The following is a 70482-nucleotide window of genomic DNA, read 5'->3' on the forward strand; positions in this document are numbered from 1 at the left end:
GGCTTGCCCGCCCGCTCCTTCGGGAGTTGTACAGTTTTTGAACTATTGTTTAATAAATGTGTTATTAGCCTCCTAGGATTGATATTTCTATCACATTTAGTCTCTACTTATGTGGGGATGCTTCAGCAAGCCCCGAAGCATAACCTTATTTTCTAAAGTTGTGCAATACTTCTGTTACTTATGTTTGTGCATTAAGTTTATAGGCATTGTTTGAAACCCTAGTTGTATGATCCTAAGTACCTATGTTTGAATACTAGTGTGATAGGTCGAGTAGTTGCAATGGTAAATAGGGACTCGGTAAAATTCGAGTGATTTCCTATCACTCGCGAGTTATAAGAGTTGCCTGTTTACTTATGTTGAAACCATAAGGTTGACGGGCAGGGCCGGGCAATATGATCTGAATTGGTGGATTGCCCCGTCTGTCTAGAAGAAAGCTACTAAGGTCGAAATGTGTTAGAGTTGTGGTCAAGTGTTTGAAAATACTAAGCCCATACCTAGTATGGGATAGGGAAGCCTACTATCTGATTGAATTGGGTCGTGGCTTTATCCCCGCTCTCTCTGGAACGGAGTTCCCCTGATGCATCATGTGGGTACAAGTGCAGTCACGGTACGACGACGTTCCGTGACCGTGGGGCCTTGTATCCAAGGGAAGTGGGCCCTATCCACGTGCCTGGGGATTGATGGGAACGGCTGACATGTGTGGACCCGGTGTGGTACGCATGTGTCGTGGCTTTAGGTTCACCTTGCAAGGTTAAGAAACTCGATTCGAATCGTCTGTCTCTCATAGTTTGAGTCTGTTTGACTGCCTTTCTGCACTGAGTAAGAAAGAGAAACAAGTATGATGACTCAAATTGATGCCTGAATTAAAATTGTTTGATTACCATGCTTGCTTAGAGTAAGTGCTTACTTAGAATGGTTAAACAATTAGAACCTGATGCTAAAATTTAAAAGTAAGGACCTACTCTAGATGCTTTTGGCAAACAAACCCCTCAGCCAAAAAGCTTGGCATGTCTAGGAGTCGGTGGAGTAGATACCACCTGTCGGGTAAGTCTTGCTAAGTATTAGTATACTCAACCTTGCTTGTGGCTTTATTTTCAGGTATGGATGTTAATGAGTTGGCTGCTAGTACGACATGGCCGACCGAGCTCCCTCCGGGTTGGACGGTCGAGTGGGACCCGTCCTCGGTCGGCGAGGAACGTGGTGACTGATACCATGGCAGGCTTCACTATGGTATCCTGTATTGACATTAGACTACCATTTTATTATGCTGCTTGAACTCTGAAAAACTCTACTTTTATGCTTTTGAACCTCTTAGTTGTAATAACTAAATTTGGGACCTGTAATAATTATCTGGATTGTTGTAATCTCTGGACTCGCCTTCGTGTGAGTATGCTTTGTTTCTATTGACGCCAGATTTTGACACGTTTGGAATCGGCGTCAAGGGAGGAAAGAATTGGTGGATGCGGCAGATTAAAAGGTCACGACCGGGAATCGGCCGATTTAGTGCTACAGTTGGGGATCGGCCGATTGACGCTTCAATATTTTGGCAAACGGAGTTGGTGGAGATCGGCCGATTGGAAGGCTAAAACGATTGGGCCAATATGGGCTTAAAGTGGGTCAGAAGAAGAAGATAAAGAAGGATTAGCCCGTGGGAGTACAATAACCAACTCCGATACGAGTTGTGTTTGTAAATATTCGTTTTCATTTAAAATTAGAGATAGATCCTAATCGGTTAGGAAATTGGTTGTAACAGGCTATAAATAGCCATCTGATTTGTAGAAAACACACCAATCAATACAAACAAATCTACTTTTTCATCGTACTTTACGTTCAAGTCGGCGACTTTGCCAATACTTTACTTCTCTCACGAGTTCGTACGGGTTGGTAGGGCTGCATCGACACGATCTCCGACCGTTTCTGTAAGTTCCGCTTATCGAGTAATATCTAAGCTTTAACCTCGGGCGCATTGCTGTCGTTTCGTTTAGATTTATTCACCAGTTATCGATATTACTAGAATTGTAGGTTTTATCTATCGTTCTAGTTTTATCACTAGTTATCACGTTTGAGATTTGAGCTATCGGCTTTGTTATTATTATTTCTTATTCATCATCATCACATAGCCGATTAGATCTATTTCAAGTGTTTCCTTTGTAGCTTTGTCTAGTTTACTTCAGTAATTTTCTTCACAATTGCTACACGATCATCGGCTGTACCATAGTCGATTGTCTTTTTATTGCAAATCGGCCGATTCGCTCATACGCTTTCTCGAGATCGGAACCTTAGCCGATACGAACCCCTGGAATTTGACACGTTTTCTTCCTTGCCAATCAACAGGTCAGATTGGCTAGCACACCGCGCGAACCGCACCAGGGCGATCACCCAAACAGGAGCTAAGCAGATTCTCCCAGGTCGTGTGTCCGACGCTGAGGGTCAATCAGCTGACTTTTAGCACCAACACACTTTTGGCACGCCCGGTAGGACCACTTCAACCTCCAACATGTCAAAAGCTATCGAAATCTCCGAAGACAACATCATCGAAGTGACGGAAGCAGATCTCAAGGACGACCAGAGAGAAGAGTTGGAAAAACAGATAGAACAATACCAGAAAACATGCCTGCAATCTTTCAGTCGTACCAGCAGCGGGGAGACCGTCACGAAAGCTCCTTTCCCAACTCCCTGCTAGATCACCATCGCTGAGGACTCGGACAAGATGTCTGATATGGTTCAGCTGTCCGTCTACCAGGCTTTCATCGATCAATCCTCGGTGATGGCCAACACGGTATACAATGTCGTCATCAGCTCCCTAGCCAATGGCGTATCTCAAGGATATCAGGGGCCAGCATACGCCCCACCCATTACGGCCCCAGTCAGGAGCTTTCCAAGCACATCTCACTCGGCTTCTCAGCCGATGCCAACACTGCAAGGAGGACATAATGCTTCCTTGACTTCAATGCATCCAGGATACAACGGTGCGCCATACTTTCAATCACAAGCACCGCCGCAGCCTGCCCAAGTTTCCTCCGCGCAATCATTGCCGTCAAACTCAGTGCCTTGGGGGACACCATCGACAGCGGCCAGCTATGGAGGCTCTCCGATCCAGGCACCATTCCAGTCGGCCACCCGGCCGACAGTTCCACAGTATGAACCGACCACGTCAGAAATCGGCAGGGGGCAGACGCTGCTGAGGCACTCCGAACTGCGGTGCCGATGATACTATATGATGAGGCGGCCAGTTCGCTGCGCCATCAATTGTTAAACACTCAGCCGGCCACGTTATCGCAGAATCCGCCACACGCTTTGATTCATCACCCGGTCATCCTTCCACCGATCCACCAACATGTGCTGGTTCCCCATCCAGTAATTCATCAGCAGCAAATAGACTAGACGGCAAAGATAGCGGAGGTGATTCAAGATCAATTCGGTTTGAGGTCGAAGGTACAAACTTACACGTACAAAACACCGTACTTGCCTGCCTACGATCTACTGTCATTTCCCCATCGGTACAGAGTTCCCGACTTCATTAAATTTTCAGGGCTGGATTACACCTCCACCGTGGAACACGTAAATAGATTCATCATCCAATGCGGAGAGGCGGCTACACAGGATGCTCTGCGGGTGCGTCTGTTCTCATCGTCCCTGTTCGGGTCAGCTTTCTAGTGGTTCACTACGCTTCCGCCCAATTCCATCGTCACCTGGGCCAACTTGGAGAAACAGTTCCACAAATAGTTCTATGCGGGAGCCCACGAGATGAAACTTTCGGATCTGACCAGCCTCAGGCAAAGGAGCGACGAGCCAGTGTCCAATTATGTGCAGAGGTTTAGAGAGGTCAGAAACAAGTGCCTAGCAGAATGGGTCAAGGGAAAGAAGCCGATATCGTGTCCGTTCGGGAAAAGGGAGCCGGAGGCGTTCAGTTTTGATACGTCTAAGGCCGACAAGATTTTCGACCTACTTCTCCAAGAGGGCAAATCAAACTCTCGCCTTATCATACGATCCCATCGGCTGAGCAGCTAAAAAACATGAAGTATTGCAAATGGCACAATGCCACGTCCCACGACACAAATGAGTGCAAGATCTTCCGTCAGCAGATACAGTCGGCCATTGAGCAGGGCAGGCTCAAGTGTGAGGTCCCGACAAAGCCAGCAAAGCCAATGAAGATTGATCATCATCCTTTCCCCACTAACATGGTTGACACAGGCAGGAACGCACTTCAAACCAAAGTGCTGATGTCAGAATCGGCCAAGAAAAGCGGAGCTGTGGATCCTAGGAATCAGGCCACAGCTGAAGATATCAAGGGTAAGAAATGGGTTGACGCCGAGGGCGAAGGATCGGAAAGACTGCGTAGACCTATCACCTCCCAATTCTTACTGAACAAATATCAACGGCCGCAGGAAAGCTCGAGATATCGCGAAGAAATAGTGCGACGACACGGAGATCATTGGCGATGCCCATTCTTCATCCACTGCTGGGAAAATAACCTAAGGTTGCCATCGACCGATAATTGCCCAGAGTGTAGCGGTCCATATCGCGACAGTCGCTCGTTCAAGAGTTCTCGCTCCAGGGACAGAGGATCAGAGCCAATCAGCAGAAACTGGCGCGAGCAAGAGGATTGGTGCCTTTCAGTGCGTGATCGGTTGGGGGGCAGAGTTGACTGATACGATCGGCCAAGAGTCAGACTTGAATAGTATGATCGACCGGGGAGCAGATTTGACCATCACAGGCGACCAGCTGGCAGAGTCAGCGCGCATAATTGACTGGAGGAGATGGCCGACGCCAGAGTGTCGGATGAAAATCCCCTAAGACTGGAACCAAACTGGAACGTGCCAGACCGTCGGCCAAACCGGTGAACCCCAGGTGGTGCCCTGATGGATTGACCAAATCAAAAAACCGAAGGATCCAACGTCTGCGCCAATGGGAACAACAGGAAGAAGAGCAGAGACAGATGGTGGATAAGAAGGATGACAGGTTCCGAGTCTGGCGCCCCAAAAGAATCAACGATGAGGAAGATGACAACAAGGAATCGGCAGCTGACATCAGCATGGTGTTCATCTTGCCGATGGAGTTCATGGCTCCCGCCGATCGGTACGACACGATGAAGATTGAGGAGCAGATGGCGCAATTGGCTTTGCAGCCAAAGACAGCCACTTTTGAGAAACCAGAAGATGACAGGCGACAACATCTCAAGGCTCTATTCCTCAAGGGACATGTCGATGGGTGACCTATCACCAGGCTACTAGTAGATGGAGGTGTTGTAGTCAACATCATGCCGTATGCCATGTTCTGGAAAGACGGACATGATGCTTAAGGACTTCGAAGGCAACGTGTCTCCCACCCACGGATCGCTTCGCGACCTCACCATCGGTAGTAAGACTCTTCCCACTACTTTCTTTATTATTAATGGCAAAGGGTCCTATAATATGTAGCTCGATCGCGATTGGATACACGCAAATTGTTGCGTCCCGTCTATAATGCATCAATGCCTCATAGAATGGGTCGGCGAAAACATTGAGGTGGTCACCGCCGATTCCGCCTACAGTGTTGCTACGACCGATACGCAGCAGTGGAGCTGCGAACACGTCAAGTGCATATCCGGAAGAACTTGGGACACCGATTTCCTGAAAGTGTCCGATTTTGGCCTACAGCCGATCCGAGCAGTCAGCTCTGAAGATTCAAATTAGATGGATCAGTTCGTCCGAGAAGATGGGAAGCTGGGGTACAGGTTTACGACGGCCGATTCATTGGAGATGATAGATTTAGGTGATGGCACCAAACCAAGGCCGACGTACATTAGTGCTAACTTGGATCCCGAATACAAGTGTAAATTGACAGACTTATTAAAGAAATTTAAAGATTGTTTTGCTTGGGAATACCATGAGATGCCTGGCCTAGACCAGTCCATTATTGAACACCGGTTGCCTATAAAACCAGGATATTGGCCGTATCAGCAGCCCGCACGACGATGCAATCCTAAGATTCTACCTGATATAAAGGCCGAAATTACAAGACTGATTGAAGCAAAATTTATTCAGCAGTGCCGCTACGCCGAGTGGATCTCTAATATTGTACCCGTATACAAGAAAAACGGAAAACTGCGTGTATGCATTGACTTCAGGAACCTTAATCAGGCTACACCGATGTATGGGTATCCAATGCCAACAGACGATGTGTTGATAGATGCTGCCGCAGGACATAAAGTCATTAGTTTTATGGACGATAATGCTGTGTATTGATGGCCGAAGAAGATATTTCGAAAACGGCTTTCAGGTGTCCGGGCCACCTTGGTTTATTCGAGTGGGTAGTAATGACCTTTGGATTGAAGAACGTCGGCGCTACATATCAGCGGGCTATGAATTACATCTTCTACAAGCTCATTGGTGTCCTGGTGGAAATCTACATCGACAACGTCGTAGTCAAATCAAAAGGGCATCAAGAGCATCTAGCCGATCTACAAGAAGTGTTGGAGTGCACGAGGAAGCATGGTTTGAAAATTAACCCGAACAAGTGCGCATTCGGTGTATCGGCCGGGCAATTCTGGGATTCATGGTTCATGACGCAGGATAGAAGTCAACCGGAAAATCATAGCGGCCATCAATAAAGTCGTGGCCTCACAGAACAAAACTGAGTTGCAGTCCCTAATCGACAAGGTCAATTTTATCAGAAGATTCATATCCAACCTGTCCGGGCGTATACAAGCCTTCACACCGTTATTAAGGTTGAAGCCCGACCAGGTATTCGTGTGGGGAGAAGAATAGCGAAAAGTCCTAGAAGACATCAAGCAATACCTGATCTCTCCACCTGTATTGGTCCCACCACAGGCTGATAAGTCGTTCAGACTATACTTATCGGTCGACGAGCAGGCTATTGGATCGGCGCTGGTACAGGAGTTCGAAGGAAAGGAATGGGTAAGATACTATGTTAGCAGAAGACTTCTGGACGCCGAGACAAGATACTCCCGGTAGAACGGCTATGCCTATATCTTTATTTCTCATGCACCAAGCTCAGTCACTACTTACTATCAGCAAAATGCATAGTCATATGCAAGGATGACGTGGTAAAGTACATGTTGTCATTGCCGATTCTGAAAGGATGAATTGGAAAGTGGATCCTAGCTCTGTCAGAGTTCGACCTAAGGTACGAATCAGCCAAAGCTGTCAAGGGTCAAGTCATGGCCGATTTCGTGGCTCAACATTGCGGACCAGAAATTGCTGTCATTGAACCAGTTTCATGGACCCTATACTTCGATGGTTCTTCGTGTGGGGCTGGGTCAGGAATCGGCATCGTCCTCATATTGCCTCGGGGGGCAAGTTATGATTTCTCTGTGCCGAAAGAAGCATCTGCAACCAATAATCAAGCAGAATACCGAGCCGTCCTAAAGGGCATTCAATTATTGAGAGAGATCAAAGCCGACGTTGTGGAGATTTTTGGGGATTCCATGCTCATCGTAGACCAATTGACGGGAATATCTGAATGCAAAGATTATGTCTTGAGAATTTACTACGACGATTGCCTCCAACTTTTAAAGGAATTCAAGTCCGCGGTTATTGAGCATATTCCTAGAAACTATAATGAAGAGGCCAATAGGCTCGCCCAACACGCATCCGGATATCGGCCGATTCAAGGTGCCATGACTCTGGAACTCGCGGCCGACAATTGGTGAAAGGAGAGATCGCTGATTACTTAAAGGATCCGTCCAAGAAAGTGGATCGGCGAGTGTGTTTTCAGGCCACAAAGTATGTACTACTCGAAGATGATTTGTTTTACCGAACGATTGATGGAGTTCTGCTCAAATGCTTAGGGACGGAGGAGGCAAAAGATCCTGATGGGAGAAATCCATGAAGGCATGTGCGAAGCCCACCAATCGGCTCATAAAATGAAGTAGATGATTAGAAATAACGGATATTATTGGCTGACGATACTCGAAGACTGCTTTAAATATTATAAAGGGTGTCAGGACTGTCAGAAGTTTGGCAACATGCAACGTGCGCTAGCAACGACTATGAATCCGATAATCAAGCCATGGCCATTCAGGGGTTGGGGAATAGACCTCATCGGACAAATTTATCCTCCATCAAGCAAGGGACACAAGTTCATATTAGTAGCTACTGATTATTTCACCAAGTGGGTGGAGGCAATCCCACTGAAGGCCGTGACATCGGCCGCTATGGTCGATGTCGTAAGGGACCACATTGTTTATCGATTTGGTATCCCTCAAACCATCACAACTGATCAAGGGACGATGTTCACTTCAGGAGAGTTTGAGGAGTTCACTGCAGATATGGGAATCAAGTTGCTGAATTCTTCTCCGTATTATGCTCAAGCTAACGAGCAGGCCGAATCGTCCAATAAGGGGATAATCAAATTGATCAAGAGGAAGATCGAGGAACAACCTAAAAAGTGGCACTTGTGTTTGACCGAGGCTTTATGGGCCTACAGGATGGCCTGCCACGGGGCCACTAAAATATCTCCTTATCAATTGGTATATGGTCACGAGGCTGTGTTGCCTTGGTAATTAAGAGCGGGGACAAGGCGCACATCGCTTCAAGATCAGTTGACGGCCGATGACTATTCCAACCTTATGAAAGGAGAGATCAATGATTTGGCAGGTCAACAATTGAGGGCCCTGATCAGCATTGAGGAGAACAAGAAGAGGGTGGCCAGGTGGTACGACAAGAAGGTCAAGGTCAAACAATTCTCCCAAGGAGATTTGGTATGGAAGTTGGTGCTGCCGATAGGGTCCAAAGATCCTAAGTTCGGTAAGTGGTCGCCCACTTGGGAAGGGTTGTATAAATCGGCCGATGCGCTCCAGGAAACGCATATATACTGGAAACAATCGAAGGAGAGGAGTTCACAAGGGCCTTGAACGGAAGATATCTGAAAAGGTACTATCCTAGTATATGGGTTGATGCATAAATAATAATGGCTGGCGCGGCCAACCTCTATTAGATCTCATAGCCGATGCAAAGATAACATCGCCTTAAGAACAAAACATTCGTCTAATCTGGCCGATTTATTATTCGGTACAAACGATGGGGTACATGACCGACACGGTACAAGTCGCCCTTAGAACAAAAGTACCAACACATCTGCTAACCACGCTTTTTCTTAAGCTCCCTCTCGACCCGACCTAATTCTATCAAGAGGTGGATGCTTCTTTCCTACAGATCCTTCATTGCGGCTTCAGCCTCAACTTGGCGTGGAAGAGGGTGGCTCCGATCTAGCGGTGGTTGAGACATTCCCGCTGCGGCGTCTTCAAGGGCGACTGGGCGAGGGAGTGGATGACTCCTTTCGATTGGCGGCCGCCTGGAGCAGTTGGCATCGATGTGGTCCCAAATCCTCTGGACTTCAGCAGGGACGTGGTCCCCGAGTTCTTCGCGATGGGCTCTGATCAAATCTTTGTCCTCCTGCGACAACGGTTCATCGGAGTGCATGATCTCGATCGCTCGTTTCAGTTCAGGACTAAGGCAACTTGGCTGAAAATTGACAAAAAACCTCTCGACGTTAGACTGATCAAAATGTCAAACCGGGGAATGGAGGGCGAAGGAAAGATCTCGTACCTAGTTGACGGAGAAGGAGGAAAAGGAAGAAGACGAAGAAGACATCTTGGTGAATAGTCCAATGGTATGAACTACTGGATGAGAAGAGGACAAGCGAGGCGAATGACTTGGAAACAATACGGGGTCTCGTAACTTATAGAAAGAAAAGGGGGCGAGAGTTTGGTAAGACGCCTCCCATCGGAGTAAAAGGGGGAATAAATGAAAGGCCGCCACGAAGGACGGGTCAAGATTGGATTCGCACATCAAATGGTCAAAAGACATTAATGTTTTTATAGAGCGGCCAGCACTTTTAGAGTTCATCCAAGGAGGGCATTAATGGTCGCAATCGCTCGTTGCCTAACCTGATCGGCTGAGTCTAAAATTCGCTGGTCATCATCGGACGATCCTGGGACTTCTGGCATATGGCGATGGAGTCTGATTGCCTCGTGGGCTAGACTTTGTCTCTCTTGCTTCAGTTCAGCGATGACAGAGGGGAGGTCTTGAAGTCTCTTCTCTTCAATGGCTATGTCCTTGGTCACCTGCTCCATCTCCTTGGCGAGCTCCGCCCTTCGGCGCTTGAGGCGATCTATAGCACCAACAATACTCGGGCGGGAATTTTCAAGTAAGTTGATCCGGTGATGTACCTCTTGGGCTCGGTGCTTGTAATAGTCTTCCTCCTCACGAGCTTTAGCTAGCTTGGCGCGATTGGCCATGTGGCACAAAGCCCTGAACACTGGGATCCACATTGATTCAATGTATGCGGCGGGTGCCAGGGCTTCTTCCGCCTCTTTTGGGACTCGACCGCTGATATCACTAAAGAACTGCTAAATTGGCAAGGCGTCCTCCACCAATCGGCCGATGTCTTCTTGAAGAAGGGTCTGTATACTCTCAAATTTGGCGCGGACGTCATCGGGGATTGAGCTCAGAGTGACCTGACGTGAAGAAACCTCCTCGTCATCAGAAAGCGCGACCGCGAAAGAGAAGAGAATATTATTGGGACTATCTTGTTCCTGTGAATAATAAGCATCGGTTAGCCGACAGTAATAGGGAAATCGGCCGATTTGGGTGATGAGTCTCTTACCTCTTTGAAGCGGATTTCATCTGCTTGCGCCAGCGGGAGTGCTGCCCTTGGTTCGGGAACTGGTGCGCCCAGCTCATCAAAGGAGGAGGATTCGATGATTATTGGTGCCCTGCTCGGACCGACCTCCTAGAAAGGTACAAGGGGCAAATTCTTATGAGTGTAATACAAATGGTTAGACCTGATGACATGTGGTGATTGTTGTACCTCTGTGGTTTCTCTGGCCGATGGTTGTTGAGAAGGTACAATTGACGTGCCAAGGGTAGCCTGCATCAGAATCGGTCAAGCTTTTGTTTAAGTATCAACAAATTGAGTTAAACGATTCTTTACCTCAATGGGAGGAATTACTGGTGCTCCGATTTTCGCTTGGGGTGTGGCCGATTGCTGAAGAGGCACCGGGGCGATTTGTGCAGCCTAATGTAAAGGAGAAGTTAGTATCAGGAGAATACTCAGGAGGATGTGAACATAAGGTTACCTGAATAGCTTCTAGTAGCTGTGCTCCAGCTTCTGTAGCAGTTTGGGGATCAACTTCCTCGATGACTGGGAGAATCGGCACAGCCAAAGATTCCGTCGATGCCGCCGCAGACTGGTCCGCCGATTCCGTGCGGGCGCGCACTCGGCGGCTTGTCCTCTTTAAGATTTTCTTTGGCGTCTGCTTCAATCGGCCGGGGGTGATGTCATCAATGGATGGGGCGTGATGGCTGATGAGTGAGAATTCCGTATACGGGTAACGATTCTCTATCGGCCTGCCATTCCGGCTGCGCCTTGGCGGGAGTTGACTCTCGGACTGTAAAAGAAATAAGAGTTAGTAGCATAAGAAGGAAAACAACATCAAAATCGGCTGAGAGAAGAATGGTACCGCTACATTCAGGTCGGTGTTGTCAAGATCTAGAATGTTGCAGTATATCGCGGCAGATGCACAAAAGAGAAGTTATTTCCATTCTACCCACCATAGTTTGAACTGTTGGACAGCAAAAGGTGCCACAATCCAATTAGTCAGATCGATGGTGCTGGAGTCGGGCACTCGGTCGCATAGCCGACTGTAATCAAGACCTTTGGTGATCTCACCTCGGAATTTTGCATGACCGACGAAGAAGACGTAAATCGGCAGCTGACCTAGGCCGAACTGCCGTGCCGCAACGGATGGATTGTAAAACTCGTAAGTAGGGGATCCTTCCCCGAGAAAAAGTTCGCCGGTAAGATCCCTGACTTGATTAAGACGTCCGTGAGATCATTGTCAAAGGTATTGGTCGCCGAATCATAACAGAAGGGAAGCTCGAAAAGTGGTTCTGATCTCTGTTATGGGTACCAACTGGTGGTTTCTTCACTAAAGCTGTTTTAAAAATATCTGAAATATTCGGCTACTTTGGTGGCAGTGAGCTGGCAACCAGGGAAGATTGATGCTGCCTCACCGAAAGAAGTACATCGACGCCGTACGGTAGGGTTTTCTTCTGACTCAATGTTGGGGAATGTCATGTGCTCCACCCGATGCTGTGAGATCTTGCTCATATATAAATTGAGCCAAAGATTAATGAACCACCAGGGCCCACCTGGGTTTTCAATCGGCTCTCCCTTGGATAGTTTGACGCCGATTTGGTGCTTCCCGAGAGGGACGGCGGCTCCTCTTGATAGTGCTTCGGCCAGAGCCTGTGTATTGGAAGAAGGACCGACTGCTCTGCCGCAGAAAAGGTGTTTCTCTAGCCACATCATCAAAAAGGTCGTGTATTCTCTCTTTGAAACTGTCCCGGTCTTCATGTTGTTTTTAATATACCCCTTCCACCCGCCGATTCCTTTTGTCTCCAGCCAATGGGTCGGCTTGACCAGATAATGGAAGGGAGTATCAGGGGAAGAAATGTCAAGGCCGGTCAACATCACGACATCAGCCAAAGTGGGGGTCATGGGCCCATGGCCAAAAAGGAACGCGTTGAGGACGTCGGACTAGAAGTAGGAGGCTTCCATCACCAAGGGCTCATTTCTTTCCATCTGAGACAGAGAAAGATTGATGCATTGGCCGATTTTTTGCTCGTTCCATTGAACTCTCTTGGAGTTGGCTATCCTTTGGTACCACCCTTTCCAACCCGGGGTTTCATTCGGCCAAGATCTAAAGGTCCCCGACCACTGGTCCAACTCCATTGGGGATTGTTTAAACGGAATTCTGTGAGTTTCTAAATTTATTAGCTCGGTTGGGTCTAGATTTCCCATAGGACCGAGACAGATGAGGCCAGGGGCTTAGGAAAGGCGAATGATGATTTGGTGTCTGACCGCCTAAAAAAGGTAAAAAGGGAAGAACTAAGAGTGGATCTAAAAATGCATGGACGAAGAGAAAAAGTTACGGATGACTACCTCCGGGATGAAAGTCATCGTCGCTGACGGGGCTGCTGATGGGGCTGCCACCACTGATGAAGTCGCTCGAGGAGCCTTTGTCGCCGATGAAGCTGTTGCCGCCGTTGATGGAGCTGTCGGCGGGACCTCCGTTGCTGGTGGAATTCCTGATGGTGTCGCCATTGGCGGATGAAGCGGAATGCAGATGGGAGAGGGATCGCCGCAGATGCAGTTGGAAGCCAAAGGGGTGCGCCAAGAAAAGGAAGTTACTGGCTTGTGAAAAAGAAGTACGGGACGTGCCAGTATTTAAATACGGTCCGAGAAGGGGTAAAGGCGGGATTTTTACCGCGCCATCTACACGAATTTCGGGGGAGTGGTTGTCTTAGGCACCCGTTTTGAAAAGATTGCAATCATCAGGTAGGAGACCGCGAAACGGAAGGATATTTTTAATGCGTTTGTTTCGGAGGAGAAGTTAAAGAATTTCAAAGTAAAAGTTATGTTTTACTCTGAAACTGGGGGGCTTGTGTTGACACGAGATTTTGACACGTTTGAAATTGGCGTCAAGGGAAGAAAGAATTGGCCGATGCGGCAGATTAAAAGGTCACGACCGGGAATCGGCCGATTTAGTGCTACAGTTGGGGATCGGCCGATTGACACTTTAATGTTTTAGCGGACGGAGTTGGTGGAGATCGGCCGATTGGAAGGCTGGAGTGATTGGGCCAATATGGGCTTAAAGTGGGTCAGAAGAAGAAGAAGATAAAGAAGGATTGGCCCGTGGGAGTACAATAACCAACTCCGATACGAGTTGTGTTTGTAAATATTTATTTTCGTTTAAAATTAGAGATAGATCCTAATCGGTTAGGAAATTGGTTGTAACGGGCTATAAATAGCCATCTTTAGAGATTTGTAGAAAAACACACCAATCAATACAAATAAATCTACTTTTTCATCGTACTTTATGTTCAAGTCGGCGACTTCGCCAATACTTTTCTTCTTTCACGAGTTCGTACGGGTTGGTAGGGCTGCATCAACACGATCTCCGGCCGATTCTGTAAGTTCTGCTTATCGAGTAATATCTAAGCTTTAACCTCGGGCGCATCGCTGTCGTTTCGTTTAGATTTATTCACCAGTTATCGGTATTTACTAGAATTGTAGGTTTTATCTATCGTTCTAGTTTTGTCACTAGTTATCACGTTTGAGATTTGAGCTATCAGCTTTGTTATTATTATTTCTTATTCATCATCATCACATAGCCGATTAGATCTATTTCAAGTGTTTCCTTCGTAGCTTTGTCTAGTTTACTTCAGTAATTTTCTTCACAATTGCTACATGATCGTCGGTTGTACCATAGCCGATTGTCTTTTTATAGCAAATCGGCCGATTCGCTCATACGCTTTCTCGAGATCGGAACCTTAGCCGATCGGAACCCCTGGAATTTGTCACGTTTTCTTCCTTACCAATCAACAGATCAGATTGGCTGGCACGCCGCGCGAACCGCACCAGGGCGATCACCCGAACAGGAGTTAAGCAGATTCTCCCGGGTCGCGTGTCCGATGCTGAGGGTCAATCGGTTGACTTTTAGCGCCAACAATTTTGATCCGAGACAAGTGGTTTTATCGGGTAAAATCCGACAAACTACCATTTTAATTCGGTTAAAGTAACCATTCGCATTTGAGACGAGGTTGAGTACACTTTAGTCGAATTAACTTGGGTGGTTTTGCCACAGCTTCATGTTGAGCCAGTAGACGAATCTGCCTTGAGGAGTTGATGTGATTATCAAGCCCTGCTGTGGACCTGATAAAGGAGTCTCCTTGTCCGGATCCAAGTAGTAGTCGAGGTCCTTGATTGTATCCTTATCGGATTGTAATCTGGACAGGGTCGCCTGATAAACAGTGGTCGTGTTGCAGAGTTCAAACGGGAATCTACTCTGGTGGTAATCCGACTCGCATGATGGCTTATGTGCCAGCTCGTGAAAGCCAATCTGACTGGCGGAAGAAGTCGAGTTGAACTTGGACTTGTCCCCCCAGGCTCTGACTAGGTCAGAAATTGAAAATTCGCCGAAATTCTCAATGAGATCCTCCAAAGTTTGGTGCTGGAGCTTCATGGTTTGTTGCTTCTTCTCCGAGGTCGACGCAATGTGGCGACGAAAATTTCCAGAGCCATATATGATGCAAACCCAGGAGCCAAAGACGAATGTCACGTCTGCTTCAAACGTGACGATTGACTTGATGATGACTTGTGCTATCAAGTTCGCCAGTGGATTCTCGGCGAGAGCCCCTACCTAGCGCGTCAATTGTCAATGTTTAGACCCGGTAACCTACCGAGAGGGGTGTCCGAGGTAGTGTTTTGGTTAGTGGGGCACGTCGAGATCAGGAACTCGAAGGTAAACGCAGACACATGATTTAAACAAGTTCGGACCGCTAGATTGCGTAATACCCTACGTCCTGTGTGTTGGTTGGATTGAATTGCTTTGGAGGGAGTCCCTACCTCGCCTTATATAGTTGGGGTAGGATTACAGGTCAGTTGATTACAAGAATACTAGTCGGATACGACTAAAAGAGTTTTACTCTTATTATAACGAGTATTGTCCTAATTCTTGACTAGTTCATGTCTTTCCATGTAGACTACGTCGTCCTGCGTCATGGTCTCCATATCAGATACGTCTCGATGTCCAATCCTATATTTAGGATTGTCCAAACCTTCTGATGGACGATGTATATACGACAAAGAGGGCCTAGCTAGCACGGCGACGATGACTTAGTAGAGATTGGTCTCCTACTAGTGGTGCTCCATCTTGAGTATGACTTGTCGATCTCGGCCAAGTCCTCACACATGTAGAGGGAGGACATTCTAGCACAGAGCTCGCCAATGGCGGTCTCAATGGGCCCCTACGCGATGACATCGGTGGACAATGGCGTGTGAGCGTGGCAGGAGCTGGTGTTCGAGGTCAGTGTGTTGGCCTTTAAACAGCGATGTGTGGTTTTATCCATAATCCCTCAAGGCGTAGCGGATGAAGAGCTGGATGATGGATTGCCGGATCAGTTTCATCCTTTTTATCTTTATTATTTTTCAAAATCTTTTTCCCAAAATATGTTGTCCAAGTGGATTTACAGTTAAGGGCAAGTATATTGGTGTTGTCTAATAGACGGTCTCATGCATTGACACATAATTTTCAGACTTAACAAACAATTTGTACAATGGGTTATCTTTTTAAATTATCTAATAGTAATTCTATTTTCTTAATTTGTGTATAAAAAATATATTATGAGTTGCATGGCAAGCACAGCTTGTACAATGGTGGAGTAGTCATTTTACAGTCCTGAAATTTAGGGGGTGTTTGGTTCCTCGAGCTAAAGTTTAGTCTGTGTCACATCGAATATTCGGAGGCTAATTAGGAGGACTAAATATGAGTTAATTATAAAACTAATTGCATAGATGGAGGCTAAACGGCAAGACGAATCTATTAAGTTTAATTAATCCATCATTAGCAAATGGTTACTGTAGCAGCACATTGTTAAATCATGGACTAATTAGACTTAATATATTTGTCTCGCCGTTTAGCCTCCATCTGTGTAATGGGTTTTGTAAATAGTCTATATTTAATACTCCTAATTAGTATCTAAACATTTGATGTGACAGGAGCTAAAGTTTAGGGGGAGGAACCAAACACCCCCTTAGTTTATGAGGCAGTTGTTAACGATCTCCTTATGTCTCCTCACCCTCTCTCATCTACATCAGTAAAAATTCTACGTAGTATTGCATGCATGAGACGACCTATGAAATTGATGATCTGCTATACCTTCTTCTGTGAGAGCCTGAGACACACTGCAACGTGTAAAAACAGTTGCCACATCGACCAGACTGACTTTTTCCAATTTTCCTTATCTCAAGACCTGACAGCCCGTACCACTTGTTGTGTGGGCTCTTCTCCTTCCACCAGGAGGCGGCGGCCAGGCAGGCCGAGCCGTTTGCAAACTCGCCTGGAAGAAGGCCGCCCTCGCAGAACACAGGCCCAGCTAAAGAAACCCATTCAGAACTCAGCGGCGAGCTGGCCGCGTGCGCTTCTCCTCCACCACTCCCCACGCCGCCGATCCCTAAACCCCTCGCGCCGCCGCCGATCCCTAAACCCCTCGCGCCGCCGCCGCTGATCCCATCCTCGGCCTCCTCCTCCGCCGCCGCCGCCTCCTCCCATGTCCCGCCGCCCCGCTCGCTCCCTCCTTCCCCTGCTCCGCCGCCGCGGCCTCCACGAATCCACCACCCGTTGGTCCTTCACCTCCGTATCCGTCCCACACGACGCGATCTCCTCCACCTCTTTCCCGTGGCCGCCGCATTCCCTACCTCCTACTCTGCCGCCGCCCGATCCCGCCGGGACGCGGTGGTCAGCGTCTTGGTCCCCCGCCTCGCCGCCGCTCTCGCCCTTCACGGCCGCTCAGCTCCGCGCTGCCGTCTCCTCGATTGCCGCCTCCCTCCTCGCGCTCCCGGGGCCCGACCCAGACCCGGCGCCCGACCTCCACGCCCACTCCTTCCCGACCCTCCTCGCCGTCTCGCCTCTGGCGTCGCTCGAGCTCCTCTCGCTGCTCCGGCCCAAGCCGCTGCTCGGCCTCGCCGTGTTCTCATTCCGCCGCGCGCTCTCCCCGGCCCCCGCGCTCGGCGAGTTCGCCCTCGCTATCTCTCTCGCGAGCCGTGCGCGCGACCCCGACGCGGCGGCCTCGCTCTTTGCCGACGCCACCGCCGCCCACTCACCCGACCAGGCGCTCTACAACGCCCTCATGGCAGCGTACATGCACAACGGCCTCCTGGACAACTGCCTCATGACCTTCCGCGCGCTGGAGAGCGACCGGCGGTGCGGGCCGCCTAATGTGGACTCGTACAATATCCTCATCAGCCTCTTCGGTCGTTCCCTCCTCGTTGACCACATGGAGGCCACGCTTGGTTCGCTAGATGCTTCTGGGCATCCCCGCACGATTGGTACGTATAATGCAATCATCGCTGGATACGTCACTGCGTGGATGTCGGACAAAATGGAAGCAGTGTTCCAGGAAATGTTGTCGGGTCATGTTGCTCCAGATGCTACTACACATCTCTTGATGCTGAGAGGATATGGGCATGCTGGGATGATCTACAAAATGGAGCAAGCTTATGAGCATGCTTACAAGTATGCTGGAAAGGTTGACATTGTGCATATACGTACAATGCTATGCGCATACTGCAAGTTTGACCATGTAGATAGGATTCAAAAGATTGAGGAGTTGTTGCAGAGGTTGGGTCCTGATGACTACAGGCCATGGCTACATGTGTTGTTAATTAGGGTGTATGCTCAGGAGGGATTGGTTGAGGGGATGGAGCTGCGGATCGCTGAGGCACTGGAACACAATGTCATTGTCACCACAGCGAAGGTGATGCGGTCCGTAATATCAAGCTATTTTCAGTGTGATGCGGTCGACAAACTCGCACATTTTGTCCGGCAGGCTGAGGAGGCTGGTTGGAAGCTGTGCCGGAGCTTGTACCACTGCAAGATGGTGATGTATGGGAAGCACAATCGGCTGGAAGAGATGCACAGGGTTTTGGATGAGATGGAATGTTCTAAATTTGGCAGGACAAAGAAGACATTTTGGATCATGTACAAAGCATATGTTAGTTGTGGGCGAAGGACTGAGGCCAATACTATACTAGGCATGATATGGAAGCACGGATTTGGACTTCCTCGCAGTGTATCTGTTCAATAACATGTGAGTTGATACTTCATTCCTGATCCCTTGACAGATTCACCAATTTTATGTACCTTCTCTTTTATATAATGCCTTTTTTTCGCTGCAATTGTAACTGTTGATATTAGCATTTTGAAATGCTATACTGTGATGCGACAATGCTGTACCTAAATATTCAACTTGAAACTAATTCATATGCTGTGTAAGAAAAAAAATAAGGATCTAAATATTAGCATACTGTGATGCGACAATGCTGTACCCTAAATATTCAACTTGAAACTTCTTCATATGCTGTGTAAGAAAAAAAATAAGGATATGATTAGTAGTACCATACCACATAAATACCCATTCAGCACTGTGAACAATTCTGAAGTACGACTGTACTATATGTTATGCCGGAGCATCTGAAGTTCTCCAAGCAGTCTTTGGCTAAGGGACTGTTTGTTCTTTAGCTGTTCGCTAAGAGATTAAAACAAGACTGTTATTTTCTCTTTCTTGAAGGGGACACTATATTATGTGAATATGTTTTCGAACTTTCTTGGCATCAAATCGTGGACCCTTTGATTCTGGACAGAATGATGCCTGAATCAGTTTTATTTATGACCTTACTAGACAATGCCCTATACTTACCTGTACATTCAGTTCTGTGACAGCATAATCTGGGAGTTAGTGTTTGTTGATATATGGCTTTTGTAACACATACTATAGTACTAGCACTCCCACAATAATGTAGGTATGCTGACAGCCTGGGAATTTTTCTGTTATATCCTGGTTCATATAGTTCTTTTTTGGGAAATATGTTTTTCAGTATACCAGCATCAAGCTAGTGCATATTAGTGTTTCTAATGTTTGGAATTTCTTGATGTTGTTAATCGGTTGGCACCTAAAATGCACGATATTTTGCTAATAAGGCCATATCTAACATCTTGAAGGAGTGATAGAACAATTATGGTTGGGCCCTACATGTAGTAATGCTCAATAGAATTTACATCTGCTAGAGATATCCATAAAGGATAGTAGCCACCTCAGCATTAGTACGTCAATGTGAATTACTGAATTTGATCAATCATTACTAAAGTTTATTGGGAACATGATTGAAATGAATATTAGAACAATGCCTGGATGTACTAGTCAGCTCTGCAACAGAAATCATTTGATCAGCCCATTAGGCAGCCTTTAGGGTTGAACTATGGTGAGAAAAACATTGAGAGTCATCCAGTCTTCCTCTTTTCAATACTCTGCCATTCATATTTGATATTTTGGATTCTAGGACTATAGCAATGGTGAACTTATGGGCAATGTATTAGCGGTTCTAAAGTACCTGATTTTTCTTATTTATTGTATCTGAATTATCTTGCGCACATATTGTTGTTTTCTATTATTTCAACATTAAATCGCTCTGCTGTGGCTAACACCGTGACGACATAGTCTGGGAGCTAAGTCTTTATTATTTATATGGATGTTTTTCATAACACATACTATATTACGAATGTACTGGCTCATACTGTTCCCTCATTTTGAAAATATTTTGTTTGATATATCTACATCTAGTTGATTCCTAATAGTGCCTTTAAAATTTTGAATTTAAGGACAATATTTTTGCTTGCAAGACCGTATCTGACGTCCTGAGAATTTCATGATTAAAATTATGGTTGGGCCCTAAATGTTGTGATGGTTCATGCAAGTGATATCTGCTGTAGATTTTACCATTAAATATAGGTAGTCTTGGCAATTTTAGTATTATCAACATGAATCTTATCTCATGTTATTACAAAAGTAAATGTATATTACAGCACCACCTAGATGTCAAATACAAGAAAATTCTGCAACAACAAATGTTTTGTGCAGCCTATCCGATCCCGATAGAGGAACATTGTTACTGTGATTAGTTAGCACATGGCTTTAAGTTGTTCTGCATTAGTTGTAGTGCTTGTAAGTTATTTAGTCATTTAAGTTAGAATGTTAGATCGCATAGGTGTTTTAAATTGGTTTTACTGTTAGGAGCCCCTTATAAATAAGATGGCATTAATGTTCTCTTCAATTAAGACAGAGTTAACTTTTAAGAATCACCAGATCTGCGGTCTCATCTTTCTACTCCCGTCCATCCCCTTCAGCCATTGCCGGCTGGCCCTCCTTTGTGCAGCTCTTACAGTCTTACCCCATAATCATCTTAAGATTACTGCAATTTTTAGAGCCAATAACATGGCTTCAGCTACATGGTTACCCAAGGCCAAACTGAAAGCTGCAATAAGAAGGTATACACCATTACTGGCGTCCATATCACAATGAAGGACACGATGGCAACTCCCAAGACTTCCTGCACCTGTCTTTGGGGGTCCACATGTCTTGAGCCACCAGCATGCCTTGAAGCAATCATTTACCACCAAGGGTTTTAACGATGACTGACATCAAGCTCGATGATAAAGTGTTGAGCGAGCGAGGGGGAGTTGTCATGTGCACGTGCAGTCCATTAGAGCTTATTAATGTGTTGTCCTTTTGCAGTTAACTTTGTGTGAATAGTACCTTTGATTGTAGCATGTGGATTCAAATTTGTTTGCACTGCTTGCATTGCATGGGAATTGATTGTTAGAAATAAGTACTTTGAGTTAGATTGCATCTTATCTTTAGGCAGGAAATTGGTAATTGCAGTGATGTTGATGAATTCCTAGTTTTTTATTTTTTTACTTCACTCTTATGCACAGTTTAGGCTGGAAACTTGGGCCTCTTAATTAGCAGGGGGCCTGGTAGTTGATCACCTTGCACACCCCCATGTATGACCCTCTTGGTTATCATTGAGCCCTACCTTCTAGTATTAAGCAGGATAGCACAGTGTTTTCAAACCATCTATTAATCATGTTTCAATGATTAATTGACAAAATGGTTTGGACATTGATCAGATGTGTCGACTCAATTAGTTAACCTAGTTGACTGATCAGCTGATTAATCGTCGGCTAGTCATGATTAGTCTGTCAAGCCTGGGCGACCAACTTGCAGCCAGAAATTTGGGCTTGGTAACTTCAGCTCAATAGTATTTTAGCTCAGTAGAAATTAGCCTATGGAGCCTAGCTAGCTTGGTTGAAACCATGGATGTATGCCCAGACCACTCAATTTCAAGAAATTAGCCTATGTTGGGATCGAAACAACTAAACAAGTGACCACCTCCTGGCCTATCTGTGTTCTCTCTACTCTACATGCTTTGTAAGATGCTAATGTCCTCAAGATATGGTTAATTAGATTTACAGTATAGCTAACTGACTAGGCAGTAGGCAGGCTAGGTCAACTTGGTCGACTAACGAACTGACTAACCATGCCTAATTGTTTACATTTGGCTAATCGATGCCCAAGCGACTTGACTCGACTTGTATGACTTTAAAACATAGGGGTAGTATAAAGGTATACGATGCGTAGATTTTGGCACATGCATGTAGAAATGAGATTTTGATGGGTAATGTGTAAGATTATCTTAAACTGTGGTCACGCAACATTTCTGGAACTGTGGAATCTAACAACATTTTGCTAATGGGTGTCTACTATAAATCATGCTGCGTTGTGAGATATTGAAAGGAACGTACTCTTGAGAGTTCAACGCTCTCCCAGGAAACTTCAAACTAGCAACAAATGCCCATCTCAGAAGTATTAACCCTGCTTTGTCTATGCAAATTGTTTGATAGGGTTTATGAGAAAATTTCACTGCTCATTGACCACATCTGCAATGAGAAGAATCTACAGCTGCTGAATTGGCTTGCAGAGATTCATCTGCAATAATTTTCAATGCTTAGGTCATAAAATGCTATTTGCTTTCAGAGATTGCTTCTTCTAATGTTAGCTAATGTGTCTACGAGATAGACTTCTGGTACAGCCTTGCTTCATTAGCAAAGCCATAAAATGGAAAGTTTTTTTTTTGCAATGATGCTTATTTAATTTTTGTGCTGTTCCATTGCACATGTTTTATGAGCCTAAGTTCGGTTAGCATTAGGAGAATCAAAATTGAGACTATTCTGCAAAACAACTGTTTGGATTTTGGAACACAGCAATTTCGAAAATTTACAATAATCAGTACAGTACATCTAAAATTCATTTGCAATCCCTTCGTTAAAACAGGTCTGAAATAGGAAAAATGGAAGACCGGGTAAGGGGATGTTAGTTTGTCACTATCTACTGAAATGTCTTGTAATCATGCATGCTACCTGATTGTGTTTTACGGTTACTTTCTTGCTGGTCTACTTTAGGGTCAGCTTGAATTGCTAGGGCTTTCATCATGCATGGCAAACTTTCCTAGTTTCCTTTGGACGGGTCCCATATATCATAGACACGATGAGCTTATGGGAAAATGCCCTTAAGCAGCCTCCTTATCTTTTCTTTTCTTGGAAAGTTATTCTTATCAATGCTGGTGTTAGGCACAGTTTATAATTTACTGCTTGAATGAACTTGTGATTGCTAAATTGTGTTAATAATTAGCTCCTCCTTAGTGATAGAGAAAAAACATGACATTAATCTTTGAGGTTATACTGAAGCTTGCCTGTCATGGTAAAACCTTATATTAACTGGCTAACTTAGTGATAATCATACAATTGCAGGATCTATCTGCTCCACCTGTTGGGGAAAATCTTGCTGTCTTGACAAGGTATTTAATTGCTACATTAGGCTGTTAACGCCATATGCGGTTTTGATGCCTTTGCTGCTTGAAGAGCAAAATGACTCCACGTGAAACTCAGATCGCCAAAGTACCTGGAACTATAGAGGTGAGCGGCTGTATCTATGGAATTTAGGACTTGAACAGACTGCTGAAGTTGATCGAGACATGTTGCCTTTGCCACGACATTTGAAGCTGCTGCTTTTTCTGGCCCGTTCTTGCTCAGTACATGCATCACAGATTCACAGCAGCCTGTAGGGGTGCAGAAGTACTATTTGTGGGGTTTGTCAAGAAGATAAACCATGCTTACAGAGTAGATGATTCAACCAAGATGAGGTCTGCAGTGCATCTCTGCTTCTTTGTTCAAACTCCATCCTTGATGGCAAGCAGTCTGAGGTGTCTTCTTGCCTGGTGTTGCAGTTCCAGCTTTATCAGTTGAAGGTACTACATGGAAATTGTGGCTGGATGTTTGTTCTGTTGCACTTGCATCTCGTGTTATCATACAAGCTGTTGACAAATCAGTGCTTGGCAGTAAATCTTTGGAGCTTCACTGTCCTCAAGCAATCAGCACTCTGCTTTGGAACTCTACAATACAATGGTGCCAGATTGCCAGGTAACTCCACGTTCAAGCTAAGATCAATGGCTTGCAAAGCATTGGTAAACCAGAAAGAACTTTGATGATTTCATAGCAGCTCAAATGTTGATACAAACAAAAGGTACATGAGCTTGTCCATCATGGTCGAATGAAAGGAACCAAACATGTTGGAGATAGCACTACAGATCTGCATATATATTCGTTAGGATCATTAGTGGTGCCGCCATGGCACTTCCAGGTTCTCTCATTTTCAGGCTAAAGCATGACGTATATAATGTTCTGCCTTTTTCCCACAGATTGACATTTGCACCAGTTTTTAACGTGCGTGCAATGATTCTTTAGCCAATCATACAAGGTGTACTCGGCAGAAATGCAGTTGTCAGGCGTGTCTCATAGTTTTTGTCTTTGTTCCATGTATCTTAGCCTCTCCTTTTGCAGCTGCAAATAATTGTAGGCCTCTTGTCTTATTGCTTTCAGATTGGAATCCATGTGTTCCAATTTGTTTGGTCTTCACACTCCTCTTTTGTCCTCTTGTATGACCTGGAATGCATCAGTAAGATATATCATGCTCTTGCTTTTCAGCACTTTAACTTTCCTGTAAAAAAAAGAAGCTATACGATTCATTTGTGAACGAACTTGTCTGGAAATTCCCGTCAGTGAATAAAGTGAGTATACAATCTTTCTACTTGAAGATCTGAAGCTGATATCAAGTGTGTCTTGCACTGTTTTGCGATGAATCAGATCTGGTTTAATATAAGTTATTGACCAATGATTACGGACCTTGCCGGTAGAACGATCTGGTCTGCGTGTGGAATCCGGATAATTGAAGCGTGAATCTATACCATTTTCTATCTCGAACATTATCGGCTGGTGCTGCCACTTGGCCAAGGTCAAGAATTTTGAGTTTAGGAGCTGTGCTCTGGGCTTCTATGTTTGTCACTTCCATTCATGTTGGCCATGGCGAATCTTTCCCTCTGTTTGGTATTTACTATACTACAAGCATTTTCTTTTTGAAATAAGACTATACTACAATCTAGTGTAGGGTTTCGAAAAAGAATCTAGTTATGAAAAAGGACGGGAAGTGGAAGGGTGTAGAACGCCATTCATGTGTCCAAGAAAGGTTGCGAAGGAGTTACCTTTCTTCAAGACAGCTTAGCTCAGACAGGGTGAGAAGTTGGGGGGCGACAAGAATCATCCCACTCTACCCGTAGCTTAGCTCACACTCTACCCGTAGCTTAATGCTTGGATCTGAATGGATAAGAACGCAGACATGGCAGTCTCGATTCAGTCTAGGCAGCTCACTGGAAACATTGTTTGGGGGCAAAAAATTATTCCTAACCACGGGTGGACCGAGCGGTGGTGCCTTGCATGAAACTGTGGTGGTTCAAACAAAAGTCAGCGGGATTTCATAATCTCCCACAATATCAAGGTCAAGCCCACTGCCCACCTGCCCAGCTCCCAATCATGTGGTAGCTCTCTAGTACATGTACTTACATGGTGCATGCCAGAAGCCACCCAACACGAGGAAAATGTTAAGCCATGCATGCTTGAGGCTCATGGCCGAGAGCAGGGTGTCACGACAAGCGCATCCAGACATGCCGCAGCTGGAACACTTGACGTGACCAATTAGCCATGAGGCATTGCTGTCGCAATTGTTTCCTCGGAAGCGACTACTCACCCGAAAGGGTGGCCTGCCAACGTGCGAGGAAAACTAATTGCCAGTGCCTTTCACCCTTGGAAATTCAGCTCGGACAGTGCGGGAAGAACATGTCCCTCGCACGTACGATGGTTTTTTGGTTTTCTTCCCACAATCGGGAAGAACAGGGAAAGAAGCTGCGTTCCTCTGCCCGCAGTACCGCACCGCAGCGTCGTCTCCCAATTTCCTGTTCCAGCACCCACCGCTTCCGCGATCATACGTGAGGCCGGGGACCCGAGAGACCGAGAGACCGAGAGGCGAGAGCCCAGCCGATCGAGAGACACGTCTCCACGCATGGGCCTCCTCCCGCCTCCTCGCGATAGCAATTCCCCACGCCCCCCGGCTTTCGTTTCGTTCGAGCCGCCACGGTGGGTCACCGTCTCCCCTCTCCCCCAGTCTCCCCCTTGTCGCGGCCCGCTATTTTGTCACGGCGCACGCCGCAGCAGCAGCAGCCGCCGTGTCGCTGGCCGCCACGCCAATGACTTGCTCGCCCCGCCCGGGTACGCACGCTACAGGGCGAGAAGCGGTGGTCCTCCTCGGCTGCGCGCGCGGTGGGGGACGTCGGCACGGCACGCGCGCGCGCGCCCACTGGCTGGCTGTGGCTGGGGTGCGAGCTGCCAAGCGGGCGGGGCGGTACGGACGCCCCCTGGGGGCGAGTGTTCCTTGGATTTTGCTTTGCTTGTGTGCACCACAGCTCCGGCGCACATGCCCGGATCGTGACCCAGGAAAGGAAGGAAGGCTGGAAGGGAAGGGGCGAGCGCGAGCATGGGCAGCGTGCACGCTCCTCTCTCTCAGTTTCGGCTCGGCTGGTGGGTGGTAGGTGGTGGTGGTGCCCGGCGTTGGACGCTTGCGTTGTGGTGTGGGCAGCGGCGCTCGGTCGGTTGTGGCAGCGTGCAACTTGGGCAGTGGTCATGGATCCGCATTAACGGCCGCGTGGTACTGGTGCTCGGTGCGCCGGCCACGCCTCTTGTAGTCTTGTGGCCTTGTGGGTGCACGCGCGATTATTTCCAACGGACCGGCGAGCGAACTAACCAAAAGCTTTTCAGTTGGACCTGCGTGCTTTGTGCGAAACGTGCTGAGCTCGAACAGCTCAGAGCTGCAGGAGCACGGCCTGCGGCCGCGCAAGTCAAGCACGCGTGTCCAGCCGGCAGGCCGGCGGTGTGTCTCGCTGGCACTGGCAACAAAATCCAAGTCACGCTTCTTCTTCTTCTTCTCTTGTCGTAATCGCGCACGCGGCGTACGTACCACACGGCGCTGCCCAATAATACAAAAACCACAACACACACACACACAACTTGTCGCGTAGCAGCCCCGCCGGGCGCGAGCTGGAAACCCTCGGTCGCCGTCCTCGGGCCCGGTCTCGCATCCGCTTGTCGCGGAACGGAACGCCCCCGCTTGTCGCGACCCCGCGCGTCACGTACGTACGCACGCGCCGCCCCCGGTGCCACCACGCGCGGCCACTTTTGGCGTCGCCGTCGCCGCCAGCTAGCCCCGCGGAGGCGGCAGGGAAGCGCCAGCGCCAAAGCCACGCACCGCAATTAGCGACGACGACCCCCTCCTCCTCGGCCCTCTCGCTCAGAAAATTAGTTAATCACCCCCCGGCTTGAGCTGGACAGCCAATCCGCGAGCCCGGGCGGGCCGCGGCCGCGCACATGGTTAATTGATTCGTAGCCGGCCGGCGGGCTGGTCGCCCGGCGCGTGTGAGCGGAGTTAAAGTCCGACGGGTCGCCTTTTCGCCGCGCAGCCGGGCAGGGTAGAGCGCGCCGGTGCGCCCGACGGGGCCTCTTGTCGCGGCACCCGCGTCGTCTTGTCACGAGCCCAAGGCCTAGGAATATCCCACTTGTCCTCGCCGAGCTTTGGGGTGGACGGTCCTAATCCGGCGTGCGGAAGCTAAAAACCACGCGCGCCCGAGGTTCGACGTGCCAAGCTGCGTCACGATCCCATGACCGGCCGCCGGCCGGTATTGCATTGCGCGGGCTTCTCTTTTATCATCATCATGCGACGCCGTACCCTTCGAACGGCGCCCGGTCGATGGATGCTCGGCCGCATCGGTCGCGCGCGTACAGCGTACTACGTGGCCGAGCGACGAACACGAATCCGTGTTTGGGCCATCGGTTTCCATGGCAATCTAGTAGCGGCGTGCCGGCGTGCTATAGATTGTCGCGTCTTTTGTCGCTCCCCCCGTCACTACCTGTTCCTGTGCCGGTGCCGACACGGTAGCGTCGTCATTTCGCTTGCCCTCCGTCGTATTGTCACGACGAGTCGATCGATCCTGTGCATGGAACAAGTGATAATAGAAAAAACACACAAGATCAAACAATGGAAAAGCGTACCCGTACCAAGAGTCTCTTTATGAGAGCATGATTCCCCAGGTGACCAAATTACATGTCCCACAGTATAAGTTCTCTTGAAATCAACAGGATTAAAAAAAACAACTCCATCGCGTGGAAGAAAAAAGAAAGAAAGGCCCCCGATTTGTCCCGAGCTCGCGCGCTCGCCGCAGAAGCGACACGGCGCGGGGGCGACCGGTTCAAAGCAAAGCTCGCTCACACTCCTCGCCGTAGCGTATCCATCCATCCCCCTCGCCATTATCACCCGCAACAGGCGGGGTATAGATCCGAGCTCCCTTTTCTCTCTAATCGTCCAACGCAAATGATGCCGAGCACCCAACCCACCCGACGGCACCGTCTGGGAGGAGCCAGATAAACAAAATAAAAAACGGGCGGGGGCGCGCGGTGCCAGCACGCCATCCATTGGCACTGGCACCCTTTTGTCACATGCCCATTGTGCCCGGGTCTTCTAGTCCACCGGCGACCGCACTGTGCCGGGATGCGGGATGCTTTGACTTTCTCGCCGGTTCTGCTGTCTCCGGGCGTGCGTTGCGTTCGAATGAGCTGCTGCAGCTGCACCGTACTGCACGCTCGAATGAAGCCACAGCGTTGCCCGCAAGGAACGAACCAAAAGCTCCCCGTCCCTTCCCGTGTCTGGCTTGTTTTTACACGGGAGGGAGAGAGAGAGAGAGAGAGAGAGAGAGAGAGAGAGAGAGAGAGAGAGAGAGAGAGAGAGAGAGATCTTTTACCGCTGTGCTGCCCGTGAACGTGGTGATGCCTTGCCTGCTTCAGCGGCCATGTGCGCGGTGAAAAAAGGAGACCGACCCACTGCTCTCATGCCTACTAGCCAGGAGCTACAGCACGGCAGAAAAGTACAAATGCTCTGAGTTGCTCGCATGCGTCCGGCGGACGGGAGGCCGGAAAGGAGTCGAGCCCCCAAAAACAAATCCAGGAGCGCCCCGGCGTGGGGCTCCGGCCCCTCTCATTGGTGGACAGAACAGCGCCAGCGGCAGAGGACTCCAAGTCAAAGCGCGCGCGCGAGCGAGCGAGCGAGCGAGGCGAGGAGGGAGAACCGGAGAAGTGGACGAGGTGGGTGCGTGGGGCGGCGTGGCACCCCCATTAATTGCCATGTAAAGGCCGTGCCGTGCCGACCTTGTCCCGCACGGGATCCATCCACCTTCCACAGTTCCACCCAAGCAAGCGCGGGGTTGTGTGTGTGGGTGGGTGGGTGGGTTGGGGGGCGGGGCGGGCCGGCGGCCGGAGGAAGCAAGCACGTAGCAGCGACCAGGCGCAACGCGCCAAATGCTACCGGGGCAGCCCTACGGCGACGCGGATTCCCCACCGCACAAGCCAACAAGACCCGGAACAAAACAAAAGCCGAGCCGAGCCAGGCCAGACTACGCCCAGGCGGCCCCAGCACGGCCAGACAGCTAGCGCGAGCCTCATCCATCCGCTGCCTTCCCCTACCCCACTCCCCGTTCGTGTACGTGGCCGCGGCGCGCCAAGTCGGCAGCCAGACAGACAACCAACTCCCTCCCGCACCGCACGTCCCGATCCCGCGCCCGCCGGGGCGCCTGCGTGCCGACGCACCCCCTCCACGCGCGCCCCCCGCGCTCCGTCACGTGGACGCGCCGGCGCCCGGGTTCCTTGATTGCGATCGCTGTAGATCGCGAGAGCGCCCGGCCCGGCACGCAACGGCGCCGTCCCCTACCCCGCCGCCCTCGGCACCCCTCGGCCGCACACGTATCGCCGCCTCGCCGGAGGAGCGGATCAGCGGACAGAACCGCTGCGTTGCCTTGCGCTGTTCCCGCGTCGGCATTGGCTCCTCCCGCCGGGGGAAGAACGGCCGCCCACCCACGCTGCTTAGCACAAAAAGATCGCGTGACAAGGTTGACCACGCGGCTCCGTCTCTCCGAGACCGCGACGGGCGCGGCTGATGCAAGGGGTGCGCTGGTGGTGACGACTGACCAAACGGGGACGAGTACGAGACAACCACGCGGGGACGGATCGAGTCGACAGGGCACTGACACGATGACCGACCGCGTGCCTGTCCTTTTTCGGAAAAAACGTCGACACCCGTTTGGCCAGCGTGACAACACGACAAAAGGGAGCGAATTCCCATGCCCCAAACTAAAACTCCACCACGAGACACGAGAGAGAGTGTTTTAGACAGCGAAGTCGCTTCACGGCAAATATCCCGTGGCGCAGGTGCAAGCGAAACCGTGGCCGGAGCCAACAGCTCAGGCTCAAGCAGTGAAGCAGGACGTCATATCACGCCAGCATCAAAACGGCACAGGCCGAGGTGAGAGAACCCGGCGGGTCGACCGCCGGAGCGATCAATTCGGGGAGGAGCCGAGCAGGTAGTAGCGGACGAGACGTCTGGCTCACCCGCTCACTCACCGCCGCCGTACCGCCTGCCTGTCCGCCTCCCGGCCGTCCATGCCATGCCTCCTCAGAAACGGGAGGAGACACTGGAGACCTCGCCGTCGCCCGTTCCAATCAAGCTCCCTTTCGTTCGGCAGCGAGCGCCCCAGGATTGAGTGGTGGGCGTTAGGTTCTGGGCTCAACAGGACAACACATCGTTTAACACATGCGCCCCCAACCGATGGAAAAGGCGCGCCGGGGGAGGAGTAGCGAGTACGGAGCGGCCGATCGAAATCGTCCGATCAGACGGGGCTGGAATTCCTTCTCTCGCCGCTCCCGGCTCGTACGTACGACGGCCACCTTCCTCCCGGCGCGCGTATAATTGCGCCGCGCCGGATGGGGGCACGTTGCGCACTGTTTGGGCCCCGTACTGCTGCCGGGGGATCCCTGCCTGCTGTGCTGTGTGCTCCCGTCCCCTCCAAAGAGCACGTTTTTGCATCCCCGCCCCTACGTGCATCAGGTCGACGTACGTGTAGCCGTGTAGGTGGCAGAGTTCTAAGTAGCAGCAGCAGCACCTGCTTCTTACCATTGAATGTTTGCGATGGTAACGGCGAGTTAACAGCTCCCATTAGTCAATCGGAACCGCTAGGAATCCTTGTCACCTACTGCGCGATTCAATGGATGATGATGGGTGGTGTGTTTTTTCTTGTGCACGGGCGTGAGGGGGCATGCCGTGCCCCCGGCGGCAAAAGCTCGCTTTCCACGGCAACGGCCACTCAAAAACCCTGCCAGTTTCCACGCAGCACGCAACTCCCAAATTTTTACAATCTCCGGTAGCCCCCAGTCCCCACCAGGGTCCGAGAAAAACGAAGAGGACGCCAACGCCAAGCCATTACGGCCGAGCCGGGCGAGAAGTGACACCAGGCAGGCTGGCGGCGACAGCACTGGACGGGAGTACGACAGCAAAAGAGACGGGGGGAGGGCACGCGAAAAAGAATAGAGGGAGTCGGTGGCCAAAGCTCCTAAACGCCAAGGCTAATCCTCTTTGTTTGATGTTGATGGGCACCGGCACGGGCGGCAGTACACGCACAGACCGGGGTGCCCGATCGATCTGACGCGCCCGCGGATAGAAGAAATGCGAGCCGGCCGCGGCCGGCACGGGCCGGCTGGCTGATCAGGCCGAGGCTCGCGGCTCCGCTTGTCTTTTTGCGGGAGACTTGTGGGCGGCCTGGCCACGCCGCCTTTCCAAGCGTCAAGAGATTCATTCAGAGCCTGCCGCGCTCCCCCGGCCGCAAGCGGCTTTTGGCAAGTGCTGCACGAGAAAGTCTCGGCCTCCTTTTGATGAGAGGTGCCCCGGTGCCGCCGCACCCCGCTTTACAGCCGGCCGGCCGGCGGCCGCGGAAGAAAGAACGCGGCCAGCCGGCCATGCTTTTCAATGGGTTAATGGGTTCAAGGTACTCAAAGATCGAGTGGGAGATCTTCCCCGAGAAAAATTTGTTTTGCGTGCATTGCGGTTGTTTGTGCGAGGATCATGACTAGGTGCAGGCGTAAGACTATTTCGTGGTGCCGGCAATCAGGTCGTACACACCTAAACAAACCATGTATGATGCATCCACCGTATTTTGAGCTCCATACCTCGATTGTCTACGACAAGACTGTCAATCAATGGAATCTTCCAATCAACGCAAAAGGGAAGCAAAAAATAACTTGGCAAAGAGCGACACAAATACCACCAGCATGGCCCTGTGCGGGGATGACACGCGCACATCAAGAATAAGGTCACATTCGCCGATTCGCGAATCGTAACCAGCAGCCGCGAGATCGGGGGGAGGCGAGGATGGGGACGAGACGCAAACCGGAGCCAAATCCATCCCCCAACCACTACTGAAGCGGACGAAACGACACGATCCATGCACCTACAGCGAAAGGAGCATGAAAATGTCACTGGCAGGAGGGACGTGATCTAGTACTCCTCTCCCCCGCCGGGATCGCAGCAAGCGGGTCTTCAACCTCACGCCGACGGCCGACAGACGCCCCCGTTCCAAGTACAGGGGATTACAGAGGTTTTTAGCTGTCGAAGCTGCGTGCAGAAGGAATGGCACATTGGCATCGAAGCTGCGTGCAGAAGGAATGACACATTGGCATGGGGCAAGGACCGCACAGTCATCGCCTGAGCCACGAACCCCAGGAGGCAGAAGCACAAAAACCACGCCTGCAACGGGATGCCCGTGCAGTGCCATCCTCCTCATCGCATTTCACCGACACCCATGTGGGAGAGAAGCAGAGGCATTCAAAGTACACGCGTTACAACACATTAGCAGCAGTTTTCAGCAGCATTGTATACAGAAAGGATCAGAGGACATCAAGAGAGACGACAGGGCCAGATCAGGCCAGGCCAGGCCAGACCAGACCAGCAGTTAGGAGGGGAAACAAAAGAGGGGCAGTACATCTCTTGTGCCTCTACCACTAGCCTTAAAGATTGGGAAACATCACATATGTTTCACAAAACATGGGTAGATTGATAGGTTTGAGGGTATGCATAGGCACCCATCCAAATCCAGAAGAGGAACTACTACATCAAACACAAGCAACAAAAAGGCCATCCGCCTCCTTGTCGATCCATCAGTCCATCACTGTACACAGAATGTTAGATGAATTTCCTCTGGGGGTGAGCCAGAGGGTGATTGAAGGCGAAATAATAGGCTTCTCTCCATCAACCAGGGACGCAGGCTTCGCGATCAGCAGAACGATTTCCTTCATCCGGCGAGACGACAAGGGAACAAAAGTCACCATGATTTCTTTCCAAAAGTCTTTATCAGATGTCTTGCCATGGACAGCAGCAGCAGCAGCAGCAAATGAGCCATGCCATCGCCGGAATTCAGATGATCCCCAAGCAGCAATATAAGAGGCAGAACTATAAGTCAAGCTTACCATCTTGCTATAACAAGTGGTGGATTGTGTGTGTCGAGGAGGAGGCGACGGTGGCGGGTTTTATGATCAGCAGCTGTGTATGTACTAGAGGTTAGCCCTGAGGAAGTCCGAGATCTCCTCCATGACCTCGTGGTAGTGGTCTGTGTTGGGCAGCAGGTAGAAGCCCACCGTCGCCTTCTCGCGATACACGAGCTTGACATCGTGGCCGTCTTCCCGGAGGCCCTCGGCGTACGCCAGCTGCCGGTCGCAGGTGAGGTCCAGGCCCGACACGATGATGAGGCTCTTGGTGAAGGGGAGCCCGCTGAGCCGCCGCCCGTTCGGCCCGAACGGGTTGCACGCCGGGTGGTCCCGGTCGGCGTCCTCAGGCAGGTACGCCTTCCAGTACCAGTCCCTGTCCTGGAGCGTGACGAAGTACTTGCCGTCCAGCCGCCGCTCCGAGTCGGTGCGCTCGGTGCCGCCGAACATGGCGTTAAGAAGGATGTTGCCGGAAATCTTGATCCCCGCGTCGGCGGCGCGGACGGCGACGTGGTGCGCGATGTTACCGCCGGAGCTGTCGCCAGAGAGGAACACGCGGGGCTGGGCGTCCTCGCCGCTGCGGAGGAACGGCTGCGACATGGCCCACTTGAGCGCAGCCCAGCCGTCGTCGTAGGCGCACGGGTACCGGTGCTCGGGGGCGCGCCGGTAGTTGACGGACAGCACGACGCCCTTGCTCAGCTTCACGAACCGGCGGCACAGGTTGTCGTAGATGGCCGTGCTGGACGAGGAGTGCGCGAAGCTGCCGCCGTGGAAGAAGAGGATGACCGGGAACGGGTCCGGGGACGGCGCGCCGGTGAGGAAGTCCAGGATGGGCAGCGTGACCGCGGCCGCGCCCGCGGCGTTGCTAGCGGCGGCGCGGTAGATGCGGACCTCGAGGCCGATGGACGGGTCGATGACGTGGTCGAAGGAGGAGACGCCCTCCTGGGCCCGCGCGTCGGGCGGCACCCGGCGGTCGAGGTACTCGGCGAGGTCGCGGTCGAAGGTGCCGTCCGCCCGCCGGAGCATGTTGTACGCCAGCTTGAAGTTGGAGATGAGCACCCATGTGTGGATCGGCACCGCCGTCTGCGCAGGCACACACAACAGGAAGCCAAACATCAACAGCAGCAACAGTAAGACGAAGAAGCATCGCAAACACCTATTCCTTTGCTGTTTGCTCGCATGGGCGAGAACGCCAATGCGGGCGGCGATCTTTCGCCGCCGCTTGCCAGAAAAGATGCAAGCTTTGGCATGATTGGCCCCTTCCCCCTTTGTTGGGTAGCCATTTCCGTAGCATCATCTCTCACCACTCCCCCCGAAACTCCAAAAACAACGGGGGCAAGGGAGAAGGGGATAAAATTGGGATTGAGCCCAAAGGGGAAAGAAAGGCAGCGATTGACCGGGAAATCACCGGCCAGGGGTGGCCCCAATCCCCCTCCACCGAATCATAAAGCGGCGGCACGAATCGGGAGCCCGCGGCCCTGGCGCGCACCCCCACACAAGAACACCCTCCCGAAACGCGCAACCGTGGCGGGAGCCGGACGCAAGGACGGCCGGGCACATCCGCACATGCCCGCACGGAGCCGGCTAGTACAGGAGAAAGGCAGGGAGGGGAGGGAGGAGGTAGCGGGCGCACCTTGCACTCGTTGCGGTTGACCTCGTCGCTGCCAGCCATGGCGGTCGGCGGGCGCCGCTGGGCTTCGGCTACCAGAGCGCCGGCTTCAGGCTGCTGCTGCTGCGGCCGCAAGATCTCTCCCCCGGGCGACAAAGCCAGCGCCTTCGCTCACGGCATGGGCCGCGGAGGCCGCGCCGCGCGGAAGCGATCCCGCCCAACCGAGCCCGGCGAGCGCCGCGGCACGCGCCCGCGCCCCGATCTCCTCGGCGCGAGCAAACCACCCCCCCCCCCCCCCCCCCCCCCCAATCCGAATCCCCGCCGCCACCAACCCTCCTCCGGGCTCGCACGGGCCAAGTGGGGGAACAGAGCGGCGGGCGCGCGCGGCGGCAGTACGAGGAGGAGAGCGAAGCGGGGACTGTAGCGGCGCGAACGAGCGAGGGGGCGCTGTGGTGTGTGAGAGGCACAGGGGGTCGCGGAGAGATGGAGGGGAACAGGAGGGGAGGGGGAGAGGGGGGGTAATAGCGGGGGGCGGAGCCGGACGGACGGAGGAGACGACAAAATCGGGCGGCTCAAAAAGTAAAACCCGCGGGGGGATGCGGGCCCCACTTCACTACCCAAGCTGCCAATATTTTTTCTCCTCCTCTCTCTCTACCTCTTCTCCTTTCCCTCTCTCTCCTCCCCTGGTTTTTGTTTGTTTATTTCTTTTGGAGTGTTTCGCGAGAAGGTTTGGATGGACCTGCCGAGTCCCTCCCTCCCCTCTTGCTTTTCTTGCTCGCTTGCCTTTTCCTCCGTCGACGTCGTCGTCGTCGTCGTCTTCGTCCCCTCCGCGAAGATGTTTTTTCCTTGGGGCTCGACTCGGGGGTTGGACGGAGCGCGAGAACTCCTAGTAGGTGCACCGAAATGGTGTACGTGGACGTTGGGGTATCCGCTGGACGTATCCGTGCCACTGTTGCTATCGCCAAAGCGAATGGTGTGGACGAAAGCCTCTCCTCTTCCTCGCGCCCCCAACCAAAAACGCTCCCTCCCTCTCGCCGCCACGTTTACCTTGGAGCGCCTTTTGTTCGCTAGTGCCTCTAGCTCTACTCCTCCCTGCATCCTGTGGAGTGTGAGTGATCTGCTTCGTCGGGGAAGCTACGAAAGGCATGGCACGAGTAGCGTATTTTGGGACACGGGTTTGTGTGGATCGAAATGTGTCTAACAAGCACGCATAGTATGCCAAAAGGAATCAGTGGAGGAAATAGCCAGTGTAAGCAGGCCTAAGCTAACTTCTGCGAACCTAAGCATGCCATTAACGGCTTAACATTTAGGTTGACACTTAGCCCCAGCGTGGTGTCTAAACCAGCTCAATATGGTGGCATCTTATCTCAAGTACCGCTAGTAGCGTTTGGGCTTGTTTGATCCAAATGTTAATAGGTGAAATTACTAAAGTTCAGCACTTTATGCATTAGCATATCCAAACAGGAGTGCTAATGGGGAGGGCTAAACTTTAGCCCACCTCTAAAAAGATGCAAAAGCATTAGCTGGTGGGGAGGTGCTAATGGGCACCTGGAACTCGCGAAAAGATCAAAATACCCCTGCCAACCTTATCCTATCCTCGCACGTCGCCGTCGCCGCGTGCTCCTCCCCACCGCTAGCCGCACCACGGAACCCTCCCTCCTTCCCTCGCCACACGCCGCAGTGGATTCCTCCCTCGCCGCCATGGATTCATCCCCCGCCGCCACCGTATGCTCCACCCCGCCGCCGCCATCGTCGCTAGCTCCTCCCCACCGCTACTCGCGCCGCGGCACCCTCCCTCCTCCCCTCACCCAGCTCAGTTCTCCATCGCCGGAGATGGAACCACATGGGCTGCAGGACGACGAGGGCTTCGTGGACTTCTTCTCCCAGGGGGATTCCACGGCACCGTCCTCCAATCTTGGCGGCTTCTTCTCCAAGGGAATGTAATTTATGTTGAAGGTTGGCATTTTGAAATTGCGTAGTAGCTTAGCAAGCAGAGCAGCGTAGCAGCTTGGCAAGCAGAGAGCACGCGGGTGGCTAGGGAGGGGACCAGGACGCACGGGAGGGGACAGGGAGGCAAAAGCAGAGTAGAGAGGACTTTCCTCTATGTGCTACCTTTCCATTAGCACTGGACCCAAACGGGAGCTAAATTTTAGCACCTCTACCCATTAGCTAGCTAAAGTTTAGCACATCCGGAACTTAGACCAACAAAAAAAAAAAGGAAAGAAAAAACCTAGCATCAGACCGCGCTGCTTGGATCTTGCCAACTGTCCTTGATGTAACAAGGCTTCAAATAGATCAGCTCCGGGGTTATCCACGCCGTTTGAAATTTGAGTTGCTTGCCGTATAAATGTACTGCAATAATTGCGTGCAAATATAATACTTCCTCCCTTCGCTTTCGATAAATCTGAAAAATTCTCTTTTGATGGTCCAACTATCCATCCATCCACTTAATGGTTATCTCAGGTCTGATGGGAGACTCTTTCAACCAAGATTGGCTACATGGGTATCGAAAAGTCTAGGCTTTAATGAATCGCTTGTGTTAATATCATGATTACATGGATGATAAGTAGGATGATATGTAGGAATATTTTCCTTAATCATTGTGCCATAAGGAAATAATACTATCAAAAGGAGTAATACCTGCCGTATTGTAATTACATAATGTGTCTGATTATTTTTTGTACCGTTATTGGTCGCCCACACAAATAGAGTAAACAATGTGCATTCTTTCTTTTTTTTCTTGCTCCTAAGTTAGCTTCTCTGTTCATTTTCTCTTGTTGTTCTTGAAACGGTTGATTATACTTATAGAACAAAAATTTATGTAATGCCAAGCACAAAAAGAAAAAACTTGCAGAGCAAATGCGCATCAGACGGCTATTTTAATTTTTTTTCCTCAAAAGGATCGGATATAATTTCAGTAAATTCTTACATGCATGGATATACAATCCTTTGATCTTTCAGGTTATCTAAATTACACTGTAGATACTCAAAAACAGCATTTGCTCAAATACGGAAAAGCACGCACTTGACATTTTCCTAAAGTACAAAAGGACTGATCACTATCATTTGTGCCTAAAAGAGCCTCGTATGATAATATATTCAGATAACAACTAAAATGATTGGGAGATGGGACCCGACCCCCTAGGCGATTTTTCATCTGAAAGCATCTATCTCAGCCCATCATGCTGGTATATTTCAATTCTTTATTTTCCACGTCGCACTAGCTGTAGCACGGACCGCAGAATTTCCGCTCAAACCAAAGCCGCCGTGTACTCATTGCACGTGGCCGCGCGGCCCGCCACATCCCCGTATTCTTCCTGGCTGCCGCCGGCCGTCCGGCCGGCCGGCTAGCTTAGACAGCGTCCCCTAATGTGAATTCAGGCTCGATTAAACACAGCATGATGCTGAACTCTTTACCTAATGAAAATGTTTTTTTTTTTGCTCCAATCAAGGATCAGTACTAGCTGGTGCTAATCTAAGTCCCAACAGTTCCAACCAATGCCGTTCTCTTTTAATTAAAAAAAGTGTCCCACGCCAGTGCATTTGTTGGAGGGACAAAAGTATACTGTCTACTTGTCCTGGATAGAACTCCTGGAAGGCGTAAGAACGTCTACGTGCATATATATAATTATATACTCCTATATAGTATATATGTTTCCTTATTGAAATCACTATGCCTTGACCAGTACTCAAGGCCACAAAACAATGGCAATTATTGCGGTACATGCACATGCCTGGGTGACACTCACCTGTCACCTGTATACAATTCACCTTCAAATGAAAGAAGACTATGGCCCTTGCATGCATCTGGCCTATTCTTTTTTTTCTTCTTTTCTTTTCTTTTCGGCGACAATTATAGTTGGACTGGAAAAAAGCTTTGGACCAGAAACAGTTGATCGTTTTAAAGATCGAGTGGTTGCCAATGTGATTGCTTATCATTTGGATTGATAACATTTGTGTGGCTCCTTGATTGGTTCATGAATGGTTTCTTTTTAAGCTAGAAAACATACAAGGCCAGGCCGGGCCGGGCCGGGCCAATCAGACCTACCAGGTCCTATATAACCCACCCAGGTAAGGTCAGGTCAGGCTAGTTGTGTGCTGCCGCAGGCACATGATGAAAGCTCTTTGACACGGATGGGTCCTATTGGGAGGGAGAAAAACCTGTCTATATATGAGAAGCTATCGTATTCCGAACCATAAATTGACGTAACCTATAAACGGACTTGAAAGGGTGTGTGATCGAGTACAATCATTTCTGAATTGTAATGTGGCAGCAACATCAACAACCGCCATCTCTTTTTGCAGCGAAAAGAAGCATCATGCGTGACTGCTAGTTCTTTTTCCAAGGAATACAATGATGTATTTGGACAGGGAAATCTGCAGTGTGATATGCACATCATACAATGGTCCTAACCTCACCGTGACATTGTGTGCACATCGCTTGGACGCTATTTTACTTTCTTTGTGTCCGGGCATAAGCAGGTCTGCGTTGGACTAACCCGTTGTGAGAACTGAGAGTCTGAGACGCTTGCTTGAACCGGAAACATCTTTTAACTAAGAATCTAACGATGCGATCTTCATATAGCAAACCTATGTAGTGGTTTCAAATGTATATAAGTGGTTGTGATCAAGACTGCTCTGTTTTTTCATTTTCAAGTAAGAAGGAACCATGGCCTATGTCGCAGTCAGTTAATTAAAAATAAATTTTATATGTTTTTCATCCATTAAAGTAATTGGTCCACATAAATAGAACTATATCGATCAAAAAGTTCTATACAAGGATGCCAACCCTCAACATTACTCTCCTCCTCTCGCACTAACCAAAGCATCAGCTATCCTAGTGCGAATGGTATTCATGGTATCCTCATTGTCCACATCGTCACTATCATCTCCTTGTGTTTGTCTCATACCACATGTATGTTGTACCAAGTAATCCTCATCATCATCACATCTCTTGAACTCCTTATCACACAAATTGCTATCACGAATAAGAAATAATGGGAAGAATATAATTATGAAGAAACATAGTTCTTACAGCAAGGTGTTCGTCCCACCATTCATCTGAGCAGTCAATAGTTTGTTTTGCCTCATCCCATCCAAGACCAGTTGCACAATTCTTGAACTCCATAAACGTGACATACTCCTTTTTCAGAAGATCTAACTTGTTCTTCAATTGTTTTTTTGTTCTCGTATCACCGGATTTTTCTGCAAACTTGGAAACAACGTTCTTCCAACTGGTAGTAGTGAAAATTCCCATCGGCCTATTCCCTGCTTCAATCTCTTCTTTGCAAGCATCAATCAAATGCCTTAAAAAAGTATCACCCCAATCCGCCTTATCACCCATTCTTCAACCAATCAAAGAAAACTCATAAGAACTAAGCTAAGTCATAACTATGAATCCAACTATCCAACTATTAAACAAATGGGAAATAAATAAGCATAGATGTCAAAGTACAAACGTTCATCCATTACATAGTTTTGAATTATCATTTTGCATTTAACCATACTGATAGTAGAAAAGTGATTTATCTCATAAGCAGGCTATAGTGGATGTTGATAGGTAATTCATACCAGTACAATTGATTGTTCATACCTCAAGAAATTCCGTTTCGCAGGTAGCTTCCTATTTGATTTTGTGTTGTAATTGTACCTGACAACATAAAACAATTGAATTAGTGTAAATAATTTACCCTAAACAAGTGTTATAAATTATATAAAAAAAAGTTCATACATACCTTTATATGCTCCTGGTCATTCACCAGGAGCAGGGCAGGAGCCGGCGATGGGGCGCCCTCCTGAACAGGGGGCGGCGGACGGCGGGAGGTCAAGGGGCGGCGGCGGCGGGCGGTCAAGGGGCGGCGGCGGGCGGTCAAGGGGCGGCGGCGGCGGGCGGTCAAGGGGCGGCGGCGGCGGGCGGTCAAGGGGCGGCGGCGGGCGGTCAAGGGGCGGCGGCGGGCGACGCGGGCCCAGCACCAGGAGCAGGGGCAGGACGGCCGGCGGCGGGCGGTCAAGGGGGCGGCGGACGGCGGGGGGCGCTGGGGCCGGCGGCGGCGGGCGGTCAAGCTGGCGGCGGCCGTCGGGGGATCCAGGGGAGGCGGCGGCCGTCGGGGGCGATGGGGGTGGCGGCGCGAGGCCCGGCGGCCAGGGGCGGCAGCGCGAGGCCCGGCGGCCAGGGGAGGCGGACGGCCCGCCGGCTCAGGCCCCGTTCGGTTAGCACGTTCAGCACGTTCCAGGCCGTTCCACGTCAGGAACGGTTCCGTCCTTATATAAATTAGTGAAGGAATCCTCCGGCTGGGATTGATTCCTGACGGCAAAATAGGTAATTTGGTACCGAACTTTGCACTAAGAGTTAAGTTCGTCTCTCAACTTTCAGATTAGTCAATTTAGACCCTCAACTTTTATTTTTATTTAAACTTGTCCTTGTGTTGATTAGTGCTCTATGTTTGCATAAGATTAAAGCAAAAGGTCCCTTTTACCCTTAGCTCATGTAGATCAAACATATATGTGCTCATACTCCCTTCATACATGCACACAACAATATATTTTTTAAACTAACACAAAATATGATTTGTAAAAAGTGTATCTACTCGTACTCTTTAAAGTCCTTCATGTGATCATACAAATTTGATAGGCAAAATATATATATACCAAATAAATATTTACTCATTCTGTTTCATATTAGTTTCATGATAGTATGGAGTCACGTATCAGCATAAGGATAAGTTTGATTAAAAACGAAAATTAAGGGACTAAATTGCTTCAGATTGAGAGATGAAATTGACCTTCGATGTTCATGATCAAATTGCCTATTTTGCCATTCCTAACCAACCGAACGTGGCCTAAATGTGACCTCGTGGACGGTATTCGCGTCCATGCCATTTTCTCCTCACCTGAATCTGCCAAAGCGATATTTACCTCAAGAGACAAAGGCCCCTATAGTGATCTCTGATGCAAACGCAGCGCCACGTCAAATCAATCCCAATCCCCATTCCCTTCGCTCTCTAGCTCGCGGTGGGGCACGCACCGGCGGCAGCATAGCACACGGTAATCCGCGAATCAGCGGAGGGGTTAGTGCCGCGGGCTCGGAAAAGGACGTGGACGCCAGTTCCGGGACCACGCCAGTTCCGGGGCTGCGAAAGCAGGGGTAAATTGCCAGCTTTGGGTAAATTGGTCGGGAGGCGAGAGACGTAAATGGAAATCGCAGCGGGTGGCGGAAATGGAAATTTCTTTTTTATTTGTATATACCCCCACTTGGCTCTCGTAATCCACGTAAATAGGTTTAAGAAAAAGGGACGTCCGTGATCCACGAGCATCTGGAGAGTCTAGTCTGGACATAAAGGGCCATGCGTAATTCTAGGTTAGTGGCTATCCCCTGAGATTTGGTCGCCGCTCGTTGCGGTAACGTGCTGAGCAACCGATGTTGGGCTGTAAGAATATTGCATCGTGCCAATCGTGTAGCTCAGCCTCAGGTGTCCACTCTCTCTGGTTAGAACAGATGAAAGCTACTATAGTTGGACTGAAAAAAAGCTTTGGACCAGAAAAAGTTCTAAACATAACCCTATCTCCTTTCTTTCTCCTTTCTTTCAAAAAAACAATCAAAAAATCAAAAAGAGAAGGATCCAGTTGGTGACCCTATTGTGTGGTGGCTCGTGTCGATGTCCCAATCCGATCGGACAGAGATTGTGGAGGCTCTTATCGATGACCCAATCCGACCGAGCGGAGTTTAGTTGAGACTCGTGTCGATGACCAAATCCGACCGGGTGGAGCGCTAGGAGGCCGCACGGCGGCAGGAGTTGAGCTCGGCATGTGTTGATGTCCCAATCCAACCGGTCGATATGTTGTTGAGTTGAGTTGAGTGCAATGGTGTGGTGCGGCACGTGTTGATGACTCAATCCAACCTGCCGGTGTTTATTTTGTTTTTTTTCCATTTGTTGTTTCGCAAGTCTGGACTTCATCTTCTTTTTAATATAATTGGCAGCTGCCTGGTTCGTTTAAAAAAAACATAACCTATAGTTAGACGCATAGCAAATTTATTTATTTAGAAAAAACAAAACGACCTACATTTTGGAACTGAGGGAGTATAAAAACCTTTTAGTAAAAAACTTTTAGTATGAAAGCCAGTGCTAGTAGCAAAGTTAGCCAGAGGATGGTGGTGATTGGCGGTAAATCGATAATGTCAGCTATGGGACCGCGACAGTGTTGAGGATCGCAGGGTGTCACAACGACCATCGAGCTCGGCGTTTTAGTGTGATCATAGAAGGAACAAGATTCGGTGGCATGAAGCGGTAAAAATCATGGAAAGAGGATATGGTGAGGTAAGGGCGTGTTCAAGAAGCTCAGTTGATTAAAAAAGAAAAGATGCGAGAATAACATTCCATTGCTTAGGAAGTTTATCAGAAAAATAGTCATTTTAATCCCTCAAATTTGTCTCGAGACCAAAGTCTGTCCCTCAAATTTTATTATCGGCCAATTTAGTCCCTCAACTATTGGTTTTGGATCAAACTTGTCCTTATGCTGATGTGGTGCTCTTTGTTGGTATGAGACTAATGCGGAAAATCTTTTTTACATTTGGATCATGTAGTTCAAATATGTATGTGCTCATATTTCTTTGATATATACACGCAAAAATATTTTTTTAACTAACACAAATGGTTTCTAAAAAATGCACGTCCATGATACTAAACGTTAAACGGTCGGTCACCTACAGTTTAGCTCTTTATTCGAACTAAACGGCTAAACAAATGATTAAATAGACACAGTTGGGCACTATGTAGCATTTACACGGCGTGTGAACGTGCTAAACAGCCATGTAGAAGAATAATGAGTACTCGCATGTGCTCATACAAATTTGATATGCAAAATGTATGTACTCAAACAAGTATTAACTCATACTATTTGGTATATATACAACTCAATGTATATATACATATCTAAAATTGGCATGTGGGCATGTGCTCACATGCTCGTAGTATATTATATATACTCTCCACGTATGCATTCATATTGTCTCAGTAAACACACACAAATATATATATATATATATATGCTCATATTCATTTCGGATCATCCTGATATTCTGCTTGTAACATCGGAAATTTGAGGGGAAGAAGGAGCTAAGGGCAAAAATCACTTTTCGCATCAGTTTCATGCCAACATGGAGCCCCCACATAAATATAAGGACAAGTTTGAAAAAAATAAGAGTTGAAGGATTGGATTGGCCAATCTGAAAGTTGAGGGACTAACTTGGCTCTTGTTGAGGGATTAGATTGACCAATCTGAAAGTTCTTTAGAGTAAAATTGAGAGATCAAAACGTTTATTTTGTCAAGTTCATCCTGATTTTTGCGCTTGATATTATTAACGTAATATGTGTCCATTAATCTTTCCCTTGGATAGGTGGTGGCTATGGTATTAGCATATAGCGGGTAGACTCTAAAACAACTAATAGCGGACTGTAGCGGTTAAATTGTACAAGAGAAAAAAAGTGATACCTTGTCTCAAATAACTATAGTGGAGTTATAAACGACTATTTAAAACCTTAGGTGTTAGTATGGCAACGAAATAGTGAAGATGATTATAGGCAGTGGCGAAGCTTCAGTGTATATGGGCCGGTATACTAGACGTTTGCAATGTTTTAGCCTAATTTTACCGCTGTTAGTCTATACAAATTTTAAACTTTGAGTGGATCATGGCCACCTTTGGCCTCACCCACCTCCGCCAATGGTTTTATGGGCGGTGAGGATAGAATGCTAGATCAAATGGATGGATAATAACCTAAAAATCCAATAATTGGATGGACACGAGGCTAGATGTCTCATGTCTGAGTGAGCTGTAGGTTAACTTATGTAAACGCATGTTGATGATGATGGGTCACTTTGCACGGCCGGCCGGGTTCCGGAGCCGGAGAACACGGTAAAACAGAGCGAGGATTTGCAAGGAAAGAGGACGGACAAGATGGCAGCAGCAAGGTACCAAGCGCAACGAGACGAGGCGGCGGGCTCTCTGCTGCTGCCCCTGCGCTGCTTTGCGCGGAGAGCGACGCGCGCGCCAGCGGGAGCTCGAAACGTGTCCGCCGCAACCCCCACACGCGGTACTGGCTGGCGCGACGCCCATCGATCACCCGGCCTATACGGCTATACCCCCTTTCTCTCTCTCCCCTCTTTCTCTCTCTCTCTCTCTCTCTCTCTTCTCCGCCCACGCGGCCACGCAACCACGCGCGCGCACGCAGACTTCAGCAGCCTCCCCCCCCCCTAGTCCTGCGGCCGGTGGTGTGGTCTACTGTACTGGAGCACCCTCTCTCTCTCTCTGGGCTCTATTATTTTGGCCGCTGATAATGCCGGTGGGAAGGGGGGGGGGGGGAGGGGGAAAGTCAAGCCTGGCCCTCGTGCTGCTCGCTTATCTACTCGCGTATCCACCTGCCACCTGGTGCGAGCCACTGTCCCCTCCTCCGGGCCTCCCTTTTCTCTCTCTCTCTCCTGTCCTGCGCTATGGATAAGAGGGAGGGGAGAGAGAAAGAGAAAGAGAGACGGCACAGTTACTGCACCGGGCGTGGTCCAGAGCCTGTGCCGGTGTAGGCCCAGCCGCCCAAGAGCCCACAAGCCGAGCCGAGAGGGCTAGCTCATCAGCTCGGCTCGGCTCTCTCAGCTCACCACGAGTCACACACGAGCTAGCTGTGCTTTTTGTGAGGAATCTCAAATGGGCTAGGCTGCCCGAATGAGCAATAGCCCATTAGAGCCATAGATTCAAACGGGTCAATTTCTCATAGGCCCAACACCTTGCGAGAAGCCCAGCCCAGCCCCGCGCCTCTTTCGCCACCGTCTCTCCCGGCACCGGCGCACCGCCTCAAATCAAAACAAAAAGATCCCGGAGCCAACCTCGCCGCCGCCGCCGCCTCGTCGTTTGCTACCTCTCCAATTGCCGCCTCCTCCCCACCGACCGGCCCAGCTGCCCCCTACTCCTTTGTTCGCTCCTCGTCTCTCCTCCCCCACCTGCAGCCCCCATCGGCAGCATGTCGGGCCCGGCCCCGACCCCGACCCCGCTGCCGCCCGCCCGGCGCGGTACGACTTCCTCAACTCCAAGCCGCCGCCCAACTATGTCGCGGGTCTCGGCCGCGGCGCCACCGGGTTCACCACCCGCTCGGATATCGGGCCGGCCCGCGCGGCGCCCGACCTGGCCGACCGCTCCGCCGCCGCCGCCGGCCCAGGCGTCGGCCGCGGCCGAGGGAAGGCGCCCGGCGAGGACGACGGCGGGGACGACGGTGGCGGCGACGAGGAGAAGGGGTACGACGAGAACCAGAAATTCGACGAGTTCGAGGGCAACGACGCCGGCCTCTTCTCCAGCGCCGACTACGACGACGACGACCGCGAGGCGGACGCGGTGTGGGAGAGCATCGACCAGAGGATGGACTCGCGCCGCAAGGACCGCCGCGAGGAGCGGCTCAAGCAGGAGATCAAGAAGTACCGCGCGTCGAACCCAAAGATCACCGAGCAGTTTGCGGACCTCAAGAGGAAGCTGGCCGATCTGTCCGCGCACGAGTGGGAGAGCATACCGGAGATTGGGGACTATTCTCTGCGCAACAAGAAGAAGCGGTTCGAGAGCTTCGTCCCGGTGCCGGACACCCTGCTTGAGAAGGCTCGGCAGGAGCAGGAGCATGTCACGGCGCTTGACCCCAAGAGCCGTGCGGCTGGTGGCACTGAGACGCCATGGGCACAGACTCCTGTTACTGATCTCACAGCTGTAGGCAAGGGTCGTGGCACTGTGCTTTCACTGAAGTTGGATAGGTTGTCAGATTCGGTTTCCGGCCTCACTGTTGTTGATCCCAAGGGATACTTGACGGACCTAAAAAGCATGAAGATTACTAGCGATGCTGAGATTTCTGACATCAAGAAGGCACGACTATTGCTCAAGTTGGTGACGCAGACAAACCCTAAGCACCCACCCGGTTGGATTGCTGCTGCTAGGCTTGAAGAGATTGCCGGCAAGCTTCAGGCTGCTCGGCAGCTCATCCAGCGTGGCTGTGAGGAGTGTCCCAAGAACGAGGATGTTTGGCTTGAGGCGTGCCGTTTGGCTAGTCCAGATGAGGCAAAGGCTGTCATTGCGGGGGCGTGATGTCAATTCCAAATTCTGTGAAGCTGTGGTTGCAGGCAGCAAAATTGGAGACCAGTGATCTGAATAAGAGCAGGGTGTTGAGGAAAGGGTTGGAGCACATCCCTGATTCTGTCCGGCTGTGGAAGGCTGTAGTTGAGCTTGCGAATGAGGAGGATGCAAGGCTGTTGCTTCACAGGGTTGTAGAGTGTTGCCCGCTGCATGTTGAGCTTTGGCTTGCCCTTGCCAGGCTGGAGACCTATGACCAAGCAAGGAAGGTACTTAAGAAGGCAAGGGAGAAGCTCCCCAAGGAGCCTGCCATATGGATTACAGCCGCGAAGCTAGAGGAGGCGAATGGGAACACGCAATCGGTTAACAAGGTGATCGAGAGAGGTATCAGATCTCTACAGAGAGAAGGAATGGATATTGATAGGGAGGCCTGGCTAAAGGAAGCAGAAGCAGCGGAGCGTGCTGGATCTGTGTTGACTTGCCAGGCTATTGTGAAGAACACTATTGGCATTGGTGTTGATGACGAGGATCGGAAGCGTACATGGGTTGCTGATGCTGAGGAATGCAAGAAGCATGGTTCAATTGAAACAGCACGTGCCATCTATGCACATGCACTTACTGTGTTCCTTACTAAGAAGAGTATCTGGCTGAAAGCAGCTCAGCTTGAGAAGAGCCACGGGAGTAGGGAGTCACTTGATGCGCTCCTCAAGAAGGCTGTTAACTACAATCCACGAGCTGAGGTGTTATGGCTTATGGCTGCAAAGGAGAAATGGCTGGCTGGGGACGTGCCTGCTGCTTGGGCCATCCTTCAGGAAGCTTATGCTGCTATTCCCAATTCAGAAGAGATCTGGCTGGCAGCATTCAAGATCGAGTTTGAGAACAATGAGCCAGAGAGAGCAAGAATGCTTTTGGCCAAGGCCAGGGAAAGAGGAGGCACTGAGAGGGTTTGGATGAAATCTGCAATTGTTGAGAGGGAATTGGGGAATCTGAGTGAGGAAAGGAGGTTGTTAGAGGAAGGTCTGAAGCTTTTCCCTTCATTCTTCAAATTGTGGTTAATGCTGGGACAGATGGAAGACCGGATTGGTCATGGAGTGAAGGCCAAGGAGATTTATGAGAATGGCCTGAAGCACTGCCCCAGTTGCATCCCTCTTTGGCTCTCTCTAGCTAGCCTTGAGGAGAAGATTAGTGGCTTGAGTAAATTGCGTGCTGTCCTTACAATGGCAAGAAAGAAGAACCCAGCTACACCTGAACTCTGGCTTGCAGCAATTCGAGCTGAATTGAGGCATGGGAACAAAAAGGAAGCCGATGCTCTACTGGCCAAAGCATTACAAGAGTGTCCAACAAGTGGTATTCTTTGGGCTGCAGTGGTTGAGATGGCGCCACGCCCCCAGCGTAAAGGAAAGAGTTCGGATGCTATTAAGCGATGTGATCATGATCCACATGTCATTGCAACTGTGGCCAAACTTTTCTGGCATGAAAGGAAGGCTGATAAAGCTAGGACTTAGTTGAACAGGGCTGTTACTCTCGCTCCTGATATTGGTGATTTTTGGGCATTGTACTATAAATTTGAACTTCAGCATGGAAATGTGGATACACAAAAGGATGTTCTGAATAGCTGTGTTGCAGCTGAACCAAAACATGGTGAGAAATGGCAAGCAAGAACCAGGGCTGTTGAAAACTCACACCAGCCAGTTGAGGCTCTCCTGAAGAAAGCTGTCGTGGCACTTGACGCAGAAGAAAATGCCAATGCCGCAGGCGCCTAGGCTCCTAGATCACATTTTTAAGGTATTTGGTGAACGTGTATTGTACTACTGCTATGTTATCTTCTAGTATTTCCTTTTATTGTTGAGTAAATCACTGCATGAGAGTTGGAAGTGGGTGGTTTAAGACAAGTTGAATTATTATTTTTGTTTGCATAATGTAGTACCAATATCATGCTCAAATCTAGTTCCTTTATATGCCAACTCTCAGGTGTTATATAACTCTCTTTAACTGCTATAGACATATTCTACTGTTGCTTTATTGTTTGCAACCAGCTTGATGCGAAGTTTCTGCTGTAGTGACTACCACGGGTGGCCCACATAGCCTACATAAGGACCTCAGCTAGCCTAATTGCTCCTCTGCTCCTTTCACTGCATGCAACAGCAGCTGCCATGATGGCTCTTCTTTCTTCCCCAACTCAGTTCACTATTTCACACCACCGACTAGCAAAACGGGTCGCCCACGCCTGCCTCATCAGTCCAGTACCCTTGGATTTTTGTGCTCTTCTCAGACCCAGCCCCCTCTCCAAGCTCTCTCCAATTCGGTGGAGGTATCAACAAGTATTGAAAGCCATGATTATTTATGGACGGGAAGAAAAATATCAGTGGATGTATCAGCAATTATCGAAAGCCATACCGCCAATTATATTCTTTATCTTAAAATTGCAATTGCTACACGTATCAGTCCATATCACGTTGTAGCATATACAAGTACGGCGGCCTACATGAAGTATTGGTGATACATAGCTAGATAGTACAAATGGGGATCTGATAAAAACAAAGAAATGATATTGTTACTTTGTTAGTGGTACTAGTGTTGACTGTAAGGATTATGGTTCCATCACACCTATGATATTGCATAGTTAAATTATTGGTGGAGCATGAGTGAATATTATGCCCAGCTGTTACTTCTCACTGCAGATTGATAAGATGTGTCCTTGTTCCTGAGTGGAATGTGATAGCTTCTGATAAGATGAGTTGAAGCAAAACCAAGACATAGTGAGAGATGGCAAGCAGTAACTAAGCCTGCTGAGAACTCACATCAGCCAGTTGACGCCATTCAAGGCTCTTCATAGAGAAGAAAATCCCAATGCTGCAGACACCTAGGCTCCTAGTTCAGACTGTCTCGATAAGGTATTTGGGTGCAGCATACGCTATACTGCTATCTGATCAAGAGAAATATGGTGCATAATTTTTCTGTAACTTCTTATTGCCTCATGCTGAGCTACGTTTGGTTTCAGTGTCTTACTGTATTGTTCAATTAAAAGTTCTAATTTTGAGGAAATATCTGACCCTAAAGATTTGAGCTGCAAGTAGGTGGTTTAAGATAAGCAGAGTTGTTTTTATTCTTTTGCATCATTGTTATGCCTCATGCTTTTAATGTAGTTACGTATTGTTGCATGTCAAAGCGGCATCAATGATATATTTAAGCTGCATAGACGATCCTAATTTACAACCTGGTTGATGCAGATGTCCCATCATCAAGGCTTCACTTTGACAGTTTTGTTTTAGCTCTTAGGATGATAGGTGGTTGGTCTTCTTAGCTCACAGAACCATATGGTTATTAACAGTTTTGGTTACGAACCATCACTTTGTAGTTTTAGGTTAAAGTCCATCGCTACTATACAATTTTGTGCACTTATGATAGTTGAGTAAAAGGTCAATCAGCAGAGAGTTGCTCCATGCTCCAAACAAGCTTTCTGTGACTATGGAGTGCGCACCCCAGAGCTATTAAATATTTAATTCCCCAAATGACACCAGTGATGTTATGGCTCATGTACTGGAAATTGTAACAGAAATGGTTGGCTATTATGTGTCCAACTCTTTAAGTTCATTTGGAGAACAGTGAAAGTTTGATAAAATGACTTGAAGGATATTTACTTATTTAGGCTTGATTGTGAAATGTTCTGTTCCCACTTATGCCCACATTGGTACAGATCATGTTACTGTTCTACATGGAATCATGGGCTTACTTTTTCACGCATGCTTGATGGATAGTTTTGCTTTGCCCTGTGGGATTTTTCATCGGCTAAGAATCTGTTTTATTTTCCCTGTCTGCTCACAGGTCTAAATCTTATGCGCTCTGGCATTGGAATGACTGAAGAAAGTTGCAAGAGTGTGGCAGCAAACCAGCTTGGACTCGAGTAACTTTCTATCGGGCGTGCACACCATACTGTTTTTTGCATGTTGCCTGAGACGAGTTGATGTTGCAGCATTGCCCAAGTCAAGATCTGATCCTGGGCATTGCCAAAGACGAGAGCTTAGGTCAGAAACATGTGATTCATTGGTGATATGTCTATGTAATGTAGAACTTCAGTTTATCACGATGTGCATCCTGTGCATTCCCAGATATACCAGAAGTTGTTGACACTTTGTAATTGTGTATGTGCAGTTCCATGTGTGCTTTGTACGGAAGTTCTCGTCGTTCCCTATAATCTGGCTCAATGCTGGCAAAATTTAGCTTGTGTTTCCATTTTCCAATGCGCGCTGGTGTTTTGCTCAGCCACTGTATACCTGGCAAAAAGTTTCGTCGTCTTTGACAGTCATTTTTTATGTGCGAACAGTAAGAATCGTAATATTGAATATTTCATTCGCATAAAAGGTCTAGAAATTACGGGGAAAGGGAACATTTCTTAATTATAAGCTTGTTGAACATGACACAAATTGCTAAGACCTCGTTCCCAAACCTGTCGTTTTTTCTGTTTGAGAGTATATAATATTATATGAACCTGTTCGCTTCAGCTTATTCAGTCAGTCATGTTAGGTCGGGTCGGGTCGTGTCGACCATGTAAATGGGCCGCACGGGGCAAGATCAATCAATAAACCGCGCATTCAGCCCAATTTTCTCGTCGGCCCGACCCACCCATCCACCCGTGTCTGGTTGGCGGTCGGCCACCGATGGCTGTCAGTTTGCGGGACCCACTTGAAAGAGACAGGAAAAGTCGTATCCAGCAGTTTCCTCACTCCTGGGTGAGGGGGAAGCCGTCGCGGCGCGAGCAGGACGGCAGAATCCGCCGAGCTGCGTTGGGCTCCGAACCCGCTCCAGTTCTGGCGCTGCCGCAATTCGTCTAGCTTCATCGAGGGAAGCCTCACGGAAGTTGAGGGGACGCGACAAGCTAGGCCCTGCCTTCCACACGAACTCTTCTCTCGCCCTCCTCTTCCCCGCGACCCCGCCTGCCATCTTCTGTTGCTGGATTGCCGTGGGGTGGAAATTCAACAGGACTTCCACTGATTTCTTCACTCGTTGGTAAGCAAAGGAGGCTTTCCTCGACGCATTGTTCTAGTACTGGGAACTTCTTATGTTCTAGGGGACAGTCTCTTTGTCGTGGCTGTGGGCGATCAAATCCAAATTCTGTAGTTCTCTAGTTAGACGCCGATTTATGTGCAGTTTGATGCCTTAGGAATCCAGATAATCGAAGTTATAAGAAATTCCAAATCGCAAGGTCAACCTAGCTTGTTTTTCCAGAGAGAGAAGGAGAGAGGATGTTCCCCATCCCCAACTTCAGTACACTGCTGCATATGTAATGTAGAATACCTTTATGTTTTTGAGTAAGGTAGTATATTACCGTAAAATTCCTAAGACCTTTCTGGTAGTGGTAGGATTGATAAATTTGCTGCACCTTTTAGCGTTGACTATTTGAATATGTTATCGCCGAGCTAAGAATAAAGTTTGACTTGTTAATTATCTGTAGTAAATCATTGTTCCTTCATATTCGCATATGAAGTTGCACTGTTTCGACTTTCGATACTATCACAACACATTACCATACTTTCTAGGTTGTATATGGAGCAGAGCTTTGAGTTGGATTTGTTAATTCTAGTTACTTGAAGCACATTCCATAACCATGGCCAACAAAAGGTGCTTCCATGTGATATCTGCACCTTTATGCAATTGCAAAGACGTAAATATTTTGCTGTTCCTTGAAATCCTTACAATTTTCATGAGCAAGCCTTTGAGTCTGCATATCGGTGGGCATTTGCAGAGAAAATCGACAAAAGACATCAGTAGGAACGAATGGGTTACGGCATGAGTAGGCTAGAAGATGAATACTTTGAGCCTGAAGGGCAGGATGCTGATGGATCTAGTTCAGATCAAGTGAATGATGAGTTCTCAAAATTACATAACGATATTTTCCATATGACTCGAATGAGATCAGGACTTAGTGAAAGCATTTACAAGTCCGTGGGTGCCAACAGAGGCATAATATCAACGGCCAAGTTGTTATCTGGAAGGGAGGTTGATTGTTCTGGAAAGGGAAAGTTCTCTTCAGGTGACCGTGCATTTGTTCTTGGTCGCTATGTTCCAATGAACGGTCCTGAATTGTTGGATAGGATGGATTCTCGTGCTTATGTTTCACAGTTTTCTGCCGATGGTACTCTTTTTGTTGCTGGTTTTCAGGTATGCTATGCTCAACCAAAAAATAGTAAAGGTTTTACAAAGTTCGAGTTGGCAAATTTCCTGCAGTTTATTTTGTTTTTGTTTTCCTGTCACCATTTTATGCATTTTTTAAAAGAGAAAAAAATTATGAAAAGCATATAACATTTCTTTTCCTTTTCCAGGGAAGTCATATAAGAATATATGATGTTGACAGAGGTTGGAGGATACACAAGGACATTCATGCTAGAAATTTGAGATGGACAATCAGTGATGTATCCTTATCACCTGATCAGCGATATCTTGTAAGTTTCTTCTGGCTTTTAACTCCTCTAGCTCACCACCCTTATTCAACATGACTTTGTGCCTTTTTGGTTTGTATAACTCCATTGTGCAACTTCATCAGCCAGCGTTGCAGTTAATCTCTTTCATTGTTCTTCTTATTGAGAAGAAGCATTTCATATGCAACTCTGTTCAACAGATGAAAAAAATAAACCAAAATATGTGGTATAACTGTACTAAATGTGGGTTCATCTTTGCAAAAGATTTTTGTATGGGTACATGTTTACAACAGGTTTTCTGTTTTCCCTTTTTGCTTATTTCTTTTTGAGGGGAGGGTGTAGGGGGATGGGCAGCATCCAGTCTCATCTAGTGGAAACGTGATGAAGTTGGGAAGTGGACTTACCAAAAAGATTAGTATTCACAAATGAAATGTTTTTTTTTCTTTTGGGCAGCTCACATGGATCTTACCTGTGTCAAGCTACCAACATTAAATGTATTGAGGTTTTTTTAACCATTAAGTAAACTATAATGACTGAAAGTACATGTAAGACAATGAAGTTTACGTGTACAATTTAGACCTCATTAAATCCTTTTGGTCCTTCAATGAAATGACATGTGTTGGTACGAGCATTCTTGGAGGTTTGCAAATGCATGCTAGTTCTTCATGTCTGCATATTATTTATTTATAGACATACTTCATCAGTCCCTGTGGAATACTCTCTCCTTTTCCCATTTTTGCTTGTATATCCGGTTCAATAATTATTTTTTATCTTTAATTCTGCAGGTCTACTCTAGTCTAGCACCTATTATCCATATTGTCAACGTTGGGAATGCGGCAAGAGAATCCTATGCTAATGTCACTGTGAGTTCTTATTAGATTCTTTTCTTTCAATGCTGCACTCATGCTCGAACTTTTCAAGTTTTGTAGGGTAAAAAAAGTGAGATACAGTTGGGTTTTTCTTACTTTCACATGCCTGGTTTTGCACAGCAAATGATCAACTTTTAGAAATATTTCTATTTAATACAATTTTCATGTTAATCATCAATAACTGCATTTCATTTTTACTTCCGTCGTGAATAAATAGAGCGAAACGTACAAGCGTTAAACCCATTTTTAGTGAAAGAACCTCTGAGGGCTTTGGACTTGTTTCTTGCTAAAATAGTAGCCAGCTCACTAACTTCTTATTTCTTAAAATTGGAATTCGATCCATCAACTGGATGGTGCTAAATATTTATAAGACAAGATACACCTGTTAGCAACCTCTGAACCTCCCCTAGTGTATTTATCAATCATAGTACAAATGTATTGACAAGCTTGGTTTACATGGTAGAACTTATATAGATGTCTTTGGAGACGGTATTCACTTGTTTTGCAATGAATGATTCTGGGTGCTTGAAAGCAGCCACTGTACCTTTTGTCGTACCTTTGTATTATTTCATATTGGGATCTGGTGCTGGACAGCTGGAGTTTACATTTTTTATTGACAATGGGAATGTTTCCAGCCTATGCTGGTGTTAAATCTTCACCTACTTCTTTGTATTTTGAAAAATGTACCGACATAATATCTTTTCACTGTTTACGAAGTCTAAATGATTACAATTGAGAACAATTTTACACATCTTTCTGCAGGACATTCATGATGGATTGGATTTTTCACAGCATGAAGATGTTCAATATTCATTTGGAATATTCTCTGTGAAATTCTCCTCTGATGGCCGGGAACTTGTTGCTGGCAGCAATGATGAATCAATATATGTCTATGACCTGCATGCAAACAAATTGACATTGCGTTTACCTGCTCATACAGTATGACAAATTGCTTACTTTCTTGGCTTACATAAGCCATAAATTTTTTACTTGATCCAAATTATGTTTTGTACGTGGGCCCTTTTTTAGTTCACATCTCACTCTTGGGAGATTGGGGTTGATTTCCAACTCCAATGTTCGTAACCTGGTTGCTCTATTGTCTCGTTGCTCCAAGAAACTCCATTGATGCTTATAAAGATGTGATCCTTATGTCCTGCCCTTTTCTGGCAAGTGGCAGTATTAATGTCCTAAGTGTAGACTTGAGTTTCAGAAGAAAGAAGTGATATTTCTGGATCCAAAGGTAGATGGTGGTATAGGTTAGTTGTTTTATTGTGCTTAAAAAAGACACAGGAGCCCCTGGTCTGATTTATTCCCTTCGCTGGGCTTGGATGTCTACCATGCCAAATTTTTTGAGGTACTAGCATATGCATCCAAATTTCCAGCCCTTGGAGATTGTGGAGCTGATGGCATCCAAATTTCTGGCCTTTAGAGATTATGGAGCTGGTGGTATCCAAATTTCTGTCCCTTAGAGATTATGGAGCTGATTGGCACAACAGCAAAGAAGTTTGGAGCTGTTCTAAGAAGCCAAGTGCATCACAATTTTCGTCCCTGACTATTTTGGTACATGACTCCAGGTCTTTTTGATTTTACTCTAGACGTGGAACCACGAGAAATACTTGATTGTCATGTGGTGTTGAATGGTTAGGCAGTGATGCCTCTTGCCTGATCAAGAATAGATTGACACCCCCATTTCAAATCGACCCTTAGGAACACTTGTGTGTTGCACATGAGCCCTTTTCTAGCTGTGCTTGTTTGGATACAAGCTAGTTTTGGATAGAGAGATGTCTCTGTCTGTACAGAAGAGGCAGAGAAAGCTTAAGACAATAGCAGAAATATGAGAGGCCCTCACTAAGGATGGAAACAGAGTATGATGGAAAAAAGCTTATGATCCATCAAGTAGGACCACCGAAGCATGAGCTGAAGTAGAGCTTGCATCATGTGGCCCATATGTAAGTCAAATGGAAGGGATTTATACAGGAGTTGTATAGCCGAGTTTTGAAAGAAAGAAAAGGCTGGCTTCCAATCTCATACTATCCATCTATTCCCGGGACTCATTCTTGCTGCTGTACCACTGTTCCTCTTAGGTTATGCTGCTCATACCACAGCGCTGACAATAGGAGTCCTCAGACCTAGTCAACACAAAGTGTTCTCCTTTCCTCCTCTCTTGTCCCTTCCATCTGCCCTCCTTGATATTTCCTGCTTGGGCTGGTTGTACCATACAGCAGCATTTTTGCAAACTCAACCAACACTGTGTTGTGTGAACCCCTTGGAGTGGAAGGTGGACACTGGGACTGGTAAAAAAGGAGTGTGCAGCTCAATGGTTCTTTAGTCAAAATACCTGTCGATTGGGCTCCTAATGGACCCAGCTGCAATGCCTCGTCTCCTCATGCTCTGCACCCACATCCTATGGCTTGGTTGATGAGTTCCTCTTCTTGTTGAGGGTTTTAAATATTGTGGGTGAGAAGTGAATTTTCGTGAAAGTCGACGGGAGTGAAGCTGACTACTTCTTTCAGATAGTATCCAAATAAACTAGGCCACACATAGGAAATGTCTCCAACTGTGATAACCTTTTTTCGTTTATGCTATTTGTTGAATATTTTTTATGATAAAAAGGGTAAAAGAATGTTTTAGGATGCACATGCATCCCACGGAGGGGAGTAATATGTGCCTTGTCACAGCTACCGAAACCTCACTAATTTGCTATTCTGTGATTGTTACCATCTTGATAGTCTTTCTATACTTCATATTTTATCTGTTGGTTTATAGAATGATGTTGTCATTCAATTTTCATCTTTTCAGTCTGATGTCAACACAGTAGCGTTTGCTGATGAAAGTGGCCATCTCATATATTCTGGAAGTGACGACACTTTATGCAAAGTAGGTCGCTGTTCTAAATTTTGTAAACTTGTCTCCATTAACATATTTGATCGAATTATTTCTCTGATTTCTTCATCATACCTTGACATACGTATTTCTAAGGTGTCTTTTGTGCTACTCCATTTTCTTTATGGGAAAAAAAATCAATTTTACTTCCCTGGAGACTTTTAGTTGTCTGGATAGCCTCTCAGAACTATCCACCTGAACAATTAAAAACAGGGTCACTTTACTACCACCTAGCACATTTATCCTCTTTTTTTCCGTTCCACACAGGCTGTGTTACAAGTTGAAATTTTGTGCGATGATATATGGAATCATGCCTTTGTTACAAAATATTTTCATGACTATCAATGTAAGTTTGGAGCAGTGAAACTGCTTTAACCCTCAAGATATGAAAATGTTTGCTAACAGTAAAAAAACATGGAACTATTTTGTAACATATTGCATGATGTTATCTACCATCAGCCAAACTCAAAATATAACTTATACAAGGAGAAAGAAAAAAGATAAATGCCAGTAGGGGTTGAAGTGTCCTTGTTTTAGCAGTTCAGAGGTTATATGGACCAAAACCTCGAGGGAGTAAGACCTTTTCTAAAGTGGGGACATACTGATTCTTTATTATGCTACCTTAATATGAAGTGCTGGTCAAATATTTAGCGTTTACTTAATCTTCTTATTGTTTCTACTTGATACCATATGCTTGGTATTGTTGCATGAATAAAATGAGATGTTTTGACTATGTTAGATGTTAAACTAGCTACTGCAACATTCTAGCATGGCATGCTTATTTCTTTATTTTTATTGCATATCACTCTGACTTTAATTCTCAAATGAAACTAGTGTCCAAATTTAATTCAGGATAACTGATTCAGATGATGAAATTGGCACATCAAAACCTCAAATCTTTCTTTTGTGCCCGTGATTGTATTTTCAACCTTCTGGATTTTTTTGCAGTCTGTTTCAGTGCTTTAGGGTTGGATATTCTGAAGTTTCCCTGGGAAAATACGAAGAAAAACGTTTGATGTTCTAAATTCTGCTCATTTCATCAGTGCTACGGTATGTGATCTTTGTAGTCTGCAGGTCTGGGACAGACGATGTTTATCTGCAGGACAAGCTGCCGGAGTTTTGACTGGACATTTGCATGGGGTAACACATATTGATAGCCGTGGAGATGGCCGAAGTTTCATATCCAATGGAAAGGACCAAGCAATCAAATTGTGGGACATTAGGAAAATGATGTCCAATGCTGATAGGTACTCTCATGGAATCGAAATACAAGTCCATCTAGCCATTCCTGATCTTCTACCAATATAAATTTATATACAACTTAAAGGAACATTTTTGCTGCCTCCTTTTCTGCTTTGCTCCTCTTTTTATCTTAATATTTTGACAATCATTGATGGACCACCCACTTTAATTCATGTGCACACCAAATGTGGAAACCAAATGAACATATATGTGGAATAAGAGGGAGTATGTGTTGTGATACTGATCTAAAATGTGTCTGATGTACATGAGATGAGGATCATGTGTTGTGGGCCTCCCTCAACAGTGGCCAGTTTGCCGACTCCATTCTCTTATCTTAAAAAGGTTTTCAGATTTTGATTTATTGGCCATCTTACAGTGTGATGCTAGTCTATTCTTCCGTGCAGTTGTGCAGATGATGCCCCCACTTGGGACTACAGACTTTCGAGGTATCCACAGCAGAATAAACAATTAAAGCATCCCCATGATCAGTCATTAGCTACATACCGGGGTCATTCAGTCCTCCGCACATTGATCCGTTGCTACTTTTCTCCTGCGTATAGGTAACCTTTTTCCATTTATTCCATTTATACGGTATATCTAGGTGCTTACATCATTGATGTATAATTTTTCTGTTTCTACAGCACGGGGCAAAAGTACATATATACAGGATCATATGATTCCAGCATTTACATCTATGATGTGGTATGGCTGATCTTGGCATGCACTTCATTTATAGAAATTAATCTCCTTGTCGCGAGGAAAGCATGCCATTTTGACAGCAAAACTTTTAGATACACGCTGGGAAAACTTGTGCACAATCTGACAGAAGAAAAGAGAGCAAAAAGTTGCTCATAATTCATAAACAACGTCAAGAACTCTTTGCATATTTGTTTCTCAACTTCGTTTCATGTTACAGGTAAGCGGATCGCAAGTAGCGAAACTGAAAGGGCATCAAACGGCGATTCGAGACTGCAGCTGGCACCCATTTGAACCCACGCTTGTGAGCTCATCCTGGGACGGCCGGGTCGCTAAATGGACCGGTGCCCGTGACGAGGAGATTTCTGATGTCGATTGAGCCTAGTGTGCAGTGATCAGTAATACTTCGTGGTCTGCGAAAACATACGCAATCTTATATACGGGAAAACTAAGAATAGCTCTTCAAAACAACAGAAGGATCATGTGTTGTAAATTGTAAATACTGAACACAGAAACCATGTTGAGTGCATAAGCACTACTGTGTCCTCTTAAATACTCTGCATAAAAAGCTTCCTGTCCCTACGGACGTGTGTCCTCTTAATTGTCGATGTTCCGCTGATTATTTGGTTCTTAGATCATCGGAAGCTCATCCTTTCTGTAAATGAATTTTCTTGGGGTCGTCCTTTTGTAAATGAAAATTACCTTAGCATATCTTTTGATGGGAATGCGGCAAGTAATCGGTATTCTAACCCGGTAGATGCAAGGCGAACACCGACGAAACCTAATTCCATTCCAGATTTTTCCATATCCAAGCAACACAGATCTTCCAACACGGACAGAGAGAGATTTCATCGTCTATCCGCTACGACACCACGCAATTTTAACAGATCCGGCGACACCGGCTAAACCCGATGCCTCCTCTCTAAATCTGAAGATCCCCGGCTACTTCTTGACGCCGTTCTTGCCGGCGCCCTTGCCGCCCTTGGCGTCGGCGCCCCCCGCGGCCTGCGCCGCCTTCCTTGCAGCCTTCTCCTGCAGCGCCTTGGCGTCCCGCTCTCGCCGCTGCTCCGGCGTGAGCCCGTCGTCGCGCCCCTTGGCCACCGGCCGCCGCGCCTGCGCCCTCTGCCGGTCCCGCTCCCGCTGGTCGCCGCGTGCAGCCCCCCGCTCAGGTCAAGGACAACACCATCCAAAAACACACCGAAACAAAAGGAAAGAAAAAAAAAGATTCTACCAAGATCTAAGGATAACAGAACAAGAAGATGAAAATCCAAAGAGAGAGAGAGAAATTCTACGCATGGTGTGGTGGAGGATATGAGTCATTCTGCTGACTTCTGAACTGTAGAGAGAGAAGGAAGATGCGTGTGAATGGCGAGGAAGCGTCTAGACGCAAGGGGAACCGTGAGGTCGAGACGGGACGGTGGGTGGGGATTTAAGCAGCTTGAGAGAGCGGAACGTCTTGTTTCCGGAAGCGTCTGTGGGTTCCGGAACCTTCCGAGCGGGGGCAATAGAGTAAAATCCACGCGACGCGCACCGACCAGCCGTTCCTGCTGCTGCGTGCGCTCTTGGCGATTGTGCGAGCGGTTACGCGGAATATGATTCTGGTTGTCACGCTAACATTTTATATTATAGGTGGGAGGGTGAATCTTGTCAAAATTTTCCCTAGCAATGATGCACATTAAGAGAATTTGCATAATCCCACCCACCTTAAAAGAGAATTAGGATAATCCGTACGCGTGCGTATACTGCAACAGTACTGATGTTTACGGTGGAAGCACGGGTACACTGGATGTGCAAATTAACTCATCTTTGAGAGATTGATATTTTGCATATCCGTTGATTGAATTTCAGAATTTGTGAATGTTTGTGTAAAAAAAGAATGTTTCACTACCCGGGAAAAAAAAAGAATGTTTCACATATGGAGAAATGTATTCTGCTTAAGAAAAAAAAAGTTCCACTAGTTGAATCTCGTGAATGTTGGCTCAAGAAAAAAATTTATGTTTAAGAAAATATTCCAACTTAACAGCCCCCAGCACCGTACCTCAGGTTGAATCCTAAAATCAGGCTGAGGGTCAATAAAAAATTAAATTTTCTTCTTTCAACTTGAAAATAATTAACTGTTGGGTGTAACTTGTCAGCTTCCGAGCCTTAAAATGATTGAATAATCAAGGATCTTAAATCTTCATGCAAATCATCGTCCGAGTAGTTTTGCGGCGTCCAGCCCCCGAGCTTATGCGCCAGGTAAGCCGTGTAAGCCACGTCGAGTAGTTATTGGTGCTTAGCCCCCGAGCTTGGAAGCTAGCTGAGCCATTGGAGATATTCCGAGTAGTAATTGGCGTTTAGCCCCCGAGCTTGGGAACTAGCTGTACCTTTGGAGGTACGCTTAGCGTCCTAGAGCGTTGTCGCCGAAGCTTGACTTGAAAGAAAAAAATGCATACATTATATAGCATATTTGTAGAATATTGAAAACTACTAAAATTTATTTAGTGATCGACATAAAATGTTTGTTTTGGCCATATTTCTCCCGAGTAGTTAGCCTGTTGCGTTTAGGCTCTCGATCTCTGTTTAGCTATAGCCACTGCGTAGCGAGATCTTTGTCTCCTATACACGTACGGGCACTGCCATTTGCACAACTGAGATCTTTGTCTCGTGTATGTGTGCTACCATTTAGGCATGACAGATGATCCGAGGCTTTCACGAATTAAGGCGTGTTCTGCTCGAGGAGATTAGTGACCTTAAGAGAAGACAAAAATGAGTAGTCATCGTTGCGACAAAAGAGATTGCGTGATTGCGCGTAAGAGTTTGCTGCCCTCCGGCGAGTAGAGCACGTGTAGTGTGCGTAAGTTTTGTGCCTCCTTAGGGTGTAGCCATCATAAGCCTCCAGTATTGAGTGCATCAAATTTGTGGTTAATGCGTCCAAAATTCAATGTACCAAGTCCGTGGTGGTGCCTCCACAACTCAGTATACCAAAACTATGGCCGTAGCCTCCGTAATTTGGTATACAGAGCCTGTGGCTATCGGTCAACATGCCCCAGGAATAGTTGGCAAAGTGTAGCTTTGGAGGGTAATTATCATCGAGAGACATACACAAATAAGTAGGTGCATTGGCCAATCATGCTGAAACAAGCTAGAGAAAAAATAATTATTTAAAAAAGTGGCTTAGCTCAACTCGATGGACCGCGACGGTTTATTAATGAAGCCGACTAGTTGGAGTCGATTCCGACTGGTTGTCGGTCACGTGGAATACGCCCTCGACTAGTTTTTTAGTCGAGATGAATAGTTGAAGTAGTCTGTCCTCGACTAGTTTTCTAGTCGAGACGAGTAGTTGAAGTAGACCGTCCTCGACTAGTCGAGACGATTGGTCGAGGTAGTCGATGGTGTGAAGTCTGTCCTGACTAGTTTTCCAATCAAGACAAGTAGTCAAAGTAGTTGTCAGCGAGTCGATGCAGCCGGATGTTGGTATAATAGTGCTCGCGTATATCTTCTGCGTGTGTCAAGCGAAGGTATTGGAATCTCTTTGGTAGCTTCTTTGTTGTGCACACAATGCTCCAAGATTTTGTTTTTTAGGAAGTACTCGGATGGCATCCTTATCTTGATCTTGAGTCGCGGCAGGTCAACAAATTTTCTTCATTGCCTCCGAGATAGCCCAGAGACGGTGGCCAATTTTCTTCCGGTGGCGCAGCTTTTGGTTTTGAATGAAGCCGAGTACAATTTGGTGCCGAAGAGCGCGATTCCGACTAGGCTCCGCCTTGTACTCCGGGACACGGGACGCCCACCGCCCTAATCAATTCCGCGGAATGTGTCATCTAGGTGTGATCATTAATCAGCCTTCTTCGACTTCGCTTGGGATTTGATGTGAACAAGATGAGTTGCTGATTTAGTCGACCAAAGAAAGCAACCACACCGTGCCCATAATCGATTTTGATGATGCCCGACTAGTTGTTGATCAAATGGAATCCGTCCTCGACTAGTTTTTAGTCGAGACGAGTACTCGAATTAGTCATCAGCAAGTCAATGCAGCCGGACGATCGGAGGTCTTTGCTAGAGTCTCTGGTTGTACGTAGCTGTTTTTTACATCTTTCTTGGTAGTCTTCCATGTGCATCCTGCAAATGTCCATTAAATTGAACTTTCGGCTCCTTTTCCTTTAGCCTATGAATTTTTTTGATCTGACATACGTGTGCATCATCACAATTTCTTCTTCTTATTTTTTAGGTTGGCCAATTGGATTTGACTTCTAACTTTTGCTTCTAAGCTGCCGCTTGATCATTCCGATTCAATTATGATTCGAACTTGACCTTCGGCTGAAACTCAGACTCTGCTTCAGAAAGAATGCCTCGATCCGCTCATGAGATCAACGCCTTGTCGGTCTCCACCAACGCCAACGTAGAATTTTTTTTTGATGGTCCCACACCCGCATAGGACGTAGCCGACGACCTGGTTCTTTGTCAACTCGGCGATTTGCTTCAAATTGGAACTTGGCGACTTGTTTCTCGTTGAGTAGATTGATTTTGAAGATGAGGTCCTTCAAGCTCGCCCAATGATCTCGATGATCTCCCCTATCTGGCACGCCAAATATCGGTGTTTTATACCGGCAACCTACCAAGGGGTACCCGAGGTAGTAGATTGGTTGGTGGGGAATCGCCGGACCTAGAACTTGAAGGTAAAAGCGAGGATACAAGATACAAATTTATACAGGTTCGAGCCGCCTGAGTAGCATAATACCCTACATCCTGTTTGAGGTGTTGTATATTGGACCCTGCGCTTGGGTGTTGAGGTATGAGGATTTGGTCCTCTGTTGTCTCCGCTGATCTAGGTACCCCTGCCCTCCTTTACATACTCCAGGGGGTGGAATAACTAGTCGGTTACAAGGAGGAGTCCTAGTAGGATTACATGGCATGAGTCCTAATAGGATTATAGAGAAATTCTAATATGAGTCCATCTTCTTCCTTCATTACGGGTACTGGGGATCTATCCCCGATGCCCGTGCTCTTTCCTTCCTCTCATCCCATGGATTTTGGTGCTTCTTTCTGGCCGGTGGCCCTCCATGGGCGTTGTAGCTGCTTGGAGATGCGGCCAGGCGCTAGATCCGGCCCCCCAAGGGTTTGATGTAGCAGCTTGGCGCCCGTGCCCCTTCTCCTCACGCTGCTGCACCATTCGGAGGGAGGGGCTTCACGGCTGCCGTCGGTGAGTTAGCGCGGGCCTCTTCCATCGAGTCCTCGTCCTCCACCTTCCGCTCCTCGTCCTTGACATTGACGCCAGACGCTGGAGCGAGGCTCGACGGCGCGCTGCGCTTCTGCCCTCGGAGGCTTGGACGCCTAGGTCATCGGCATCCTCGCCCTCGTGGCCGCCGCGGGTCCTCGGGCTCCTTTGCACTGTGCTGCGTGTCGTCCTCATCGTGATCCAGCCATGCTGCGGGTCCTCGGGCTCCTTCGTGCATTCATCCCCGTGCTGCGTGTTTGCCTCGCCGTGGTTGCACCAGCTCCGCCCTGGCATTGTCGTGTTGCTGCTTGGGTGGACTCGTGCCCCACCTTGGGGGAATGAGTTTGTGCCCCCTCAACTGCTTCTGTTGGTCCCAGATCTGGATGCGGCCCTACCCTACCACCGTGTCTCATCGGCAACAGCCCAGCAACGCCTTCGGCTTCCCTCGGCTTGCTGCACTCCCACTCCTTTCTGACCAATCCCGCGTTCTTTGGATGCGGGAGCGCTTCGATCGCTGGGGTGGGCCGGTGGTGCCTCAGTCCTTGGGCACCAGTGGTCATGCAGCGAAAGCGGCGTGCTCGGTACGCGAGGAGGTGCTTCACACCTCCGCACGACCTTGGACTTTGGTGCCTTTTGCTGTGCAATGAAAGTGTCGCGCCCAAGGCATGGGGAGGTGCTTCACTTCCGCATGGTTTGCCCTTCACTCTCCCGCGACGACCTCCGTCTTAGCTCAGCTAAATTTCTGCCACTGCTAGCTCTTGCCTCGTCTTCACCCCTCCTTGCTTGTTGGCATTGGTCGCTAATTTTCTGCTGCACTCCCCTCTGGGGATTCCTCCCCCAGTGCGTGTTGTAGTGCACTGAATTTGTTAGCATCCTATTTAGCTTTTCAAAAGTTGCGGGCGGCCATGACCAACCTCCGGCGCAAAGTACCAGTCGGTTTTCTAGCTTGTGGCGAGGAGTGATTCAGGTCAAGGTTAATCCTTGCCCGTTGTCAGCCTCCCTTGCTATGAATTGGGCTGCCTAAGGTGCTTGGCGTTTGTATGCAAAGATGGTGTTGTTGGCATGCAAGGTTACTGCGTGGTGGTTCTTCCTCGGTGCTTCCTTAGCTTTCGTCTTTTGGAGCTTGAATTGGCTCGGCCCATTGTGCCTTCTCTGTCCTTGTTTTGTATCCGGTGTGGTGGGTTTGTGCTGCGATTTGTAATCCCTTTGGCTCTCTCTCTTTTCTGTCCAACTATGCATCCTGATCACTGTCCTTAGCAACAAGGATGTGTGCTGATCTTGTAATCCCGTGGGCTTCCTTAACCCCTGTTGATTCTTAAAAAAAAAACGATTTTGTGAGACATGTTACATGCACTGTAGGCACTGTTCTGAGTTCTCAGTTTTTCGTAACTAGTCTACTTGCACACATCTTTTTCTTATGCATTCAAGAGCAATTTTTTAAATTATATAACTGTATAGCTTCTAATCTCCCATACGGACAGAGGTGGCCTTGTGGGCTCATGAAATAATGAATTCTCAGCCCATCACCACGCCATGGTGCACACACACAGAAGGGAAGAAGGTTGCGTTGCGATCGTCCGCAGCGCCCAAGGACCGGCCGGAGGTCCGACCTCCGACGCAAGAAGGAACGGACGAAGCGAACCGTGCGTACGATCGTGCAGGCTCGCTCTGGCATTCGTACACCTGCCATGAGTATTGCGTACTCTCCGCCGGGCAAGCAGGTGGATTTTGTGGCCAGGCCTCGTTCATTTCGCGGTCGGTTTCGCCAGGAGCCGTCGCGGCGTGCGTGTGTGAGCCGATCAACGAGATGTAGTGGATGGCCAGCCAGCCAGCCGGGACGACCTCAGGCGACCGGTGGCAGGTGGGGCTTGCCTAGACATCAAGAGGGCGGGCTACGCGACGAGGCGCGTACGGCCGGCCGTGTCCGTGGTCCGCCTGAAATGGCCACGGGACAAAATCCAACCGTGTCGGATCGAATCCCACCACCGCCTCGGTCTGGACCATCGAGCAATTGGGAACCCCGATTTCAGTCTCGACCACTAGAAAACTGGTCGTTGGCATCGCAATTTTTGCCGGTTCACGGTACCACGCAGTGTTTTGCTTAAGCGACACTCCTGTGGTGCGATGTACGAATAGAACAGCACTTCGATCTTCGAATCTCGGAGGTATTAACACGGCAAGCACATTATCATTCTTGTCTTGGAAGGTTTCGAGCATTAATGCATTATATGATGTCGTGTGAAGCGTTGTTGTTTGGATAGGCTGACGAGACAATGTTTGGGTAGGTGCGGGAGCGAGCGCAATAATTCCAATTCATCAGATTCATTCCGTTTTCATACTCCCACATTGACCGAGAACGCCAGATTGCCACAACGTGGAGCAGTGATGGCCGTTTCACTCAGTGCCACTGCCACACCAGCCAAGGCAGCCACCAGTCTCACCACCGCACATGTCAGAAAAAACAAAGTGATTCGAAGTTTCATCGGGCGGCAGAGATCTTGCCGCGCCGCCGTGCATTGTTTTTGGCGGAGCAAGAACTGGCCTCGTGCCGGAGATGAAGGAAAATGCCCGCGGAACGAAGGACCCACCCATCTCCTGCCATGAACAGAAGCGGCAAAAGAGTTGGTGAGTTCGTGCAATCGTGCTATGCAGAGTTTACCTGATGTGATACGGTGATGCTCGCCTCGAGTCGTTCTTTTAACCCAAGTCAACGGCCACCAAGCTATGCCGCTGATTCGGAGGGCGATTCACTGCACGTCTTCTGCGATCGTGCCCCGCGACGCGACTCGACTTGTGAATCTTACCGTTGTCTTTCCGGGACTCACGACCTGACAGACTGTTCCCTCCCCCGCCTCCTCTCCTCTCCTCTCCTCTGGGGCTCTGGGCAGGTCAACCGGCATCGGCCCTCTTGTTGCTCCTGCTGCCTCCATCACAGGAAGAGACAACGACGAAGACAGGAGAGGAAGAGGAGACACGCCGGCGCCGGCGCCGGCGCTCCATGAGAGCCAAGAGAGATGGTACAAGACTAGAAGCCAAACCAAAAACCAATCAGAAAGGCGCATACTTGTACCGTCCATGGACCTCCACCGTTGCCGCGCCGGCGTGTGTATTAATCCTCCGTCAAGTGACCATCATACCACCAAGCGAGGCAGCCCCGAACCAGAGAACCCTGCTCCCTTTTTTTCACGACTCCCCGTCCTCTGCTTTCACGACAAAACGGTGCTCCCACCCTGACGCCACTGCGCGTCCCTCGAAAATTCTCTCCGAGTCAGTCGATGAACGCCGAAAAGGGCTACGCCGTCACGCCGCCGGGCAGTCAAAAAGAGCCAGCAACGGGGATGACCAGTCGGCGTCAGGCTTTCGGAGCCGGGGAGCGAGCAACCGAGCTGCACATGCCAAAGCGATCTCTCGGACTCTACTTTGGCGCAGCAGCCAGCAGGTGCCTGCCCGCCGAAGCAACAGCAAAACAGCCAAGCTTTTGGCAAGCCGTGCCGTGTCCCCGTCCCGCGGGGCCATATGCCATTGGCCATTGTCAGGGTAGCATGAAACACCCATCCTCTTATCCACTTTAACACCCCCCCATCTCATATGATGCGTCGTCGTCGAGCTGTAATCGCCTCTTTACAGTCTGATGACGACGGGTCCATGCGCTCCGGTCGCCGGTGAGACGGACGAGCAGCCACCTGCCCACATGTACGGCCGTGCCGTCGTGACACGGCAAGGCGAGGTTTCACGAAAAAGAAGCGAGCGAGCGAGCGAGCGAGCGAGCGAGAGAGAACGGGGACGGGAACGGCAAAGGCCGAGAGGGAGGTAAATGCCCATCATGCTCGGCACGCGGCACGCCGGGGGGAAGCAGTAAAGCGGCGCACCCAACCCTGCACGGGCGCCGCGATCACTGCACGCAACAACCGCCGCCGCCGCTCGCCATGACGGGGCCGTAAGATTAATTGTACAGGCCACACCTGCGCGTTGTGCTCCTCCCACTCCCCGGCGCGCCGTACACGAACACGGCCCGGGTTACAATACAGCACAATACATGCGGCGCCGGGCGTGTACGTGCTGCACTGCGTACGTATGTATCCGAGTTGGATCCCCGGGCATGTGGCTGCACCTGCACGTCCGCGGCGCGCCAACCCGTGTGCAAGGTGCATCGACGCGGCCGGCGTACGGGGGGGCTCGCGGCTCCTCGTACGCGTTCCCTAATCAAGCCTTGGCACCGTGACGTGACAGTACTGGGCGGGCACGCGGGGTAGGGAACCGTGCGGTGCGACGCTTGGAAAAGCAGCAGGGCCAGGGCCAGGGGCCTTAATTACGTGGGATAACGCTCATATTAGGGTGGGATTTGGTGGCCGTGCAGAAGCAGAACAGTGCGGTACGGTTCGCAAGGGTTTAAGTGCCGCCAAATCCAGAGATGGAATTGCCGCCAAATTCATTAGGTTCGAATTGCTGCCACTGAAATTTCACAATGGCGATCCTGAGGCAAATCCGCAGATGCGTGTCTTGAGAACTGCAACGAAAGCAGAGTATGGGAAGAGGAAGCAGTGCAGTGCAATTCAGTACGGGATAATACCGAATTAGGGTTGTGATTTGGTAGCCGTGCATATCAGTGCAGACGTGCAATACGGCTCGAAAGGGTTTAAGTGTGTCCTAAGCTACTCTCTATGGTTTCAAGCCTCCCGTGTTTATCGCTATCCATCCTGTTTTAACTCTTAACCGGCCACCTCCACCTCCAGATTCACTGAAATTGCACAATGACTGTCCTGACTCCTGAGCCAAATCCGTGTCTTTGAGCGCAGGGGTGGCTCTCTGAAAGAATCCCAAGGGAAAAGGAGTACGGAGCAGAGACCTATCGATTGCCTGCACTGACGGAGGAACAGAGTGTGGGAAGAGAAAGCAGAGCATCACATTGCCTGACATTCATTAGAGGAAAACCATTAATCCACAGTACCTAAATCTGTATCCCCAATGATCGAGTTCGATTGCAGTCAGCAATTCAGTGACCGCGTGCCAGATTGCCAAGCCAGATATGTTTCGAATAGAATGATTGCACACACTTGGTAGTCCTATCTCAATGAAGAAGAACATCTGGGGGCTTTCCACACCACGAGCCATCCAATGATTTCACGGATAAGATCACAGCAAAACGCGACCAGAAGAAAGCATCCTTCAAGACAGCGCTAACAACTAAAGCAACAAAAGGATCAGCAGCGCACTGTGCCGAGCTTCTGATGTGGCAAACAAAATCAAGCACAGTGCATGCTTGTTAACATTGATTTGTTCAGTGACATGATTGATAAATAACGTCACTGGCCCTTTGACACCATATCATCTGATCCAACAGCATCAAGAGCCAGTGTGATCACAGTAACTAGCTCACTATACAGCTGGGGGAGACACAATGCACGTACACCTAAACAAAAAACTTACACCTGTAATACCCGATTATTGAGGCACTTACTTGTCTGTAACTATCCTCCCAAACCAAAAAATAAAATAAAATAAGAACACTAGTAACAAACTGGACAAATCAATCAAAGAATCAGAGACCACCGCTTTGCAATCTCCACTGTTCTTCCGTTCTTCTGCTTTCCCCGCGATTTCCCACCGATGATCCGAGGCGATCCGGGATTGGCATTGGCGTTGCCGCTGAGGGACGATCAGCCTGGTATCAAAAGCTCAGCCCCTCCACTCGGGGCACTGGTCGGCCGGCCGCGTGTTTTGCGACCCGGCCTTGATCGGGCACGGCGCGTACACCGGTGGCACCATGCAGTTGTACATCAGGCAGAGCGAGACGGTGGAGGGGAGCGACGACGACGGCGATATCTCGATGCCCGTCAGGAAGTTGTGCTGCAGGTAGAGCACCTGCAGGCCGCCGGAGCCCACCAGCTCCTGCACCAGCCGCGACGGGACCTCGCCGGTGAACCGGTTGTTGTTCAGGTACAGCTGCCCGACGCCGGCAAGGAGCGGCGAGAGCTGGCCCCAGAACCGGTTGTAGCTCAGGTCCACCACCGGGATCGTCACGTCGTTCGCCGGCTGCACGGGCCCCGCGAAGAAGTTGCGCTGCAGCTGCAGCACGGAGAGGGGCAATGCGAACACCGCCGGCGGGATCGGGCCATCCAGCTGGTTCATGCTGAGGTCGAGGAAGTTGAGCCGGGTCAGCCGTGGCAGCACCTGGTCCACCGTGCCGCTCAGCTTGTTGGCCGACAGCGAGAGGTACTGCAGCCCGGCGGGCAGGGTGGGCACACCGCCGGTGAGGGCGTTGTGCTTGAGGTCCAGC

General features: G+C 48.7%; 5 protein-coding genes and 1 pseudogene across 6 annotated transcripts in view; 3 read left to right on the plus strand and 3 right to left on the minus strand.

Moving 5' to 3' along the window:
- Positions 1-16945: 16945 nt before the first annotated feature.
- Positions 16946-18605, plus strand: LOC117849591 (pentatricopeptide repeat-containing protein At2g30780). The gene is given in 2 exon segments (XM_034731196.2): positions 16946-18404; positions 18406-18605. Coding segments are annotated over 2 exon segments (1332 nt in total). The 5' UTR covers positions 16946-17120; the 3' UTR covers positions 18454-18605.
- A 13936-nt stretch (positions 18606-32541) lies between these two features.
- On the minus strand, positions 32542-35318 carry LOC117849637 (gibberellin receptor GID1). The gene is made up of 2 exons (XM_034731254.2): positions 34836-35318; positions 32542-34285 (listed from the first exon to the last, which is right to left on the minus strand). Exons 1-2 carry the CDS (start codon positions 34872-34874, stop codon positions 33272-33274), a joined length of 1053 nt encoding a protein of 350 aa, XP_034587145.1. The 5' UTR covers positions 34875-35318; the 3' UTR covers positions 32542-33271.
- Positions 35319-36512: 1194 nt separating this feature from the next.
- On the plus strand, positions 36513-51077 carry LOC117849125 (protein STABILIZED1-like; annotated as a pseudogene).
- A 565-nt stretch (positions 51078-51642) lies between these two features.
- On the plus strand, positions 51643-59590 carry LOC117849536 (LEC14B protein). Of its 2 annotated transcripts, XM_034731111.2 has the most exons (11): positions 51643-51909; positions 52440-52521; positions 52646-53061; positions 53223-53342; positions 54104-54181; positions 54950-55126; positions 56987-57064; positions 58145-58317; positions 58717-58872; positions 58954-59014; positions 59229-59590. In XM_034731111.2, exons 3-11 carry the CDS (start codon positions 52678-52680, stop codon positions 59385-59387), a joined length of 1386 nt encoding a protein of 461 aa, XP_034587002.1. In that variant the 5' UTR covers positions 51643-51909; positions 52440-52521; positions 52646-52677; the 3' UTR covers positions 59388-59590. The 2 variants fall into 2 exon arrangements, with proteins under 2 accessions (XP_034587002.1, XP_034587001.1); XM_034731110.2 differs by lacking the exon at positions 52440-52521 and having other exon boundaries at positions 51644-51909.
- Positions 59591-59766: 176 nt separating this feature from the next.
- Positions 59767-60475, minus strand: LOC140222371 (uncharacterized). The gene is made up of 2 exons (XM_072292778.1): positions 60322-60475; positions 59767-60159 (listed from the first exon to the last, which is right to left on the minus strand). Exons 1-2 carry the CDS (start codon positions 60326-60328, stop codon positions 59951-59953), a joined length of 216 nt encoding a protein of 71 aa, XP_072148879.1. The 5' UTR covers positions 60329-60475; the 3' UTR covers positions 59767-59950.
- An 8961-nt stretch (positions 60476-69436) lies between these two features.
- LOC117850827 (uncharacterized) overlaps positions 69437-70482 on the minus strand; it is a 2400-nt gene continuing 1354 nt past the window's right edge. Inside the window, exon 2 of the mRNA XM_034732704.2 lies at positions 69437-70482. This exon is cut by the window's right edge and continues 632 nt beyond it. Within this exon, the coding sequence (XP_034588595.1) occupies positions 69882-70482 (601 nt within the window). The 3' untranslated portion in view covers positions 69437-69881.

The sequence above is a fragment of the Setaria viridis genome, chromosome 3 (assembly GCF_005286985.2).
Source record: "Setaria viridis chromosome 3, Setaria_viridis_v4.0, whole genome shotgun sequence".
Lineage (NCBI taxonomy): Eukaryota > Viridiplantae > Streptophyta > Magnoliopsida > Poales > Poaceae > Setaria > Setaria viridis.

Excerpts from the sequence above, each read along its gene's own strand:
- LOC117849637 (XM_034731254.2), bottom strand. The coding sequence starts at position 34,874 with ATGGCTGGCAGCGACGAGGTCAACCGCAACGAGTGCAAG. Across the intron at positions 34,286-34,835 it reads TCAACCGCAACGAGTGCAAG|ACGGCGGTGCCGATCCACAC; the intron begins GTGCGCCCGCTA and ends GTGCCTGCGCAG.
- LOC117849536 (XM_034731111.2), top strand. The coding sequence starts at position 52,678 with ATGGGTTACGGCATGAGTAGGCTAGAAGATGAATACTTTGAGCCTGAA. Across the intron at positions 58,318-58,716 it reads ATGATGTCCAATGCTGATAG|TTGTGCAGATGATGCCCCCA; the intron begins GTACTCTCATGG and ends TCTTCCGTGCAG. Across the intron at positions 59,015-59,228 it reads GCATTTACATCTATGATGTG|GTAAGCGGATCGCAAGTAGC; the intron begins GTATGGCTGATC and ends TTCATGTTACAG.